The sequence below is a fragment of the Eucyclogobius newberryi genome, unplaced genomic scaffold, assembly GCF_026437365.1.
Source record: "Eucyclogobius newberryi isolate DKJ021-1_F unplaced genomic scaffold, fEucNew1.0.hap1 SCAF_21, whole genome shotgun sequence".
NCBI classification, from domain to species: Eukaryota; Metazoa; Chordata; class Actinopteri; order Gobiiformes; family Gobiidae; genus Eucyclogobius; species Eucyclogobius newberryi.
In genome coordinates this window covers 4575825-4647159 of record NW_027315846.1, presented here as the reverse complement: position 1 = coordinate 4647159, position 71335 = coordinate 4575825, and the positions used below count along the sequence as shown (strand labels likewise).

The 71335-nt window shown below is 40.1% G+C and overlaps 6 protein-coding genes across 8 annotated transcripts in view; 3 read left to right on the top strand and 3 right to left on the bottom strand.

Annotated features, from left to right (window-relative positions):
* Positions 1–1552, top strand: part of sos2 (son of sevenless homolog 2 (Drosophila)) — a 55539-nt gene extending 53987 nt beyond the window's left edge. Inside the window, exon 23 of the mRNA XM_072458324.1 lies at positions 1–1552. This exon is cut by the window's left edge and continues 4070 nt beyond it. The gene's annotated coding sequence lies outside the window, so the exon portion shown is untranslated.
* Positions 1553–3176: 1624 nt separating this feature from the next.
* Positions 3177–15221, bottom strand: LOC140370973 (uncharacterized). The gene is made up of 14 exons (XM_072458254.1): positions 15162–15221; positions 14757–14921; positions 13836–13954; positions 13361–13638; positions 12627–12747; positions 12318–12456; positions 12132–12239; positions 11041–11130; positions 9588–9730; positions 8315–8377; positions 7035–7476; positions 5815–5991; positions 4747–4847; positions 3177–3305 (listed from the first exon to the last, which is right to left on the bottom strand). The coding sequence occupies exons 1-14, from the start codon at positions 15201–15203 to the stop codon at positions 3191–3193; spliced, it is 2103 nt and encodes a 700-aa protein (XP_072314355.1). The 5' UTR covers positions 15204–15221; the 3' UTR covers positions 3177–3190.
* Positions 15222–20882: 5661 nt separating this feature from the next.
* cdkn3 (cyclin dependent kinase inhibitor 3) lies at positions 20883–29661 on the top strand. The gene is made up of 8 exons (XM_072458015.1): positions 20883–20925; positions 22243–22327; positions 22406–22461; positions 22559–22603; positions 23286–23508; positions 24544–24575; positions 24658–24761; positions 27982–29661. The coding sequence occupies exons 2-8, from the start codon at positions 22248–22250 to the stop codon at positions 28069–28071; spliced, it is 630 nt and encodes a 209-aa protein (XP_072314116.1). The 5' UTR covers positions 20883–20925; positions 22243–22247; the 3' UTR covers positions 28072–29661.
* Positions 29662–29763: 102 nt separating this feature from the next.
* Positions 29764–40305, bottom strand: cnih1 (cornichon family member 1). 2 transcript variants are annotated; one of them, XM_072458016.1, is made up of 6 exons: positions 40171–40305; positions 39103–39171; positions 38791–38838; positions 34257–34369; positions 32650–32793; positions 29764–31623 (listed from the first exon to the last, which is right to left on the bottom strand). In XM_072458016.1, the coding sequence occupies exons 1-6, from the start codon at positions 40249–40251 to the stop codon at positions 31596–31598; spliced, it is 483 nt and encodes a 160-aa protein (XP_072314117.1). In that variant the 5' UTR covers positions 40252–40305; the 3' UTR covers positions 29764–31595. The 2 variants fall into 2 exon arrangements, with proteins under 2 accessions (XP_072314117.1, XP_072314118.1); XM_072458017.1 differs by lacking the exon at positions 38791–38838 and having other exon boundaries at positions 31310–31623; positions 40171–40296.
* A 1295-nt stretch (positions 40306–41600) lies between these two features.
* On the bottom strand, positions 41601–55501 carry gmfb (glia maturation factor, beta). The gene is made up of 7 exons (XM_072457542.1): positions 55384–55501; positions 48972–49068; positions 47819–47868; positions 47685–47734; positions 46712–46794; positions 46567–46640; positions 41601–45664 (listed from the first exon to the last, which is right to left on the bottom strand). The coding sequence occupies exons 1-7, from the start codon at positions 55384–55386 to the stop codon at positions 45593–45595; spliced, it is 429 nt and encodes a 142-aa protein (XP_072313643.1). The 5' UTR covers positions 55387–55501; the 3' UTR covers positions 41601–45592.
* A 996-nt stretch (positions 55502–56497) lies between these two features.
* On the top strand, positions 56498–65189 carry lgals3a (lectin, galactoside binding soluble 3a). 2 transcript variants are annotated; one of them, XM_072457540.1, is made up of 8 exons: positions 56498–56516; positions 56905–57041; positions 57400–57417; positions 57704–58184; positions 59396–59559; positions 62754–62842; positions 63527–63683; positions 64954–65189. In XM_072457540.1, the coding sequence occupies exons 3-8, from the start codon at positions 57403–57405 to the stop codon at positions 65107–65109; spliced, it is 1062 nt and encodes a 353-aa protein (XP_072313641.1). In that variant the 5' UTR covers positions 56498–56516; positions 56905–57041; positions 57400–57402; the 3' UTR covers positions 65110–65189. The 2 variants fall into 2 exon arrangements, with proteins under 2 accessions (XP_072313641.1, XP_072313642.1); XM_072457541.1 differs by lacking the exon at positions 56498–56516 and adding an exon at positions 56688–56711.
* The last annotated feature ends 6146 nt before the right edge of the window (positions 65190–71335 follow it).

Below are 71335 nucleotides of genomic sequence, written 5' to 3'. Positions count from 1 at the left end.
GTTATTGGCGTAGAAATGAACCCGAAATAAATCATCCTCCGTTCATTGACAGAGCGGTGATTTTCAGTCCGATTTAATCAAATGTATAGCACTTTATCCTAAATAAAAATGGCTAATAACTCCGTTGAGATTTGTAATAGTCTAGTTATGTCTGGATTTTTAAAATTGGTGGCGGCGAGTCAAAACGAGGGACTAAACTAGCACTAAACCAGGACTAAAACAGTACTCGATAAGGTCTAAACTAGGTCTAATCCAGTTGTAAAGGAAAATTAATATCATGTCTTAAACGGGTTTAGTTCCCATGTCTGGGAACAAAACCAAAACCTAAAAAGGTGTCGAAACAAATAGAAAACCAGGATGGAACTCAATTTGGACTAAAACAAGAGTTGAATCCAGTACTAAACTAGGTTTAAACTAGGACTAAACTAGGACTAAACTAGGTCTAAACTAGGTCTAAACTAGGTCTAAACTAGGATTATATTTTAGCTAAACCAGTTCTAAAGGAGGATTAAACTAGGCCTAAAGCAGTATATCCAAATCAGGCACTAAATCAAAGCTAAACAGATCCAAACCAGGACTAAACCAGCTCTAAAGCAGGACTAAAGAAGGTCTAAACTCAGAGTTAACAATAATGTCTAAACCAGGACTTAAACTGGTCTCAAAACCAATTCCATACCAGGAACTAAACCATGACTAAACGCAGACAGTGACGTTTACTTTCATGATGAACATCTTTGGCACTTTCTCGTATTGTACATGTTTTGATTCAAAGCCAATTCTTTGCATTACTGGTTTTTACCGGCACTTTTCGTATAAGCTAGTTTTTACAAATTATGTTTAAAAAAAAAATTTGGGAAAAAAAGAGCGCAAAATGATGACTTTCTACCGTAAATATCGCTCGTCGTAACGTGTCCGTTCAAATCTCCAGCCGGTTTATGGCGATTTCCTGTTCCGTTCGTCGACTTCTCCAAGATGGCGGCACGATTCCGACACAGATCCGGAAATAACGGCGGCGATCGACCGCTTTTTTGACACTGTGCTTTTCAAAACTCTCTCGGCACTGGACCCACGTCAAACTTAAGATTTCCCCACCGAAAAGAACGCTCTAGTGGCTGCTCCTAGTACTACAACAACAACAACAACAACTCAACAAACTTCTCAATATTTCGTTCTTTTCTCTTTCTCTCGAGACGTTTTCGGAAACAGACTGAATGAAAAATAATCCATATTGCATCGGATGTGCCTTTTAATTTTGTTTTCTACTTTACCGAATAAGCGAATGGTGTCTAAAAAATGCTAAAAAATAAAAAAAGTTGCCTATGTCACGTTGAGAACAAACACACTATGAATTGTACATTTGTTGTGGATACCGTGTATATAAACCATGTATACACTAACTAAATAATTTGTATTTGTAAAGAATTGCCTTTTTTTCCCCTGTTCTTTTTCTGTTCTTTCTTGTATCGTACTCTTCAGTCAGAAACATTGCCTATTAATAATACGATGCTGCTACGGGAAAATGACAAGAAATAATAAATAAGACGCAAAAGTTGACGTGTTGCAGGTCGTGTTGTGTTGCCCCGGCGGCGGACGCGAGGTTTCCACTCCTCCCGACTTGGTGCTCGCCGCCTTCTCGTCTCCACGGCGATGATGTAGCGTAAACGTGAGTACGGACGAAACGCAAACGTCTTAAAACGCGCTCGCTCCTCATTTCCTTCAGCTCGGATCGTCTTCTGCCTCCGAAAAACACTGGAGGGACAAATCGGAGGGTTTTGGAACGTGTCTTTTGCTCGTTTACGCGTCAGGTTTGTGGAAACTGACGTACGGGACATTTTTGTGCCTGCGTCATAAATGAGAACGCAGACGTGTAGCTTGTTGTTTTGTCAGTTTAGTGCCGTACTGTGGAACATTCTGGGCCACGCAATGGCATCTCCATGGAGACGAGCGAGCGGCAGCAGCATCTCCAGAGGGTTTCGGGGTGTTCTCGTTCACACTTGCGTAAGCGCTGCGTCAAAATTGGGCAGGATTATACCAGGGCTAAACCAGGACTAAGGCAGGGTCAAACCAGGGCCAAACCAGGGCCAAACCAGGGCCAAACCAGGACTAAACCAGGACTAAGGCAGGGTCAAACCAGGGCCAAACCAGGGCCAAACCAGGACTAAACCAGGGCCAAACCAGGACTAAACCAGGACTAAGGCAGGGTCAAACCAGGACTAAACCAGGGCCAAACCAGGACTAAACCAGGACTAAGGCAGGGTCAAACCAGGGCCAAACCAGGACTAAACCAGGACTAAGGCAGGGTCAAACCAGGGCCAAACCAGGACTAAACCAGGGCCAAACCAGGACTAAGGCAGGGTCAAACCAGGACTAAACCAAGGCTAAAGCAGGGCCAAACTGGGCTCGAATTCTATTTTAGCTGAAATACAGACTATTTCTTGTGTCACAAGAACTTTCACTCCTTGAATCAGGGCAAATCAGGGCCAAACCAGGACTAAAGCAGGACTAAAGCAGGACTAAAGCAGGACTAAAGCAGGACTAAAGCAGGACTAAAGCAGGACTAAAGCAGGACTAAAGCAGGACTAAAGCAGGACCAAACCAGGGCCAAATCGGGTCTAAACCAGGGCCCAAACCAGGACTAGACCAGGGCCCAAACCAGGACTAGACCAGGGCCTAAACCAGGGGCCAAATAAGGCCAAACTGCGCTCATATCAGGGTCAAAACGGGGCCACATGAGAGCAAGTGTAAACGCAGCCTTAATCACATTCACAGCGATCTCAAAGCTCCTGTTTCAAGAGCAGCAGAAGGATCCACTTCAGGTTTATGGGTCAAATGAAGCGGACAAATTCATCTACAGCGACAATAAAGTTTCTAATCCGACATTTAAACATTTACAATAAGACGTAACCAAAGCAGGACTGAGATGGTGTGTTTCTTACTTAAACAAGCAGGTTTCATTCTTTAAAGCCTCTAAATTGCCGTTAGTTTCCTTTGGCTTTGCGACTGAATATTTCCCAGAATGACTCGTTCCAACGCGTTTGCATAAATCTCAAAATCATGACCAACATCAGCAATTCCATAGTTTTTATTACTTGCATCGGCAGAATATTGTGAAGGGAAAAGATCGAGTTTAACAGTTTTCTTCATGCATTACAAAGCTCCAGCTCCAGTTCAGTCGGGTTCCGGTCCGTGTTCAAACGGTGCTGCAGGGGCCCTCGCTGTCGCTGTCGTCCCACAGCGAGGCCCCCGCGCTCATGTTGCTCTGGTTTCCTCCAGGGGGCGCTCCTCTCTGCTGCAAGAGGCTCTGTCTGAAAACCAACGGAGCAAAAAAATCAATTAACGCTCGGTGTGTTTCGCAAAGTAAGGGCCCGTTTCTCGATGGGCGCGGCTCGTTTCTCGATGGGCGCGGCTCGTTTCTCGATGGGCGCGGCTCGTTTCTCGATGGGCGCGGCTCATTTCTCGATGGCCGTGGTTCGTTCCCGTTGGCGTAAAAAGTGCGGATCTTCACTTCTCGTTCCGTTCATTCTCTGTCAAAATAAGATGTGGCGGCGGAGAGCGAGTTGCAGAGGGATAATCACTGCAGCGGGTTAAGGATTTTACTACGATGTAAATGTGTCGCTGGGACATGTTAGATGACACATTTCACTAAAATGTAGATTATATTTCTGATTTTACACTACATTTTGCCCATATTTTTGTGAAGTTTTTAATTGTACTTCCTGGTTGGACATGAGCGGCAGATATAACACATGTAGAGGTCATTTTCAACTGTTACCTAGCAACCAGACTGTAAACAAGAACCAAAATCCACATAAATGACAACGGTTATGATTTGACAAAACAATAATACCATAAAACACCTTTATTTTGTGTTTAACTTGTCTGTGTTTTCAACGGCACGTCGCACATTGATGACATCACAGAGGGATTCAGCTCTACTTCCTGTAACTTTTATTTTTCAAAATTTCTCCACAAACTACAACTTAACGGAAGTAAAACAATGATAAATATTTACCACAGGTTCTACCACAACAAAGTAATTATAAAAACAGAGGAACCTTCATATGGAGTTAGCCTTTAGCTTTGAGACGATAACACTTACACTACTTTTTATAAACACTTTTAAAAGGAAGTGTTTTTATTTTAGAGAATGAATGGAATGGGAAGTAAAGACCTGCACTTTTACACCAACCGGAACTCGTGAAAAGAGCTTATTCACCTCAAGATTATTCCATGTCCCCAAACATGACGTATAATTCTCTACATTCGTCCGTAAAAAGTCTAAGGGGGAATTTCTTGGAGAAGTTCCAGATTTCAGGAAAATGATCAAACTTTACCTGAACGGATTTTCTTACATCTTTGCACAGTTGGTGTTTGTCCCTTGTGTCTTTTTTAATGTTGAGATTTGGGGGTTTAAAAGGATCACATGGTCAAAGCCAACTTCATCATCACTTCTACCGTCCTTCTATGGTAGGAGCTATAGTACTATGGTAGGAGCTATAGTACTATGGTAGGAGCTATAGTACTATGGTAGGAGCTATAGTACTATGGTAGGAGCTATAGTACTATGGTAGGAGCTATAGTACTATGGTAGGAGCTATAGTACTATGGTAGGAGCTATAGTACTATGTTGTCGCTATATCGCCCTGTGAAGCTGCTTTTGCACGCTTAAAACCAAGGTTCTGCTTTTAAGGGTTAGCAGAGTCGTTTAAGGGTTAGCAGAGTCGTTTCCTTCTCGTACATCGTTACCTGAGGTTTTCTCGGTGCGTGTTGAACAGGTGGAAGCTCGGCCTCGGGGCCTGGATCGGGACGAAACCCTGTCGACCGTCTCTCTCTGGAGCCGAGTCCAGCTGAGAACCAACGAGAGGACGCAGATCAGACACGTGAAACAGTACCAAGAACTACTGCCACCTACAGTCAAGGAGAACTACTGCCACCTACAGTCAAGGAGAACTACTGCCACCTACAGTCAAGGAGAACTACTGCCACCTACAGTCAAGGAGAACTACTGCCACCTACAGTCAAGGAGAACTACTGACAGCAAGTGGATTTAACTTAAAGGTTGAATGGACGATTTTTTTGGCCCAAATCTGAGTCTTATTTCCTCGTGACGTGGACGACCGATTAGTCCTGCCACGTATCAATCATAAAACGCACCTATCGCTCACCTGCAGCCGCGTGAGGCTTGTCCCAATGAGCAGCACGTTTCCGCGTGTCTAAACACATTGATCTATCATAATATAGTTCCCTCAGTGTACGGGACAAAATGAAGATGGAGAAAGACAGTTCGAGCTGTCTCAGAAGAGACGCTAATCTACGGGAGATGAGAGATGCGATGCGATCTGTCGCGCTAATAAACAAACACACGTGTGTGTTGTATCAGTCCGCATGGGCGGAAAACGTGCTGCTATCCTGGGAACGAGGCTGCAGGTGTGCAGTAGGACGCAGGGAGTGATTGACATGTTGGAGAACTACTCAACTGTCCACGCCACGAGGAAATGAGACTCTATTATTCCTCTAAGAGTGAAAAGTCTAAATAAGCAATTAAGTTGGGTTAGGGGAACAAAAAGTCTTTAATCGTAGTTCTCATGAGAACTGTGAACCGTGTACCGCACAAAAAGCTCCAACAAACGGCAAAAGTAACAATAAAACACAATTATTCAGTTGAGAATTTGGAGCGTCTGTGTCAATCGTGGTGCAATAAAGTTTGTCTAAGTCTGAGAATGAATGAAAAATGTTTAAGGACAAAGACGGAATCAAAAAGGTTCAAATCCCCAAATCGCGGCTCAAATCAAAAGAGCGACTCCCAGGCTGCACCTGTTTGGCCGGGTCGTCCCAGATGGGCCTGAAGGCGCTTTTGGGGTTCAGAGGCGGCGAGCGCATCGTGACCGCCACCGGACGCTTGGCCCCGCCCCCGGGCTCCTCCTCCTCCTCCCCCGTCCTCCTCAGCGGCGGGTGGGGCGTCAGTCGAGGGATCTGCCACCGCAAACACACCTGCGGGAGGAGAGCGGACACGCCTGGGCTGTTTATTACACTAAAAATACAATTTTGGTTCTAAAATTGTCACGATTATTATTTTTTGGGGGTTTTACGATGATATTGTGACCAGAATAATCACTGTTTAACGCACGGCTCCTTGTTGTTTATTCATCTAATTTAACCTTTAGTTCGAGAACACGTACTTCTGGCAGTTTGGATCAAACGGCGCGGGTCAAATTAAGTAGGAATCAGATATTTCGATTAATCTCCAGACTAATCGATTAGCAAAATGATCGTTAGCTGCAGCCGACGTGCACACGATACAGAATAATACTCAGATAAAACACCAAATCAGTCACGCATTAGACTGTGTACAATCAAAACTCAGAAAGAGCCGCTTAAAAACAGATCATCAGAAACTACCAGATTTAAAGTGCCCCCTACAGGCCAGACCACTCATTGCACTAAAATACAGTTGAGATAAATATATTTTGAATTTAGCAAAGAATTATACAAATGATAGCACAGATTAGCACATTTTTTAGGTTTCAAATTTCACTTCCTGTTTGTAACTGATGACATCACACCAGGAGATTACCCAGCAAACACTGGGCCAAAACTCATCTAATGTGACTTTTTTATATTTGACAATACAAATAAATGAGAGCGACTTTATTTTGTTGAATTATTGTTTAGAGAGTTAAAAAAGTCGTTTCTTTGTGTAAAGTCTGCATAAACTTTGACTGGAATGAATTTTTCTTCATATTTTTCAACGTTTTCTCCACAAATACCTGCTCAATCGGTGTAAACCATAATGTATATGTACAATAGGTACATCCCCTCACCCACCGTCCTCTCTCACCCTCTCGCCCCTCTCACCCCTCACTTCTCTCTCTCCCCCCTCACCCACCGTCCTCTCTCTCTTCCCCTCTCTCCCCCCCTCGCCCCCTCACCCACCGTCCTCTCTCCCTCCCCCTCGCCCCTTTCACCCCCCCTCGCCCCCTCACCCACCGTCCTCTCTCTCTCCTCCTCTCACCCCCTCTCGCCCTCTCACCCACCGTCCTCTCTCTTGGCTTCAGCAGCACGGGCACATGACTGTCCTCCTCCTCGTCCTCCCCGCTGTCCCGCCGCAGCGTCCCGTCGGGGCTGCACGACGTCACAGAGGAGTAGTCGAACGTGTCGTCGTCCGTGTCCCCATCCCGCAGCTGCGCCCCGCGGCCCCCCGCCGTGGTGTGGCTGTGCGTGTACGTGCCCTGGCCCGAGTCGCTGGTCTCGGCCCAGCACTGGGAGCGGTCGCCGGGCGTGAGCAGGAGCCGCGAGGAGCAGTGCGGGCAGTCGCCGGGCGGGTCACCGGGCGGGTCACCGGGCGGGTCACCGGGCGGGTCACCGGGCGCGTTACCGGGCGGGTCACCGGGCGGGTCACGGGTGGATTTTCGGCGCACGGGGCTGCAGGAAAGGCACTCGACGCGCAGAGAGGGGCAGCGAGTCAGAGCCGAGTCTCTGAGGACAAAAGAAGATGGGATTGTAAGATAAAAGTGTCCCAAGATCTCACATGGTGAATACTTGAACTCATGTGCAATAAACTTGATAAATAATCAGGTAAAATGCCAAAAAGAGCCTTATAAACAAACAAAAGGCAGAGCTGTTCTCTTCACATGATCACATTCTACTTTAGGATATAAATATAAAGTAGAATTAACTTATAGTTTGTATGTTCATATTTCAGTCTCTCATAAGACTCAAATGCCTTTCAGAACATGGTTTGTGATCGACTTTAGTCCTGTCTTTCCTTCCTGCTGCTGTCAGACTCTATAACAAACACTGCTAGCCCTGAACATGTGCAATACTGATGTAACCATGTGCAATGCTGAATCAACCATGTGCAATACCTGTAAATAAGAGTGTTCTATTTTGTTTTTTATACGGTTTAATTACCTGCTAATAGTATTACCTAGTCTTGTGCTAGCTATTTTTACTTTATTTTATTTTTATTTTATTCTATTATCATTATTTTATTATTATTATCTGATTGTTATCTTTATTTTTTATTTTTCTTTATCTATTTTATTTTATTTCCCCCCCTCCATCCCCTATTAAGATAGAGGAGTTTTGTTAATAAGAGTTTTTTGTTTTGTTCATAAGAGTTCTTTAAGACTGTTTTGAAACTTCCTATAATCTGTCCTTTCCTCCTGTTTCTACTGCAGTGTAACAACCAAATTTCCCCTTGTGTGGATATTAAAGGATTATCTTATTTTATCTTAGTCCTGTTTTAGTCCTGTTTTAGTCCTAAGAATGAGTCAGGATTTGCAGAAGCTCTCGTGGGTCGTTCCTCTCTCACCTCTTTGCTCCAGGCTTGACCTCGCTGCTGTTCCCCGACACTCCACCAGAGGGCGCCGCGTCACTGCAGAAATACACAGGTCAGTTAAAACTATGACTGTTAGATTTGATGGATCTCGATTACAGTATTGTCGGCACTGTAATCCTGAGTCGCCAAAAGAATTATACCTATAATTGTTTACCGTATAATCTGAGGCGTTAAACTGCACGAGCTACGAATGCGCCGCGGAACGATTAGACGCGCGCTTGGACGTGGACTCGCTCGATTTAGACGCCAATAGCGACTGTGACGTGTCCGTTCGACTGATTCAAACTGGTTTTGGTGCCGTCTTTCTACTGGACGACAGCGCCACCTGCTGCCCGGCTTCCTCAGAACGGCATCCCCAGGCGTGAGGAAGTCGCCACGCCCCCTCGTCCTGGTTCAATGATCAAAATGTACTTATTTTACGTATTATTAACTCTGTATTTGGGCCTCAAATCTCCTGCCTTTGGGCACAATAAACGGGTTGACTTTTGGAGCGTACTTTTGGCGACAGGAAACAGTCCGTCAGAGAAATGGACGACACAAACATCACCGACGATCGAGGAAAAATGACATTCACTAAATTTGGAAATGGACAAATTTGACTGACTTTTGTTTTGATTTAAATGTGCCGCGATTTTGTTTCGATTTTGTCTTATTTTGATTTTCACTCTCTGGTTGTGTGTGTTGTGTTCTGTGTTTATTTTATTTATTTTATTTATTTTATTTATTTTATTTATTTATTTTATTTATTTTATTTATTTTATTTATTTTATTTATTTTATTTATTTTATTTATTTTATTTATAAATGTATTATTATTATTCATTAGGACAAAACAAGGACCTTGTATTAGTGTATTTACTTTATTTTTATATATTTTTAGGCTTTTTCAGGTTTCACGTTCAGTTGTGTTTGGTCCTTGCTGGTTTCTTTCACTGACGCTGCACAAACATCTGCAGAGTAAAGTCCGAGTCGAGCGTAAAGTCCGAGTCGAGCGTAAAGTCCGAGTCGAGCGTAAAGTCCGAGTCGAGCGTAAAGTCCGAGTCGAGCGTAAAGTCCGAGTCGAGCGTAAAGTCCGAGTCGAGCGTAAAGTCCGAGTCGAGCGTAAAGTCCGAGTCGAGCGTAAAGTCCGAGTCGAGCGTAAAGTCCGAGTCGAGCGTAAAGTCCGAGTCGAGCGTAAAGTCCGAGTCGAGCGTAAAGTCCGAGTCGAGCGTAAAGTCCGAGTCGAGCGTGTTCACGTCATGTCTGACCTGGCTCCGCCCTCTGGCTCCTCCCACTGGACGTCCTGCTCCAGTATTTGGTGACACTGGTTCAGGAGCGACCGCAGCGCTCGCTCGGACCCCAGGAGCAGGCTGCAGTCCGGGTGGTCTTTAGCGGTCCACTGCAGCAGGCTCTGGACGACGAGAGCAAACACTGAGCAGCAGAAACGCAACTGTCCGATCTGCACTTTAATATGTTCAAGCAACTTTTGTGCACAATTCAAAAAGGCCGGGCCCCCAAATGACTATGAAACTCTGAAACCCACTTAGGGACCCACTTAGGGACCCCCAAACGACTATGAAACCCACTCGGGGCCCCCCAAATGACTATAAAACCCTGAAACCCACTTAGGGACCCCCAAATGACTATGAAACCCACTCGGGGCCCCCCAAATGACTATAAAACCCTGAAACCCACTTAGGGACCCCCAAACGACTATGAAACCCACTCGGGGCCCCCCAAACGACTATGAAACGCACTCGGGGATCCCAAACGACTATGAAACGCACTCGGGGACCCCCAAACGACTATGAAACCCACTCGGGGCCCCCCAAACGACTATGAAACGCACTCGGGGATCCCAAACGACTATGAAACCCACTCGGGGACCCCCAAACGACTATGAAACCCACTCGGGGACCCCCAAACGACTATGAAACCCACTCGGGGCCCCCCAAACGAGTATGAAACCCACTCGGGGATCCCAAACGACTATGAAACGCACTCGGGGCCCCCCAAATGACTATGAAACCCACTCGGGGACCCCCAAACGACTATGAAACCCACTCGGGGCCCCCCAAACGAGTATGAAACCCACTCGGGGATCCCAAACGACTATGAAACCCACTCGGGGACCCCCAAACGAGTATGAAACCCACTCGGGGACCCCCAAACGACTATGAAACCCACTCGGGGCCCCCCCAAACGACTATGAAACGCACTCGGGGACCCCCAAATGACTATGAGACCCACTCGGGGCCCCCCAAATGACTATGAAACCCACTCGGGGACCCCCAAATGACTATGAGACTCACTCGGGGGGGCCCCCCAAATGACTATGAAACCCACTCAGGGGCCCCCCCACAGCAAAATGTCAAGATTTAAACCACACATTTATTTGGTCGTTTATTATAATATCTGACATTTCATGAAACATACGGTTTTCAAATAAAAGAGATTAAATGCACTGTAATCCATTTAACAACTGTAAATCAGCCCGCGTCCCACACTTTGGGAACCATCATTCAACAAAATAAAGGTATTAAATAAAGATATTTAATAAAGGTAATAAAGGCATTAAATAAAGGTATTAAAGGTATTATTGTTGGTCAACTGTTTTAGATTTTCGCCATTTTGACACTTAAAACGTCCCAAAGAAACATTTTGAACATGTTTTTCTTACATTTATTCAAGTTTCAAATTAACATTTGTAACGACTCAAACCTGGATGTGGCTCAAATATCCATGAATCCTCGAGACGGGAGACAAGAGCAACGACAGAAGCTTCATCTCCTCACGCTCCACGTCACAGCTCTGAGACAAAAAGAAGAAGACATCCACGTCACAGCTCTGAGACAAAAAGAAGAAGACATCCACGTCACAGCTCTGAGACACAAAGAAGAAGACATCCACGTCACAGCTCTGAGACAAAAAGAAGAAGACATCCACGTCACAGCTCTGAGACAAAAAGAAGAAGACATCCACGTCACAGCTCTGAGACAAAAAGAAGAAGACATCCACGTCACAGCTCTGAGACAAAAAGAAGAAGACATCCACGTCACAGCTCTGAGACACAAAGAAGAAGACATCCACGTCACAGCTCTGAGACAAAAAGAAGAAGACATCCATGTGTCCTGTTTGAATCATTAAAACCTCGACACGTTTAAAGCGCCCCCTGCAGGTCAGACGACTCATTGAACTAAAATGCACTTAAAATACTGTATTTTCCGGACTGTAAGTCGCACCATTTTTCATAGTTTTGGCTGGGGCGCGACTTATACTTATATTTATACTTATATACTTATATGTGTTTTTTTCTTTTCTATCAAGAATTTTTAGGCTGGTGCGACTTAAAGTTTGGAAAATACAGTAACTATATTTAGAATTTTAGAATGGCACATTTTTAGGTTTATGATTTCACTTTCTGTTTGTGATTGATGACATCACACTGGGAAATTACCCAGCAACCACTGGGACAAAACTATCTAGTGTCACAATCTTTTTAATTTGACGAATAAAAATATATGAGAGTGACTTTATTTTGTTAAATTCATGTTTAGAGAGTCCAAAAAGTTGTTTCTTTGTGTAAATTCTGCATAAACTTTGACTGGAATGAGAAATGTCCCTGGTGTGATGTCACTTCCTGTCATTTTCCACAGATTTTTCAACATTTTCTCCACAAATACCTGCTCGATTGGTGTAAAACTATTATTTATATGTATTATTTATATGTACAACAGGTATAAATACGCTAAATAAAGTCAGATTTAGGACATCATATAAACTTGTCATTCGGCCCTTTAAGGCGTTCAAACCTGTGATTCGTGGCTTCGGTGCGAGTCGCGGTCGAGGCGGTTGAACTCCAGCGAGAGGAACGAGGCCAGAGTCGTGGTGTAGCCCAAGTACGCGTCTGAGAAGGACGTCTGGAGGGAAAGGTCAAAGGGTCACGTCAAACACCCGCCTCCGTCTAAACCGAACACGCGAGGGGGGCGGGGCCTTACGTCGTTCTGGCCCACGAGCTGCACCAGGATGTCGCCGATCAGAGACTTCCAGTGCTGAGCCGAGAGTCGCGCTTGGAGAGTGTTTCTGAAGAGGAGCTGCCTCTGGAGGAGCTGCTCCACCAACACCACGTACGTCTGACTGCAACGGAGAGAAGGAAGCTCAGTACAGTTACAAGTACACTTACAAGTACACTTACAAGTACACTTACAAGTACACTTACAAGTACACTTACAAGTAAAATAAAAACATATTAAACCAGCCTCCTCATGCGCAGATGAACGTACAAACAGAATGTAGAGCAGACTCACTAGGGCTCAGGGCAGAGGTGGTGGTCCGGGGGGCTCCTGTACCTCTCATAGAGCTGGTTCAGAGTCGAGACATATTCCCATTCAGAGTGCAGCAGCTGCATCGCCACCTGGTGACGGGCATCTGCAAGCACAGTCTTATTACCATTATTACCATTACCATTACCATTACTACTCTTATTAGGCCCGAGCGCCACAAGTTGCCGAGAGGCCTGTTGGATCCGCAGGGCGGTGCGAAGCACAAAATCGAGCGCAAAGCGCTTAACCGCTTTTTGATCTTCTAAAATGATCATGGTGAATTATGGGTAAATTCACCTGTTCAAGGCTACGCTAACGTATCATCTTATATTAGCCACATGGTAAGTGTCCTACAACCCCTCAGTGTGTGTGGGCGTGGCGTGTTTGGCCTCTGCAAGTCCTGATCCAGCTCAAGTCAAATCCCGCTTCAGATCCGGGTTTTGAGCTCTGGGTTTAGTCTGGGTTTAGCTCCGGGTTTAGTCTGGGTTTAGCTCCGGGTTTAGTCTGGGTTTAGCTCCGGGTTTAGCTCCGGGTTTAGTCTGGGTTTAGCTCCGGGTTTAGTCTGGGTTTAGCTCCGGGTTTAGTCTGGGTTTAGCTCCGGGTTTAGCTCCGGGTTTAGTCTGGGTTTAGCTCCGGGTTTAGCTCCGGGTTTAGTCTGGGTTTAGCTCCGGGTTTAGCTTCGGGTTGGATGCATCTTAAATCTAAAGTGTGACTTTGACCTGTCCCTTCGCTCAGTCCGGCCTTCAGTCCCTGCAGGAAACAGTGCAGCAGCAGCTTCCCTCTGGAGCCCGAGCAGCAGCACCGGGACCTCGCCGGGTCCAAGTCCTGGCCCCGGTCCTGGCCCCGGTCCTGGCCCCGGTCCTGGCCCCTGTCCTGGCCCCTGTCCTGGCCCCTGTCCTGGCCCCTGTCCTGGCCCCGGTCCTGGCCCCGGTCCCGGCCTGGCTCTGGGCTTGGGTCTGGACTCGGTTCTGGGCTTGGTTCTGATTCTGGTGGAGGACTGCAACAGGTGGGAAGGAGGTAAAGGTTAATCTGCTGGTGGTCCTCTTTTAGACCTGGATCACGGCCTGTTGAGACCCGGTTTAAGACCCGGTTTAAGACCCGGTTTGAGCCCCTGTTTAAGACCCGGTTTAAGACCCGGTTTGAGCCCCTGTTTAAGACCCGGTTTAAGACCAGGTTTAGTCCACGCCCACTTGCCTGTCTCTGTGTTTGTTGCGTGTGGACTGAGCGCTGGAGCCGGCTCTGGCTTCAGTCTGAGGTCTCGGTCTGTGGCTGTACAACTGAAGGATCTGAAATCTCATCACGGTCAGTTCCTCCTGAGAAGAAGAGAAAGAGTCATCGCGATTAAAGCTGCACCGTGTCACTTTTCACGACCTTTACGTTTCCCGTATATTTCGGACTATAAGTCGCACCAACCAAAACATGCATAATAAAGAAGAAGAAAAACATATATAAGTCGCACTGGAGTATAAGTCGCATTTTTGGGGAAATTTATTTTAATAAAATCCAAGACCAAGAACAGACATTTCAGTTTAAAATAATAAACAGATGAGAGAACATGGTGAATAGGTGTACGTATGCTAACGCTAACACCTTCAGCTACATGACGTATGCTAACGCTAACACCTTCAGCTACATGACGTATGCTAACGCTAACACCTTCAGCTACATGAGGCACAGACAGACCTGTGGTAAGTGTCTGGTATGTTAACGTAACATATGAACAGTTATTCAGATAACTATAGCATAAAGAACATGCTAACAAGTTTAGCAAAGCATCAGTTTTACCCCAAATCACTAAATCCATTGAATTCTTCTTCCTCTGTGTCACTTCTAAACAACTCCACAAACTCCAGAGGAAGAGGAAGTGCAGATTCTTCTTCGGCGTCGCTCAGAGCTTAGAGCGCCCTCTTGTGGTTGACAGTGTGAAAATAACAAATAAGATCAGATATAAGTCGCACCCGGCCAAAACTATGAAAAAATTTGCAACTTATAGTCCGGAAAATACGGTAATATGTTTAAACCTAATACGAGCCAAAACACAAAAGAGTGTTTAAATCACACCGACTTCAACATTTCACTCTAACTCGTTTTCCATCTATAAAAATAGTGCCGGACCGTGAGCGCCTCCACCAGCGTCTCCAGGCGGTGCGCCCTCTTGTGGCAGCTCCGTCTGTTTTCCTCCAGCTCGTCTCTGAGGAACGAGTCGGCCGCCTGGATCTGACCGAGCTCGGACAGGGCGCCGCTGAAGCCGACCTTCAGCTCGCACACCATCGACTGCAACTGCGGCAGAACGGAGCGCAAAAAGTGTTCAGCTCGGAGTAGAGACGCTGCTGCCACACCTCATGTCATCTTTAGTCTGTCCTTTTTGATTTATAGAGGCAATAAGTGACATTTGTACTCCAATTAAAGTCAGTACAGACCTGTTTACGCTCGAGCTGAACAGCACGAGGACTTTGTTTACATTGTTGTTGTTTTATGTTGTGTACTGTTGCTTTAAGAACGATGAACATGAATTTGTACCTTTGAGATTTCACTGATGAGCTCGGCCTCCTGAGGCTTCATGTCCTGCTCAAACACACAAACAACTGTAGTTTGCAATCGACATTAAGGACAAACAAACACAAACAAACAAACCAAATTAAGAACAAACAAACAAACAAACTAAGAATCACACCTTTAAAGTGTCGTATTGTACATTGTTTTATCAGTTTGAGCTGGTTATTGAGGACGAATCACACGTTATTCACAAAGGTGTAAAAAGAAGTGTCAGATTTCAGCTTCGATAAACAACACAAAACTACACAAAGCGACATAAAGCGACACAAAACGATGACCTCCAGAAACGAGAAACGCCTTTTGAAAATAAATTAACTCCGAAGGAGGAGGAGGCGAAGGAGAGTGAGTCGCACAACACAGCAAAAAACATCTTGCACCGTTGCCGTAGCGATTAACAACATTGTATCGTTTGGAATGGAAAAAAGTCTTCAAATATCGCTCAAATTGTCTGTTTAATAAAAAAAAAATCTCTTCATTAATCTGATTTTTCCTTTGAAAATTGGAAAATGTCCTAATATTTTTTTTTATAATATAATCCAGACGCGGACATAAACTGTGTAAATATCGAGTTTTATTGATACATATATTCTACACTTGTGTATAAGTATCGCAGATTAAATACATCGTGTATAATGCAGTAAGTACATACTCTGCCAGGGGCCCCTCTGTGAAGGAAGTACAACTGGAGCCAAAACCACAGGAAGTCCAGCTCTGATCCAAGGTCCTCAGTCTGCAACACACAGAGTACTAGGACTATTACTGCATACGCTGCCATTATACTACATGACTATTACTGCATACGCCATCATACTACACGACTATTACTGCATACGCCATCATACTACACGACTATTACTGCATACGCCATCATACTACACGACTATTACTGCATACGCCATCATACTACACGACTATTACTGCATACGCCATCATACTACACGACTATTACTGCATACGCCATCATACTACACGACTATTACTGCATACGCCATCATACTACACGACTATTACTGCATACACCATCATACTACACGACTATTACTGCATACGCCATCATACTAAACGACTATTACTGCATACACCATCATACTACACGACTATTACTGCATACACAGTCATACTACACGACTATTACTGCATACGCCATCATACTACACGACTATTACTGCATAAGCCATCATACTACATGACTATTACTGCTTACGTCATCATACTACATGACTATTACTGCATACGCCATCATACTACACGACTATTACTGCATATGTCATCATACTACACGACTATTACTGCATACACCATCATACTACACGACTATTACTGCATACGCCATCATACTACACGACTATTACTGCTTACGTCATCATACTACACGACTATTACTGTATACACCATCATACTACACGACTATTACTGCTTACGTCATCATACTACATGACTATTACTGCATACACCATCATACTACACGACTATTACTGCATACGCCATCATACTACACGACTATTACTGCTTACGTCATCATACTACACGACTATTACTGTATACACCATCATACTACACGACTATTACTGCTTACGTCATCATACTACATGACTATTACTGCTTACGTCATCATACTACATGACTATTACTGCATACACCATCATACTACACGACTATTACTGCATACACCATCATACTACACGACTATTACTGTATACGCCATCATACTACACGACTATTACTGTATACGCCATCATACTACACGACTATTACTGCATACACCATCATACTACACGACTATTACTGTATACGCCATCATACTACACGACTATTACTGCATACACCATCATACTACACGACTATTACTGCATAAGCCATCATACTACACGACTATTACTGCATACACCATCATACTACACGACTATTACTGCATATGCCATCATACTACACGACTATTACTGCATACACCATCATACTACACGACTATTACTGCATACACCATCATACTACACGACTATTACTGTATACGCCATCATACTACACGACTATTACTATATACACCATCATACAACACATTTATTACTGCATACACCATCATACTACACGACTATTACTGCTTACGTCATCATACTACACGACTATTACTGCATACACCATCATACTACATGACTATTACTGCTTACGTCATCATACTACATGACTATTACTGCATACACCATCATACTACACGACTATTACTGCATAAGCCATCATACTACACGACTATTACTGCATACACCATCATACTACACGACTATTACTGCATACGCCATCATACTACACGACTATTACTGCATACGCCATCATACTACACGACTATTACTGCATACGCCATCATACTACACGACTATTACTGCATATGCCATCATACTACACGACTATTACTGCATACGCCATCATACTACACGACTATTACTGAATAAGACATCATACTACACGACTATTACTGAATAAGACATCATACTACACGACTATTACTGCATACGCCATCATACTACACGACTATTACAGTATAAGCCATCATACTACACGACTATTACTGCATACACCATCATACTACACGACTATTACTGCATACACCATCATACTACACGACTATTACTGCATACACCATCATACTACAGGACTATTACTGCATATGCCATCATACTACACGACTATTACTGCATAAACCATCATACTACATGACTATTACTGCATAAGCCATCATACTACACGACTATTACTGCATACACCATCATACTACACGACTATTACTGCATAAGCCATCATACTACACGACTATTACTGCATACGTCATCATACTGCTACTACTATTACTGCATACACCATCATACTGATACTACACGACAATCCATTACTTCATTCTATAGACAAAATGCAGTGCCCACAGTGTGTGTTTTTGCATTCTTAGTCTAAAGAAAAACAAGATGTACACCAGCCAAAATGACACTTTTTGTCCATAAAAGTAAATATATTTAATTCATTTTGAGCCTTGTTGGTGAGTTGATGCAGTAGATGTAATAATCTGCTCGTGTTTGTACTTTAAACAGAGTAAAAGTATAAAAGCGTCTCACCAGTGACAGTGGAGTCAGATCCTTTCATCGCGCGCGTGCCTCGGGCTCGTGTCCATCTCAGACGCGACTTTGCGCGTGTTTCCTCCTGGTGCGTCTCCTCCTGGTGCGTCTCCTCCTGGTGCGTCTCCTCCTGGTGCGTCTCCTCCTGGTGCGTCTCCTCCTGGTGCGTCTCCTCCTGGTGCGTCTCCTCCTGGTGCGTCTCCTCCTCGTGCGTCTCCTCCTCGTGCGTCTCCTCCTGGTGCGTCTCCTCCTGGTGCGTCTCCTCCTCGTGCGTCTCCTCCTGGTGCGTCTCCTCCTGGTGCGTCTCCTCCTGGTGCGTCTCCTCCTCGTGCGTCTCCTCCTGGTGCGTCTCCTCCTGGTGCGTCTCCTCCTGGTGCGTCTCCTCCTCGTGCGTCGCCTCCTCATGCGCGTTTCCTCCTCGTGCGCGTTTCCTCCTCGTGCGTGACGCGCTCTGCGTGAGCCGCACGAGCCTCACGCGACAGACTGTCCTCCCCGTGATGTCATGGAGGCTTCTCTTCTGTTTTAGTATTATATTATATTATAGTCTAGTATTATATTATATTATAGTATTATATTATAGTCTAGTATTATATTATATTATAGTCTAGTATTATATTAAAGTCTAGTATTATATTATATTATAGTATTATATTATAGTCTAGTATTATATTATAGTCTAGTGTTACATTATATTATAGTATTATATTATATTATAGTATTATAATATAGTCTAGTATTATATTATAATATAGTCTAGTATTATATTATTATGGGGTGCACGGTGGCAAAGGCGGTTAGCGCTCTTGCCTCCCAAGAAGGAGATCATGGGTTCGATTCCCGGACCAGACCAACATCACATGATCTCTCTGGGTGGAGTCTGCATGTTCTCCCCGTGTTACCGTGGGTTCTCTCCGGGTTCTCCGCCTTCCTCCCACCGTCCAAAGACATGCATGTGTTAGGTAAGATTGGTGACTCTAAATTGGCCCTAGTGAATGAATGTGAGAGTGAACTGTCTGTAATGTCTATGTCTCTGTGTTGGCCCTGTGACGAGTTGGCCACTGTCCAGGATGTACCCCGCCTAAGGCCCGAAGTCACTGGGATAGGCTCCAGTCACCCGCGACCCCGAAAGGGAACAAGCGGTAGAAAATGGATGGATGGATGGATTATATTATTATAGTTTAGTGTTATATTATAGTCTAGTATTATATTATATTATAGTATTATATTATAATATAGTCTAGTATTATATTATTATAGTTTAGTGTTATATTATAGTATTATATTATGTTATAGTCTAGTGTTATATTATAGTATTATATTATATTATAGTATTATATTATATTATAGTCTAGTGTTATATTATAGTCTAGTGTTATATTATAGTCTAGTGTTATATTATGGTCTAGTATTATATTATATTATAGTATTATATTATATTATAGTCTAGTGTTATATTATAGTCTAGTATTATATTATAGTCTAGTATTATATTATAGTTTAGTGTTATATTATATTATAGTCTAGTGTTATATTATAGTCTAGTGTTATATTATAGTCTAGTGTTATATTATGGTCTAGTGTTATATTATAGTCTAGTTTTATATTATATTATAGTATTATATTATAATATAGTCCAGTGTTATATTATGGTCTAGTGTTATGTTATAGTCTAGTATTATATTATATTATAGTATTATATTATATTATAGTCTAGTGTTATATTATGGTCTAGTGTTATATTATATTATGGTCTAGTGTTATATTATGGTCTAGTGTTATATTATAGTCTAGTATTATATTATATTATATTATATTATAGTCTAGTGTTATATTATTGTCTAGTATTATATTATATCCTAGTATTGTAAAAGGTAAATGACCTTTACAAACATGTATCGCATCTGTACATACATTTGTACCTTAATGAATAAAGGTGTTTAAAAAAAAAAGATTATTATTGTAGACGTCTTGTATGAAGGTTATTTTGTGTTTTTATTTTGCGATTTTTAATATCATTATTTTTTAGATCGAATCTAGTAAAAATATGAATTGCATATAAATACGATTATTTATTTATTATATTGGATGTAAAAAAACTATAATGTAAAAAAAAAAAAAAATTCGATGGAAAAAAAAAATCGTAATAAAAACACAAAATAACCTTCATAGTTTTGGGCTGTTTTCTCAAAGTAGGACACATAAATATTGTTTTATTTTATTCCCCTTTAGCCCATTATTTTGCACCATTTAAAGCAGAAAACGTGTATAAAATGTCATGAACATTGTCATTATTTAACAGATTTATTTTTCTGAATAAAAAGTGTGAAGAAAAGGTCACATGCGGTTACCATGGTTAGTTACTATATGGTTACTATGGTTACCATGGTTACTATAGTTACTATTGCAGACCTCACACAGTCTGCACCTTCCTGTTTAGTTCATTTTCACTTTCATTTAAAATTGTAATGTAATATAAATAATGTGATATATTTATGATAATGAGTAACTTTAGTGACGTCTCTGCTTGTGGGCGCGGTCAAAGAGAATACTCGCCCCTGATTGGCTGCGTGGGTCACAGACTTTTCAAACGCAGCAGCAGCTGGAGCTGTCAAAAGCTTCACAAACGCACGGTGAGCGCCAATCTAACCTTTTCTATCCTCTTTATGGCTGGTTTATACTGTTAAACGTGTTGCTATAGCGCTGTTATGTCCAGTAAAGTTTAAATCCCGCCGCGTGCAATTGCAGATTATTTGCACTTTTCTTGATTGGTCAGTTTTAGCTGCGTGTTAGCATGCTAGCATGTTAGCCACGATCGCGTTCGTTTACATTCTGTGGCTATTTTATGTCTGAATTATAATATACTTAATGCATTCAACTCAGGTTTCTGTATATTAATGGTATTTTGAATTCCATGCGTTGTTTTCGTGTTATTAAGTGCAAAGAGAGGTTTAAATGTGACAACTGTTGAGCTCCTCCCACAACGTTTCATTATTGAATATGTATTTAATATTTATTTAATATTTACACCAGAAAAATACTGCATGTAACAAAGCTTAATGATGGTACGAGTTTGTTCTGTTCTAGTGCTAAAATTACATTCTCTCCATTCAGAAAATCTCAATAATTATGTGTTTTGTTATTGATATTAAGGACCAATTAAAGTATTATCTGTTATTGACCCTTAAAAATCAATGATGGACCTGTTCAAATGTCAGGAATCCAGATGGAGGCAAAACGAAATAATCTGTCACATTTTCATTGATTAAATCACATAAAATACTAAATACTAATGTTTTTTAAGACGTCATAAGTAGAAATGTCAGTCTGTTTGCTCTTCTGTTACACGGGACGGAAAGAATAAAACAAGTCTCGCTTTTGAGCGTCACAAAAAGTATATATCATTCGTGGTAAAGTACGGTAATATATTTGTCAACAAAATGAAAAAACAAAACAAAAACTATTGGGGATTGATATTTATGAGCGTTTGTCCAGTAAATATCTTAAATATCTGGATTTTACCCTCATCAAAAATGCTTATTGTCTGTCCTAATCTACATTTAGATAAATAAATAATGCAAAATATCATCATGGCATAAAAGCATAAAGATAAAAAGTGTAGTAGCCCTAGTAAAAAACAGTACCGTATTTTCCAGAGTATAAGTCGCACCAGCCAAAAAATGCATAAAAGAGAAGAAAAAAACATATATAAGTCCCACTGGAGTATGAAATGCTGTTGCAAGTGAGAAAATAACAAATAATATCACATATAAGTCACTCTGGAGTATAAGTATATAAGTATAAATATAAGTATAAGTCGCACCCCGGCCAAAACTATGAAAAAGGTGCGATATAGTCCGGAAAATACGGTAAATACATTTATAAAGCTTAAATTTAACGCTGCATTCGAGACCGTAATTCCGTTTTCTCTTGTTTCTTTGTTTCCTCAGTCGCCATGAGAACAAACGAGTTCGACTCTTCGTCCGATGAAGACGACGTCAAAGAGGAAGCTCTCACTCCGTTCCACGTTTCCTGGTCAGAGGAAAACTCTGCTCTTGATATTAAAATGTCCGTTTGATGGTGGGAATAATGGCTGTGGTCTCTCGGTCGCAGGCTTCCTCTGGCGACGGTCGGCAGCTCGCAGTTCTTGGGGATTTGTGCACTTCCAGGTTTATATATTTATACATCGTTTTATTCTCGTGAGTTTTACATTTGTGTGAATCTGTGTCGCGATCGTGAGCTTTGTCTTTGTCGTGTCGTGTGCAGGCTGCAAGTTCAAGGACGTTCACAGGAATTTACAGCGAGACGTGGGTGAGTGTCAAGAACATGGTCAAAATGGTAAAAATGTAGCTGTATTAGTCTTTTTGTTGTGTTTATGTACAATAAAACTAAAAAAATACATAAATATATATATATATATATTCATCCTTATTACTTAGAATTAGATCAAAAATGTGAATGTCAGAATTGTTCTTCATTAAGACATAACATAATAATAATATAACAACTACCGTATTTTCCGGACTATAAGGAGTATAAGTCGCACCAGCCCAAAAATGCATAATAGAGAAGAAAATAACATATATAAGTCGCACTGGAGTATGAAATGCATTTGCAAGTGTGAAAATAACAAATAACATCACATAAAAGTTGCTCTGGAGTATAAGTATATAAGTATACATATAAGTATAATAATATAATATATAATATATATATAATATAAGTCGCACCCCGGCCAAAACTATGAAAAAAGGTGCGACTTATAGTCCGGAAAATACGGTATTTATTCAGACTGGCTTTTAACACTCTGTAATGTAGTGACACTTTATTTTGTATTATTTTGTTTGTTTTTACTTAGTTTTATGTTTTATATTGCCTTGATTTTTTTTTATTGTGAAGCACTTTTGTCACTGTAAAGGGCTCGATAAATAAAGATTGATTGGTTGATTGATTGATTGATTGATTGATTGATTGATTTGGACTCTGTTTCCAGGCGAGCTTCGGTCCCAGGGCGTTCAGGACGTGTTTGTGTTCTGCACCCGGGGCGAGCTCAGTAAGTACCGCGTGCCGTCGCTGCTGGAGGTCTACGTCCAGAGCGGCTTCAGGGTCCGGCACCGCCCCTTCTCCGACGGCGACGCCCCCGAGCTCGAGCTCTGCTGCAGGATCCTGGAGGAGCTCACGTGCAGCCTGGACCACTGCCGGAAGACCGTCATACAGTGAGTGGACAAATACTGGAGAAATACTGGACGAATGTTGGACGAATGTTGGACGAATGCTGGACGAACGCTGGACGAACGTTGGACGAACGTTGGACGGACGCTGGACGAACTCTGGACGAACCCTGGACAAACGCTGGACGAACGTTGGACGGACGCTGGACGGACGCTGGACGAACGCTGGACGAACGTTGGACGGACGCTGGACGAACGCTGGACGGACGCTGGACGGACGCTGGACGGACGCTGGGCGGACGCTGGGCGGACGCTGGGCGAACGCTGGACGAACGTTGGACGAACGTTGGACGAACGCTGGACGAACGCTGGACGGACGTTGGACGAACGCTGGACGGACGCTGGACGAACGCTGGACGGACGCTGGGCGGACGCTGGACGAACGTTGGACGAACGCTGGACGAACGCTGGACGGACGTTGGACGAACGCTGGACGGACGCTGGACGAACGCTGGACGGACGTTGGACGAACGCTGGACGGACGCTGGACGAACGCTGGACGGACGCTGGGCGGACGCTGGACGAACGTTGGACGAACGCTGGACGAACTCTGGACGAAAGCTGGACGGACGTTGGACGGACGTTGGACGGACGCTGGACGAACGTTGGACGGACGCTGGACGGACGCTGGACAAATACTGGACAAATAGCTCTTTATCTTATTCTTATCTCTCTTTAGTTATTTATCCACTTCAGAGGTATTTGTGAACAGCTTTGGAGTCACCAGAAGCTCCCAAACCATTTCTATTCTACATATTTTGCTGAATAAATAACATTTTATTCCTCACATGCCTCACGTTGTAAATGAAAACTTTACGTGCACAGTTCGTACACAAGGCAATTCAAAAAATGCATCAAAATCACACGGACGTGACAGAAATACATGGATAATTGTTAATACATAGACGTCTAACTTTAACTCTTAAGGTGCTATTTTTGTTTCATCAAAGTAAGAGAAAGACTAAAGTTATTATGTGTCATTTGTACGTTATTATAAATACTTTTACTTCTGGTTTTCAGCTGTTATGGAGGATTGGGCCGCTCCGGATTGAGTAAGTATCTGCACAATATAATTGTGTATTATAGTAGTTTTAAAATTGAAAAAATGAGACTTTGCGGTTGTTTCCGCTGCAGTCGCTGCGTGTCTTCTGCTGCAGCTTTCTACGAACATGAGCGCGACCAAAGCCATCGAGATCCTGAGGGAGCATCGAGGGGGCGGAGCCATCCAGACCGTCAAAGTGAGTCCAAATAATGTCGTACGTTTGTTTCATGAGACGTACGTTTGTTTCATGAGACGTACTTTTGTTTTATGAGATGTACGTTTGTTTCATGAGACGTACGTTTGTTTCATAAGACGTACGTTTGTTTCATAAGACGTACGTTTGTTTCATAAGACGTACGTTTGTTTCATGAGACGTACGTTTGTTTCATAAGACGTACGTTTGTTTCATGAGACGTACGTTTGTTTCATGAGACGTACGTTTGTTTCATGAGACGTACGTTTGTTTCATGAGACGTACGTTTGTTTCATGAGACGTACGTTTGTTTTATGAGACGTACGTTTGTTTTATGAGACGTACGTTTGTTTCATAAGACGTACGTTTGTTTCATAAGACGTACGTTTGTTTCATAAGACGTACGTTTGTTTCATGAGACGTACGTTTGTTTCATAAGACGTACGTTTGTTTCATGAGACGTACGTTTGTTTCATGAGACGTACGTTTGTTTCATGAGACGTACGTTTGTTTCATGAGACGTACGTTTGTTTCATGAGACGTACGTTTGTTTCATGAGACGTACGTTTGTTTCATGAGACGTACGTTTGTTTTATGAGACGTACGTTTGTTTTATGAGACGTACGTTTGTTTTATGAGACGTACGTTTGTTTCATGAGACGTACGTTTGTTTCATGAGACGTACGTTTGTTTCATGAGACGTACGTTTGTTTCATGAGACGTACGTTTGTTTCATGAGACGTACGTTTGTTTCATGAGACGTACGTTTGTTTCATGAGACGTACGTTTGTTTCATGAGACGTACGTTTGTTTTATGAGACGTACGTTTGTTTCATGAGACGTACGTTTGTTTCATGAGACGTACGTTTGTTTCATGAGACGTACGTTTGTTTCATGAGACGTACGTTTGTTTTATGAGACGTACGTTTGTTTCATGAGACGTACGTTTGTTTCATAAGACATACGTTTGTTTTATGAGACGTACGTTTGTTTTATTATGAGATGTACGTTTGTTTCATGAGACGTACGTTTGTTTCATAAGACATACGTTTGTTTTATGAGACGTACGTTTGTTTTATTATGAGATGTACGTTTGTTTCATGAGACGTACGTTTGTTTCATGAGACGTACGTTTGTTTTATGAGACGTACGTTTGTTTTATAAGACGTACGTTTGTTTTATGAGACGTACGTTTGTTTCATGAGACGTACGTTTGTTTTATAAGACGTACGTTTGTTTTATTATGAGACGTACGTTTGTTTCATGAGACGTATGTTTGTTTCATGAGACGTACGTTTGTTTTATGAGACGTACGTTTGTTTTATTATGAGATGTACGTTTGTTTCATGAGACGTACGTTTGTTTCATGAGACGTACGTTTGTTTTATAAGACGTACGTTTGTTTCATGAGACGTACGTTTGTTTTATGAGACGTACGTTTGTTTTATTATGAGATGTACGTTTGTTTCATGAGACGTACGTTTGTTTCATGAGACGTACGTTTGTTTTATGAGACGTACGTTTGTTTCATGAGACGTACGTTTGTTTTATAAGACGTACGTTTGTTTCATGAGACGTACGTTTGTTTTATGAGACGTACGTTTGTTTCATGAGACGTACGTTTGTTTCATAAGACGTACGTTTGTTTTATTATGAGATGTACGTTTGTTTCATGAGACGTACGTTTGTTTCATAAGACATACGTTTGTTTTATGAGATGTACGTTTGTTTTATGAGACGTACGTTTGTTTCATGAGACGTACGTTTGTTTTATAAGACGTACGTTTGTTTTATGAGACGTACGTTTGTTTCATGAGACGTATGTTTGTTTCATGAGACGTACGTTTGTTTCATGAGACGTACGTTTGTTTTATAAGACGTACGTTTGTTTCATGAGACGTACGTTTGTTTCATGAGACGTACGTTTGTTTTATAAGACGTACGTTTGTTTCATAAGACGTACGTTTGTTTTATGAGACGTACGTTTGTTTCATAAGACGTACGTTTGTTTCATAAGACGTACGTTTGCTTTATTATGAGATGTACGTTTGTTTCATAAGACGTACGTTTGTTTTATGAGACGTACGTTTGTTTCATGAGACGTACGTTTGTTTCATGAGACGTACGTTTGTTTCATGAGACGTACGTTTGTTTTATGAGACGTACGTTTGTTTCATGAGACGTACGTTTGTTTCATGAGACGTACGTTTGTTTTATAAGACGTACGTTTGTTTCATGAGACGTACGTTTGTTTTATGAGACGTACGTTTGTTTCATGAGACGTACGTTTGTTTCATAAGACGTACGTTTGTTTTATTATGAGATGTACGTTTGTTTCATGAGACGTACGTTTGTTTCATAAGACATACGTTTGTTTTATGAGATGTACGTTTGTTTTATGAGACGTACGTTTGTTTTATAAGACGTACGTTTGTTTTATGAGACGTACGTTTGTTTCATGAGACGTACGTTTGTTTTATAAGACGTACGTTTGTTTTATGAGACGTACGTTTGTTTCATGAGACGTATGTTTGTTTCATGAGACGTACGTTTGTTTCATGAGACGTACGTTTGTTTTATAAGACGTACGTTTGTTTCATGAGACGTACGTTTGTTTCATGAGACGTACGTTTGTTTTATAAGACGTACGTTTGTTTCATAAGACGTACGTTTGTTTTATGAGACGTACGTTTGTTTCATAAGACGTACGTTTGTTTCATAAGACGTACGTTTGCTTTATTATGAGATGTACGTTTGTTTCATAAGACGTACGTTTGTTTTATGAGACGTACGTTTGTTTCATGAGACGTACGTTTGTTTCATGAGACGTACGTTTGTTTCATGAGACGTACGTTTGTTTTATGAGACGTACGTTTGTTTTATGAGACGTACGTTTGTTTCATGAGACGTACGTCTGTTTCATGAGACGTACGTTTGTTTCATGAGACGTACGTTTGTTTCATGAGACGTACGTTTGTTTTATGAGACGTACGTTTGTTTCATGAGACGTACGTCTGTTTCATGAGACGTACGTTTGTTTCATGAGACGTACGTTTGTTTCATGAGACGTACGTTTGTTTCATGAGACGTACGTTTTGTTTTGTGCGACGTACTTTTGTTTTATGAAACGTACGTTTGTTTCATGAGACGTAGGTTTGTTTCATGGGACGTACGTTTGTTTTATGAGACGTACGTTTGTTTTCCTCTCACGTTTTTCTTGCAGCAATACAACTTCCTTCACGAGTTCCGGGACAAGTTCACGTTGTATCAAGACTCGAGAGACGTAGCGACGGAACGATGTGTGTCGCGGTGATCGAAGCCTCTGAAAACAAATCTTCACAACACGTTTGTATCGTTTTCTGATTGTGTTTGGGTCATAATAATCATAATAATAGTATTCTGTGATGACTGCACTTTAAGAGAATACTTTAATTATAGATTTTTACGTGGACAAAATAAAAGAATTGAGTGGATTTTGCTGCAAAGTCAGAATTTGGTGATAAAAGTTGTTTGATTTAGCCAAACGAGGATGAACAAAAGTGCTTTATAATGACACAAACGGTCTAAATTAAAAGGTGGTGAAAACGATTTCTTTTAAATAGTTCATAAACATCACACAGATTGTCTTGGTCGACCAAAATGTTTGTTGGTCAGTTACTTTTTGGAGCGTTTTAAAGGGATTATGTTCAAAACGGCAGAGATTTGTGAGTGAAGTGTGAGTTTAACCTGTTTTTTAACTGATAAATCCACTGTTTACGAGTAGTTTTCTGAAAAGTATTTGTGTGATCTCCTGTGATCTCACGGCCTTGTCAGATCACTTTTCCCTTTTTTAGTCGGCTAATCCTCCGACTTTCAACTTGTGTGCCTGGAAAAATTAAATAATTAATACATCCAGTGTGACTGAACTGAGCCACGCTATCATTTGATTTAACAATATTTTAGTCGTTTCTGAAAAATGTTCTGAACTCAAATGACAGCGATTACAAAATCCCTTCATTTACACTTATTTCTTCAATTGATGCAATTTCAGGATTTGTTTATTTGTTCGAAACTGTTTAATTCATATATAATCGATCATAACAAAACATTAGCTTATTTAGCTTCTATTCACGGCCTGTAAAGGACTAAATATAAATACTACACTTCATTACAAGAGAAAGCAGCTGTATTTGGGTTCAAAAGTTGATGAATAAATGTGGAATATTCCTTTTCTGAAGCCGCACCCTTTTGATTAAATGTACTTTTTGGACACTTTTTATTCTTGACATAATACAATGTTTCACACAAATAACACTTTAGTAAGGTCAATTTAAACTCATCGATAATTGAAACGTGGCGCAATTGTGAACTGTTTTCTTTTTCATTAAAATTCTATTTGGTTTCATCAGTCAAATGTAGTGAAGAAAATCTTACAAAATTACAAAAACAAAGTACTTTAATAAATCAGAAAAGTACTGTATTTTCCAGACTATAAGTCCCACATTTTTTCATAGTTTTGGCCGGGGTGCGACCAATACTTTATATGTTTTTTTCTTCTCTTATGCATTTTTTGACTGGTGCGACTTATACTATACGGTATTGGTCAAAAAAATAAACTTTGGTTGAATTTTTTTTTAAATAAAAATGTGAGGAGAAAAAAAAGCATTAAACAGTGGGAGATGATTTTTTTATTATTCAGATTTAAATAAAAACTATAGTCCATGTTCTCATTGCGACGCGTCAGGGTCTAAAACAAACACTTAAATTCTGTTTCCCTGACGATTAAAAAAAGAAAAATGGCAATAAGTCGTTCCTAAACTTGATCCAGAGCGACTAAAAATGCAGACGTGAAAGAAGCTCGTTTGATATTTCAACACAAAAGACAAACACATTCAATAAATAAAAGTGGAATCTCTTAAAGGTACAGTCAACAGTACGGCACCAGTTTGCTACTAAAATACATCTGAAAAACGTCTAGAGCTGAGTTTTTACTGTTGATTCTACCTTTTTTTTAATTAAAGGGATATAAAAAACACAAGGTAGAACACTGGTTTTCTACAAACACAAAAGCAGAAGTGTTGCTCTCGTGGTTGTTTTCCAGCAATTGTAAGATGGAAAAATAAACTGTTTCTGGTCGTTTTGAAAGACATTTTTGACACTCGATTGTCCCTGTGCAACTTCCCGCTGATAAAAACCCATTTAAAACCTTGTCAGACGTGGTATTTCAGTCCACAGGAAATGTGTTTGGGGTAAAACACTAATAATCTAGTTTAAATCAAGTTTTAAGTTGAATAAAGAAGCTCAAAGTTGATACATTTAGTCCAAATGTGAAAAATGTCAACGTTCAGTCCCAGTTCCTGTTAAGAACTCAAATGTTAAAATGTAATACAGTACAAAGAAAATGTGTTCATATTTCTTGTTCCGCAATAGGCAACACCATCAGGCCCAGTTACAGGTCAGATCTGTGGAGAGGTGAGTCCGCTCACTGTTGAGAATGCCTGGTTTTTCAAAGACATTGCTGTAACTGAATAAATCTTAAGATCGGCACGTCTAATGCACCACTGTGGAATATTTGTAGCAAAGCCAAAAGCATCCCCATGGAGACCAGCGGATGGAGACCGTAACCAGAACGGTCAGTGCGTCTAAGTAGAATTATAAAAGACAAAAAAATGATTTATACGCTGGGGAGAAGTGCATTTATGTCACTGGAGGAAGGTTCCACCGTTACCATGGCGTTACCATAGCGTTACCATGGCGTCACAATGCACACAGCACATTTAAAGTTTAAGACAAAATAGATTTAAACACATTTTAAAAGGAGCCTGTGATCAATACGAGCGTCCTGCGGAGTTTACTTTGAAACTAAACGCCGAGTGTGCGAGCTAATGCTAGTTTGTGGCTAATGCTAGCTTGTGACCAGAGGCAAAAAAAAACATTGTACTCAGGCGACTGGAGTAGAAGTACAAAGTAGTGGATAAAGGATAAAACAAAGTCACACTAAAGAAATGTTCAGATGTTGTAGTGTCAAAATGAAGCTTTTATGGCTCGTGAGAAGAGGAACCGACACATTAAAGTCCAGAAAATCTACTCCAAAAAGTACAATTTCTTCAAAAAGTAAGTGTACTGCTCCGGAGTACTACCCACCTCGGCTCTTGACTGATGTTACTTCAAACTAAAGTACTTTTACTGCACAAATCAGTCCAATTTGAACAGAGCTTCAGACAGAGCGGTGCCTCCAGTTAGCTTTACCGCCCGAGTGAAATATGTATCAACATTTTCACAGGAAATGGAGGCGACAGTGAGAAGCCAATGAGTTTAACAGAAGATTGTGTGAAATAATGGATTAAAATGGATTAAAACACGAGATCTGAAAGGGTTCTTAAAGTTGTGTTACGTAAAGTTACATAATGCAGCTTTAAACCATTACAAGGGTCAAAACGAGGGTCCGGTTTTGCGCTTTTCCACCACTAGAGGCAGACTTTCGACTACCAAAGCCCAGAATCTAACGTTTACCCAGAGAAATGCGCCGAAATCGCTGCGACTTCCTGAAAAACTACATCTGTAAACACTCAAAACGTCTGGAACAAAAAAAACAAGTTTCATTTATTATTTCAACCTTAAGCATAAAAATCACCACAGCATTTAAAATAAAAACAGAAATCCTTTCCGCAGTCTCCCTTTCCCATGAGTGCGATGAGCTGAAGTGGAGGTTTAAAGAGTTCACTGGTTAAAATGGCGTCGTTCTGGTTGTCGTCGGTCCACAGCGGAGGTCAGAGGTCAGAGTTCAGACCGGACTTGAGTGAAAAGTCCAGGGGCCGGTTCTTTGCTGAAGGGTTCTGTCCCTCGCGGTTGTCCATTTTAGGAGCTCACCAGCACGTAGATCATTCTGTGGAAGAGAAGAAGAAGGGGCGGAGTGAGTCACCGTGTTCAGAGCAGATACTTCACTTATTGTCTTTCCAAATACACTTCTAGACATAAAAGTATAAACAAAAAAACAAAAGGCAAACAACAAATATGTCTGTTTGCCGTAACCCGACTGACCTGGTAAAAAAAATGCAGACTGAAAAATACAATATTTTGTCAAAATGATGCCAACTATTTTTTGTCTTGTATCTCGCCGACTCACCGACCGTTTTTCTAAAAAGCACCGTGTTGAAGAATTATGTATCACTGAAACTTGCTAGAAATATTTTACAGCCGAAAATGTCGCGAAAACCGTCGAGAAATGAAACAAACACGAACGGAGAACGTCTCATTGACACACATTCACACCCCAGATGTACGCAGACACTGGGGGCGAGTTGGGTTAAGTGTCTTACCCAAGGACACAACGGCAGTATTCACATGAGGCAGCTGCGATCGCACCGAGTGAGAGCGGGGAGCCGAACCGCCGACCTTTGGATCAGAAGACGAGCACTCTACCACTGAGCTACTGCCGCCCAAATGACAACATGTGTTCAGTGCGGTGTCGGTGACAGATCGGTCGAAGAGAATTAAGAATAAGTTGATGGTTTTAAGACCGACTGATACGTGATGTGCTAGTGGGACTTGGAGGTGAAAAAGTGGAGATTGATCGCTATTCTGTGACGCTGAGAGCAAACAAAGCGTCCAAACATTCAAACGAAGTGGAGTAATTATCATTAAATGGGTGGATTTTATATACAAATTTGGAATTTGTTATGCCTTCAAAGTAAAAAAAAGAAAAGAAAAAGAATTTACCTACCTACCGACCCACTTGAAAAATGTTGGTCGGGTCACAGCAAACATACAATTTACTTGGGGCAGCCCAATAACAGCAGTGATGCAGTGCTCTCTTCGCATGTCAACAAAATGAACCAAAACTAGCCAAAATAAGTGATTTAATCTGAGGTTTGGCGAGGAGAGCGAGCGCAAACGGAGCCTGAAAACTCACCCGTAGAGATAGTAGAAGAAGGAGAGGAGGTAGAAGGCCAGTTTGCACCAGCCTTCTTTCTGACAATAGGCCAGAATGTCGGCGTTCATGATGGTGGTGGGGTCGTACAGGCCCGGGCTGCTCATGACCGGGCGACTCATGTACCTGGAACACACGGGGTCGATCACATTTAAATCAAACGCTGTGGAATACATGGACTTCTAGAGGACTCTTGAGCGAAGGACAGTTCACTAGAAAGATGAACACAAATATCTTAAATTGAATTGTATTTAACAGATCGTCACTCGAATCTTCTACTTTGCACATTTTTTTGCACACTGCCTCAAGAGAGTAACGTCAGTCTACGTTAGATCATGAGCCTAATAAACGCTCAGTGTGCATCATTTTAGGAGCAAAGTGGCATTTTCATATTGTATTGTTATATTATTATTTTCATTGTTGTCATATATCTGGGGACGGACTTTTCCCCTGAAGTCAAGGACTGGATTTATCGCATTGAGACCGAAGACTGGGCCAAAAATCCAGGGTTTGTGCTTCATTAACCCGGTTTAACCACTCATTTCACTCTAATCTACCCTTCAGAAGTATTGGATGATCCACAATCTGGCTTTGTTTGTGTTTATTTCACATTTCTAGATTTAGATGTATGTATTTATTTTAAGGCCGTGGCTGGAGGGCCGCGCAGTTTCAGGGACCGCGGCATTTCCCTTATAGCCCGTTATAGCCTCATGGCTAACCCTAACCCTAACCTTAACCCGGCGTGGTCTAAAACGGCGCTAAAACGCGTTCAAATAGCGGCGCGGTTTCAGGAGCCGCGGCGCGCGGCCGGCACAAAAATAATATGGCAGTTATGGCTGCGCGCCGCGGCACTGCAGACACTCCCTTATTTTAAAAGGGACAGTGCATATTAATGAAGATACAGTGTAAATATGCCAGAATTTGCACATTGGCTTCTTTCCCTGGCAGGACAGGACAGGAAAAACACGTAAAAACAACACCTCAGGATCAATGATTACAGACCTGTTCCTCTTGAGCCAGAGGTCGTGAGGTTTGGTTTTAACTGTTAAACGTCAGACTCCGAGCGAGGACAGGATTCTGTGCTCCTTTGGGTCATTGTAGTTCAAATATTAAGCATTATTTGTATTGTAAACATGCACCTTAGTTACATTAGTTTGGCATCTCATGTTTTAGAACAATAAATAAATAAATAAATACTTGATGCCTTTTGCCATGCCAGGAATTGACTTTTGGCTCCTTCTACTGGCAGAAGACGGAATTACATGAGAGAAACATACTAGCTAGCCTCCAACCATCAAATGTAGCCACGACCGTGATTTGAGGCAGAACTGCTCAGAACGAGAAATGGGAGAGGTTCAGAACGAGTGTTTTTGACGCTCGGAGGGGAAGACTTTCCAAACGGGATTCATCAAACTAGCGCCAACGCAGTTAAATGCTAAAAAATATGTCTTTTAATTCTTTTAATCGTCAGTTAGCCAAAAATAACACAAATGTACATGTTTAAGCCGTTTCTTTGAATTTAAGAGGAAAAAAAGAATAATGAACGTGAGAACCATTTCTAGTCGTGTTTGAACCGTGGTAATACTCACCTCCAGACGTGATACGCGAGCAGCGGCAGGTTGAGGCAGAGCGTGAGCCACTCGGCCGCACAGAAGAACATCACGCAGAAGAAGAAGTGGATGAGATACTCGGGAAGCACCAGCTGTCGACGAGAGAGGGGAAACGGTAATGCGACACGATATCCATGACGACGCCGGACGAACAACGTGGAAAACAGATAGAAATGACCTCTGCGTACTGAGACTTAGAAAACAGATATATTAAATACTGGAAAAAGGAAAAGGCGGCATTCAGCGACAGCATTAGAGAAGAGACTGGTACAAACACACCCGCATATGTTAATATTGACCGGCTATAAATAAGAGTAAATACAGGGGGAAAATTTAACATCTTGCCACTTGTATCTCAACTATTCGACGAGTCAGCGATTATTTCTGTTGAACATTGAGATTTTTAAATACGTAATGGATTAAATGAAGGATGAAACATGGCTGTGAAAAGTAAAAGGGCCAATAAGTTATAAAAACTTAATCTATATTCTGATCAAACTGGACAGCGAGAGTCATAGATTGTATTATATCTTTGACGAGGTGCAGAGAAGGAAAACCACTGGATTAATGTGGTTCCTTTTGTTTTATCTTGTACCGTTTTAGACATTGAATAAAGTTCGCCTCCGAGTAAAAGTATTGAAGTACTCTATGAAGTAAAAATAGAGTTTTAAGCGTTAAATTCAGTGATTTTGATCGAGATTTGTGCTGAACTTTGGTCCACGTAAGGGATTCAAATGAAATGTTTTTAGGTTTCAAGGGAATTTTGTTGAATGTGTTATTTTGTTAATCGTTGCAGCACTAACATTTCCTAACATCGTGTCCCTGTGAAGAGGCTGAACTCCAACAGTGCAGCTTTCACTTATTTTCCAAGGACACGACATTTGGCCTTGAGGCTCTTGCTACTTATACTTTGACATTTGCTCGCTCATCTTGGAAATACTCCTACAAAACGTCTTCCATTGCTTGGTAGCTTTCAAGAAACAGAAGCGTAATAACCAGGCTTTTAGATAGACCCGTCTTACTTTATTTTGGACGGGGTATTTTAAAATGTGGACGGGCATTTTCGAGTGCAGGGACAGCCATTTTATTAATAAATCTTAGGAAAAAAAGGGAATATTATCATTAATATTGGATGCCAAGCCGTGGTCCGGAGAATGCCGACTAGTTTTTTCGCCTAGTCAGCCCCCGTACCTCCGGACAAAATGATTTGGACGAGGTGTTTTCAAATCCTATTTAATAAAATCCTATCTAAAAAAAATTTCAAATCCTATCTAAAAAAAATTCAAATCCTATCTAAAAGCCTGGTAATAACCTGGCAATAACCTGGCATTGCCCTCACATCAAATATCCTGGCCGTCGTTTGCAAGTTTTAACAATATTTGACGTCTTAAAACGCTGTAATCCAAAGACGGCGCTCTCGTTTTTCTTATGCCGTTCTCACAATCTTCTCCGTTTGTCGAGGCTCGAAGCTGAAGACTAAATTACATTAATACAAGTGCAAGTGGACTAAATTATCCACCCTTTTCTTTCATTTTCTCGGTCGTTCATGCAGCTTATGGGGAGGATCATAATGCTCGCCCGGGCCTCACATCCTCTGCATTGTATCCACTTCATACAGGGGGGGGGGGGGGGGGCATGCGGTGAGCAGAAGAGCGGCAGGTTTAGTAAAACAGGGGCAGATGGAGCACCACGTGGGGGAGGAGGAAGCCATGCAGCGGAGGAGGAGAGGGGCCAAAGCGAGCCCCGTGTAGAAGGACACGTGAGGTGTTCAGGGACACTGGGAGAATCCTGCACTGTGCTGCCAAATACAAAGGACAACGGTCGAGGGCGGCTTGGGTTGGAATCGCCGTAACGATGGGAGTTTTTTTTTAATGAATCGAGGACAAAAATGGCGGCGAGCGACGGTGGTGTTTAAACTGTGAACTGGACTTTTCTGGTCTCCATGGAGATGTTGCTACTTTGCTAGGAATGTTCCACAATATCATATTTATCTGTTGAGCATCTAGAGTTTCCCATAGATTCTGCTGAGACTGCGGTGGAAAAATTATTATAAATGTCACTTATTGCCTCTAATCAATCTTTGAAAACACTTACTTTGTGAACATTTTAGTTTCCTTTTATGCTTTTGAGTTAATAAAACAATCAAAGAACTACTAGTCATCATACTAGTTGATTTAGTTTGTTTGACTTGTGGGGGACCAAATTGGACTATGTCACTATTGTCTCCTTTACTAATGGGAAACGCTAAAAAAAATAGCTTGAAATACACACATTCTGCACAGATCTGTCACGTAACTTGAAATGTTCCCGTTTTCAAGCAGCAACTAACGATTATTTTAGTAGTCGACCTTTCAAATTACCGTATTTTCCGGACTATAAGTCGCACCTGTATTCATAGTTTTGGCCGGGGTGCGACTTACTTATATTTATACTTTTATACTCATACTCCAGTGCAACTTATGTTTTTTTTTTCTTCTCGATTATAATTTTTTTGGCTGGTGCGTCTTATACTCCGGAAAATATGGTATTATTTCTATTGTTCATGGACATTTTTTAATACATTATGATCAAAATAAGAGGTTAAAGATAAAATATGGTGACTGAAGGTTTCTAGTCAGAGATGATTTACAGATAAAGTGTATTAGTGTTTATTCTTTTTGACACTTTGATTTAATACCGTTTCAAAAATACAGCTAAAATTTATTGTTGCAGCCCTGGATTATTAAAAGTCATATTGTGGAACATTTCGGGCAAAGAAACAACATCTTTGGAAGTTAAACATTTCACGTCTTTAAAAATACATAAATAATAACCATTTCAAAATATGGCTGTTAAAAGGACGACGTGAATAATAATTTAATTGTGATTGTTTCTGGCTCCTCCCACTACAGAAATCCTCGGCCAATGGGAGCGCTGTGAGTCGTGGCGATTTGGAGCGAGTCGGGTGGTTTCGGGACCATCTGTTCGAGTGAGCGCCCGCCACGAGCTCGTTAGCAGAAAAACAATCAGTGATCATTGAGCCCACTGCAGCCACCGGGGGGAGCCACTCACGCAGGAAGAGAGTATTAATAATGCTTAGTTTGTCATGTAAAAATAGAAATAATACATACACAAACACGGAAGGTGCTAAACAAGAGTTTGAACAGATGCTTAGATAATAATTTAGACTGTTGATGCAGAATCATTCTTATATTAACACAAATAAATTAATCTTTTTTTCCCCTCTTTTTATTATTATTATAAATGTTTATTTTTTTTAATCCATCAGAAATGTGCCAAAATATCCCTGTCATTTGAAAAACGGTAATGCACTGTCAAATTAACCACACAAGTGCATAAATGTCACGTTATATCTTTGTTTGGAAGATTGTATGGCAACTAGTTACTTTTTAAAATTCTAGGCAGTTCATTTAGCAGCATTATGTAAATGACTATAAACTACTACTCAAAAGAAACAATTGGGTGGGGACACAAAAGGACAGGGTGATATAGCAAAAAAATACTAAATAATTTTTAAAAAAACTTTTAAAACTAATTTAAACAAATGCTTTGGTCGATTTTACCTTTACTTTTCAAAAACATAAAGGCTTTCAGTATTTATTTCATGAACATAAGATATACTATTAAATCGGTGCCATTTAACATAATAAATACCGTATTTTCAGGACTATAAGTACGTTTTTTCAACTTATATTTATATACTTATACTCTGGAGCGACTTATATGTGATATTATTTGTTATTTTCACACTCCAGTGCAACTCATGTTTTTTTTCCCCTCTATTATGAATTTTTTGGCTGGTGCGACTTATAGTCCGGAAAATACGATAGTCAGATTTCTTACTGCAAAGTCTGAACTCTGCTCCAAAGTACACGTTTTTACCGCTGATCATCAACAATTAGAAAATCACCGAATCTCGATTAAAATTGGGAGTAATTGCCCAGCCCTGGGACAAAAGCGATTTAAAAAAAAAAAAAAAAAAAAAGTGTAGTTCTTCCCTGACGAGTAAACCTCAGACTTCGGGTCTCGACTTAAAGCGACGCGGCGTTGTTCGACGGTACGTTGGGAATTGTTTTGGTAGCTCTATGCAAACAGAGGGAAGGTTGTAATAATCATGCAAGTTCAGAGCATTTGCAAGTCTTTTCAGTTAACAACTAAAAACGTACATGAAAAAGGGAAAAAACAGAAATTAATGCTCACTTACAAGTGTGTAATTGAGGAGTAATTAAAGCCCCTGCTAACTAGAGTCTAGAAAGTCTAATCATACAAAGAAGTGGGTGAAAAGACAGAAATTGCAGGTTACCATTACAGTAGTATGGTACCCAAATGACAGAGTGGTAAAAAAATAAATAAGACACTACGAAAAAAGAACACAGGTGGCGGTTAATCCCGACCCGGACCCCAGATTAGTTAACTGAAAGGACGTTTGCAAACACTGCTTCGTGCAAAATGACAAAAAAATAAACTGCAGACTGTATTGAACTGAGCGGGCATTTTAAAGACTGGTACAAACCTTCAGTGCAATTTTGACTCTTTTAATCTTTTTGACCCTTTCAACTGTCTTTTTGCCGTTAACAAAGTGTAAAAAAAAAAGTAAAGAAATAAAAAGCAGATCAGGGAAGAACAAAAAACAAAGGAGTTAGAGAGTTTCGACAGCTGACAAAATTGGCAATCAAGAGAACAGGCAGGTTATTTAGCAAAACAGTGCCGGAGAAATGATTGAAAAAGTTTGTGGAGTAAGAAGAAGAGAATAGAGTTAAGAAAGAGCAAATTGGCGTGCGGTAAGAAGGGCAGAGGGTGAGGGGCGGGTAATACGGGGACTTACCGGGTTTAACGTGTTACACTGATCTATGGGATTCTTGTAATCGGTCTTCAGCTCGTCAAATGCAATAATCTGAAGAGAAATGCACAGAAAATACAGTGGTTTTAATTGTAAAAATATACACAACAAATGCATACATGGTGACATTTGATTTCATTTTGTACACTTGAGCTTTAACACAGCGTTGTAACATTGTATTAGCGCAAAGAAAGGTTTATTGCCATCAGATGTGAAGATAATTCGCAAAAATAATAAGCTTTAGCGATGTGGCGTGACATAAATAATGAAAATTAACGGGAAAATTGAAAAACAGATGCTATTATATATTAAATTAAGACGTTAAATAGATGAATGCTTCAGTTTTAGTTGCCATTTATAGTTGTTATTTTACATAAACATTGACATTCGTTTGCAATTTGAATATATCGATAAAAGCGTTATGTGGTTTTCATTGCGTGTTTTAACTTAAAACACAGAAACTAAGCTAAACATTGGGAGAAATAATAAATAATAAAATGCAATGTGAAGCAAAATAAATGCGCCGGTTTTGGTTGTTTCTGACTCAAAAACACGCACAATTTTTGACGAAAGTGCCACATTTTAATAAAAGCGTGAAGACTCGAGCGAGAGGAAGCGGCTGCAGCTGACAGCGGCATTAGCAGTTAGCATTCCGAGCTAACTAGCCGCTAACCCGCAGCTAGCGCCACAACAATCCCACCGACGGGGCCCGACATTGACACAAACCCGCTCGGTAACGCGACACAAACCGTCGACCGACAAACGCACGGGAAGCTAACCGGGCCCGCTCTGTTAATCCCGATAAAACGATATCGATACGTTTTTAATTGCTGTCGGGTTTTAGCTCGGCGTGGCTAACGGTAGCAGGGTGTGTGCCATTCATTGTAAACGTAAAGTAGCATTGAGCACGCGCAGCCCGGTGTACGGAGGCGCTCGTGCCGCACCGTTTCCCCCCCGGCCTGACGTCAACGGGTCGCGCACGGTTCACGCATCACGGCCCGTAGCTTCTCCGTAACCGCGGGACCGACCGACCGCCCGCGACGCCAAACTTACGTGCCAAATGGCGAAGAATATGAGCGCCGCCGTGAGCAGGAGCGCGAGCATGTAGCAGAAGGCCGCGAACGTGAACGCCATGTTTCCCCGGTGGTTTTGTCGGTGCTGCTGGGGGGACCGGGGGGGCTCTGGATCCTGCTCGGTGTCGCGGATGAACGGGACGAGGAGGCACGGGAACGGGTAACGGGCACGAGCGCTTCCGATTTTGAGACGCTGTTGACGCGTAGAGGATGTCGCGCGCTTCTTCGTTCAAGCTCGGCGCGATGCTGTGACGTGCCTCTACCGCCACCTTCAGGACGGAAAGTGCAGTGACAGAACGCGCCAGTTTGTCACGTCAGGAGTTTTGTGACACGTGCTGACGTTTTGAAGGAATAATTCTGAACAAAGTACATTTTAGAGAATAGTTTTGACCATTTTCACTGTGCACTGGTGAGTAATGGGAACAATCAGCTCAATTGCTTTAGTCTGGTTGGCTGTAATAAAAACACAAAACTGACGTCTAAGGATTTTATTTTGACATCGTATTTTTTGACATAGATTTGTTTTTTAATAATTTTTTTTTAACATACATTTTTTTACATCGAATTGAAAAAAAATGTTTTATCGTATTCATATACAATGAATATTTTTGTGAAAAATAAATAAATTCGGAATAAAATCACAAAATAACCTTCATAGTACTCAACCCACATAGCAACATTTGAAGAACCATTCTGCTATTTCTTTATTTTTATTATTTATTTTTTACGGACTCATGGATACCTGCTCCTCACATCAACCCACCAACTTTTACTACTATTTCAGGTGCCAAGACTAGATATATTATACATATTTTATTTTACCTGTACATATACTAATCTGTATATTTGTACACACACCTTTAGCCATTTTTCCCACTTCATGACAGAATTGTATTTACATTTAGGCAATTTATTATTATTACATTGTGATTAGTGAGCAACTGTGTTCAAAGCTGTAATTTCTCTGTTTGTTTTAGTGTAATTTACGTTGCTATAGGAGACTTGTTGGCTACTGCAATTTACAAATATTTTTTCAGTATTTTGAATAGATGCATCCTCTCTTTTTAAGGGGCTCTTTAGATTTAATAGTAATTGCAGTGAAAATAGTTGCAGATAAACTGGACAAACAGCCCATCGATGCACAGAAATCAGAAGGATGAAAAATGACCACCCACACCATCGCAATTAACAATTTAAAACAAACTACTCAACCTCTCGATCAGTGGAGAGTCCTAAAAACGATACCAACAAGAAGAAACTGAAAATATTCTGACTTTCGAGTTTAAAACTGATCGATAAATGCTTTTTTGTTGAAGAGCTTTGAGACTAATTATGCAAGTTAATTTAGTTCATTTTCCCTTGCAGTAAATAGTCGATTGTACGCGTGAATCACAGAATACATGATCAGTCTTATTACGAACAACACTGTCTTTTATTTGGACAACAGGGACAAGAGACACGTCAACGTTTCTGGAAAGTGCAAATAGTTCCCGCCGATGCCAAACGACAGCAGTTATTTTACACAATTCAACATGTTTTCGTATTAAAAGGAGTGAAAACGACTACATTTTTACTAAACAGGAGCAGAGCAAAGGTCACAGTCGATTTGTAAGTGGAAAAAACATCCCACAATCGCTGTAAAACTCTCAAAAAATACGGCTCTCGCGTGAATACGACACCACACCGTTTTACAGTAGATTGCAACTTTCAAGGATTTATTTAAGACTTCTATCCCCCACTAATTACCCATAATGCATGTCCAAAACGCATAGGGTTTACTCGTGGCGTCTTCCATTCCAGCTTTAGTTAAACTGACAAGCCACGACTGACGGAGCAGAAGGAGCAAACGTTTATTGAAGTTATTTTAATTGGACGAGAAATCAAATGTGTCGAGAAATTTCATTGATTTTCAGCGGTAGAAGTTAGAACTACGTTTTATTTCAGTCTTTCATCATAAAAAAACATTTATTTTCAAACACTCAAGGGCGCTATTTTGTTGAGAATACAATTATTAAGACTTATTACATTTATTCTTTTCGTTTGAGTCAACAGAATGTCATGCAAATTGAATAAATCTACAACTTGGTCAACGTTCTGTTATTGTTATTGGTCGGCAGTCGTGGTTTTAGTCCGTAACTTATTATTATTCATACTATTTAAACCTTTTTATTGAGCCGTCGTCTGGGAAAACCTCACGTTGTTGGAAGAAAGCAGTCGACAAAAGGAGCACTGTGAAAATGAGCTTTTATAAACATTCATAACAAACACTAATAACGTTAAAAAGCTGTTTCATCTCCCACGTGTGCAGACACAGATGAAGATCCCTGTTTGAGAAATGACTGAGGATTTATCGGAATGTTTGACTTTCTGAGGAGGAATTTGACTTTAAAACAAACAACAACAACAAAAGAAAAGGGAAAAAACAATGCTAATCTGATGTTTGTGTTTTAAGCGTCAAGTAAAGAATGTGAGATGTGAGAATCTAGGGCAGTTTCAGCGCCTGGAGGTTAAAAAAGGATCAAATTTAACTACAAAAACTGTCACCGTTTTGTCCTGGTTTAGTCCTGCATTAGTCCTGGTTTAGACCCGCATTAGTCCTGGTTTAGTCCCACATTCGTCCTGGTTTAGACCCGCATTAGTCCTGGTTTAGTCCCACATTCGTCCTGGTTTAGACCCAGATTAGTCCCAGTTTAGACCCACATTAGTCCTGGTTTAGTCCCACATTCATCCTGGTTTAGACCCAGATTAGTCCCGGTTTAGACCCACATTAGTCCTGGTTCGGTCCCACATTAGTCCTGGTTTAGTCTTGCATTAGTCCTGGTTTAGTCTTGCATTAGTCCTGGTTTAGTCTTGCATTAGTCCTGTGTTGGTCCTGGTTTAGACACGCAGTAGTCCTGGTTTAGTCCCACATTCGTCCCGGTTTAGACCCAGATTAGTCCCGGTTTAGACCCACATTAGTCCTGGTTTGGTCCCACATTAGTCCTGGTTTAGTCTTGCATTAGTCCTGGTTTAGTCTTGCATTAGTCCTGTATTGGTCCTGGTTTAGACCCACATTCGTCCCGGTTTAGACCCAGATTAGTCCCGGTTTAGACCCACATTAGTCCCGGTTTAGACCCACATTGTCCTGGTTTGGTCCCACATTAGTCCTGGTTTAGTCTTGCATTGGTCCTGGTTTAGTCCTGCATTAGTTCTGGTTTAGACCCTTCATAAGACTTGTTTGGTTCTGATTTAGTCCGTAGTTCATTAATGGTTGAATCATTATCTTTGTCCATGATTTTTGTACGGTTTTAGATCAGTTTTAGACATACATTATGTCATTAAACTCTCATTTGTTCATGGTTTAGTCTCTCTTATTAAACAGACTTTAAACTTCCTCATGCTGGTCGTTCAAGTGCAAGAATACGAGTGCAATGTAATGTTTCTACAGTATATTTTGTATTAGAAGTGGTCATTATACATCATTATACACGCGGCTGATGTGATTCTCTGAAAAACACGTACAATATTACGTGCTTAAACGGAATGGTAATTTGAGCGGGATTCCAGCACGAGCTCTTCAGGTAAAAAAAGAAAACTAGACGAGAGTTGAGTCAAAACGTTAAGAAACGTTCTCCTCTTTTCAGTAAAAATGTCCTTATTTTTCATCTTAAAAGGAGGTAGATTAAAGCTAAACATTGTCACAGCTAATTGTCCTCAAATTGAATCTACGTCTCGTTGTTTGGACCGTAAACGCCGCACAGCACAACAGAACGAGTTAATATTCTAATAAAAATGCATTTTACCAAAAAAAAAAATCTAACTAGGATTCTTTGAAAAATTCAGTTTTGAAAAATGTGCCCAAATGTACAAATATTAAGTGAACAAAACTAATATAAATGGTCTCAAATGGTGTAAACTATGTGATAATCATAAACACGTTGAGGAAAAGTGAGTGTGGTCCTCGAGGAGCGTTACTGGCACATGGAAAGATCGCAGCACAAAAACAAACCTTCTCCCAACAGTGTTTTCAGTTTTAGGCCCGGAAATGGTGAATATTCAAACAGTAATTTCAGTTTAATTGTTCGCAAATCCATCAAAATAGTTGCTTTGGCTCCGAGGACACACATTATGCATTATTTTGAATCGTTTTTGGAATCAAGAATTGAGTTAGCGCTCCGTCTACTGGCGACGGAGGGAATTACCGCGGCGAGATAAACCAAGCTAGTCCGCAGCGACATGCTAACGTAAGCACACAGTTGTGATGAACGCAATTTGAGGCACAGAGCGAGTCCGGCGACGATTTACCGACTTTAAAAACAGCGCCGAAGATCTCGACCGTCGGGAAATTTGAAACTGAGCGCTTTCTGAGGCTCAGAGCGGGGACTTACTAAAGAGGATTCATCAAACGAGCGCGAACGAAGCGAAATACAACTCCAGGTGTGTTTTTGACATGGTTAAACGCTCAAAAAAGCACAATTACGTACATTTTCTGTGCATAATATGTGTCCTTTAAGTCTCTGGGCAACAGGAGTGGTACTGTGGGTTAGGTTAGTATGTAAAAGAACTAGAAGTAGTGAAATATTCATCATCAAAGGCTGCAATTATTTATGTTGGACTGTAAAATGTATCTGGATCTTATTCTGTACAAAACATGCTAACCCTGTAGCTTAGCAACCATAACATGTCCTGAAAAACATGTGATTTGATAGTTTTGGTCGACTTCCTGGTTTAGTCCTTTGTTTAATGTGGCGTTTGTGTTCCCTAAAAAACAGAACTAAACCAGGTCTAAACTAGGAATAAACCAGGTCTAAACCAGGTCTAAACCAGGTCTAAACCAAGTCTAAACCAAGTCTAAACCAGGTCTAAACCAGGGCTAAACCAGGGCTAAACCAGGACTAAACCAGGGCTAAACCAGGGCTAAACCAGGACTAAACTAGGGCTAAACCAGGGCTAAACCAGGACTAAACTAGGGCTAAACCAGGGCTAAACCAGGGCTAAACCAGGGCTAAACTAGGGCTAAACCAGGGCTAAACCAGGGCTAAACCAGGGCTAAACCGGGACCAAACAAGTACAAGTATTCTCTGGTTTAAACTCGGCTTAGACCGAGTTTGGGCCTAGTTTTGTCCCTGGTTTAGTCAAGTCCAAGTTTAATTGATTTAGTTCTTGTTTTGTACTAAACTAAAACAGCTTTTAGCAGCATAAATGTATTTTTAAACGTTTGTATATTCTTTGTTTCGATACACAATAACCTAACCCATTCCTCTCCATGGAAACGTGGTTCAAACGTGACCAAAGAGACCCAGAACGGAGCAGTAATGGACTGTAACACTATTGAGAGAAGGTCCGGTGGAGAGAGAAGTGGAAACTTGTTCACTCCGCGTTTCCGTCGACGGAGGATTCAAAACTTCCAAAAACAAAGAAAATTAGCGGAAAAATCCGAGTTTACTCCGAAGCCACTCTTCAGTCAGATCCTCCGTGTTTCTGATCTCGAACACCTGAAAGAGCCAGAAGAGCCAGTTACAGTCAGACCACGTCCAAGACCATGAAAACAGTATGTAAGCATTCAAACACCGTATTAAAGGGGCATTGTGTCACTTTTTTTGGAGGAGAATTTCCAAATTTGCTTTTTTAGAGAGGATTTATTTGTTCACGCTCAAGAAAAGCATAAAAAAGTGGATTTTTCACAGTAATGACCGAAATACAACTTTTTTCCAATTTTGAATGTGTTAATTCAGTTAAATGTGTGATTACCGTATTTTCCAAACTATAAATCGCACCTTTTTTCATAGTTTTGGCCGGGGTGCGACTTATACTTATATTTATACTTATATACTTATACTCCGGAGCGACTTATGTGATATTATTTGTTATTTTCACACTTGCAACTGCATTTCATACTCCAGTACGACTTATATATGTTTTTTTCTTCTCTATTATGCATTTTTTGGCTGGTGCGACTTATACTCCGGAAAATACGGTAATAACATGCGCATCTCATTAGCGCACGTTCAAGCTGCGACGCACAATGTTTTTATGTTCCGTTTTCCCAAACAGCTTGCTTGTTGCTCTGAGAAAATGAATAATATCGCAGTCATTGTCGGGTACATATGCAAAATCAGAATATTGAGTATTTGACTATTTAGTAAATAATCGTAAAAGTATAATAAATGCTGCAAAAAGAAGAAACTTGCGGTGCAAACCTCCAAACAAACGGTATATACAGTAAAGTTTCTGCACTATTTATGTTGCTAATTTGCACGATATTCAACATTTACGAGCGCGTTTTTATACATTTTGATGAACGACAAAAAGTATAAATCAGATTAATTTAACAGGGAGAAATACAACAACAACAACGACAACAAACTAACACACTTTGAGCTTAAAATCCACTTGCCTTGGTCAGTTTCCCAGCTCGCACCAGCTCGTTTTTGCTTCCGGCGTACATCATCTGCTGCTCGGGTTTGCATCCTGCGGCGCAAAGGAAACGCGTTTAAACTCACGATATCGGCCGAGGATAAAACGCACTTTTCTTTACTGACCGACTGGACTGGAGAAGATGAAACACAGAGGGTAGGACACGCGCTTGTCCTCGTGCTCGTACTTGTAACTGTAGACGATGAACGTGCGGCGGGCTAAGGAAAAGCCGCAGTGGTGGAAGGAGGAGGAGCTTCTCAACTGTTAACTGTTCCGATGTTTAAGCCGGTTTCATGGTCGATATCTTTGTCATTTTGTTCTTGAACTTGGTCGTTGCAGGAAAGAGAGGGTTTTTCCTAAGCTGCTCCTTCAAGTGGATTTGAGGTTTGGAGAATTGGTCTCACATTTGGAGTTTTGAGTGAGTTTAAAGCAACCAAAAAAGAATCCTTTAAAACAGGGGTGGGCAATTATTTTCCTCCGAGGGCCATATTCGAATATATATATATATATATATATATATATATATATATATATATATATATATATATATATATATATTTTTTTTTTTTTTATATTACTTGGACAAGCTTGGTGGGCCGGATTGAAAGGCCGTAGTTTGCCCACCCCTGCTTTAAAATGTGTCCATGCTTTTAAATGTAAACTCTCTTTAAATGTCTCTTCTTTGTGTAAATGTGTTTATAGCTTGTGTGTTGTCGTGCCCTTTGACCCAGGCCACACCCTTAAAAAGAGGACTGCATCTCATTGGTTCTGACCCGTTTAACTGTAGTTAATGTGAAATGTCTGTTCTTGTTCTTATAAACTTCTTGTTCTTTTGAAGTATGAATTGGCCTTTAGACTTTCTTTTTGGAGAGGAACCACAAATATGTCACATTAAACTTATTATTTAAAGTGTCTAATATCTTGACTGTGTGTTGAATACAAAAAAACCTCACCTCAATTAATTTGCAGTGACAAAGAACATACGATAAGATAATAATATAATAACAATAAAAGAGATAATACCTCTAGAGTTCCTACTACACAAGTGAATCATAGTTTCTGTGCGAGTAGTTAAATACACTAAACATTAAAGGATATCTGGGCTGTCTCTCAGGAAGCTCGTCCTTCAGATCTTCTGGAGTAATATCCTTTAAAAAGAGAGACTTTTAAAACAAAACACAGACAAAAAAACACTTCTATGTGCAAAGAGTCTAGGGAAATCCATCACTTGCCTCGTATTCCTCCTCGAGAACCACCTGCTGCTTTTCTTTGTCAATTTTCACTGAAATAAAGACAAAAGGACTTTAGATTTACAGCCAATTTTGATAGAATCTAGCGAACCGAACTTTAAATCTAAATCTGAACTCAAAGAAACCAGTGACATAAATATTTTACCACATCAGACTCTTTCATGTGAATATGATGAAGTCGAGTGTCATGAGATTCACACTAAAAACACACATTTTTATTACATTTTAGACAAACTTTACGGATCCAAAAGTGAAATTACGCAGTAGCTTGTGCAATATCATAACAAAATACACATTACAATGTCATTTTCAAGACCAAATAATAGTAGTCATTTTAATATTATGAGTGGTCTTATACTAGAGCTGCAACTAATGACTTTTTTTATTTTTTGTCTAGATTTACAATTTTTTTTTTTTTAAATTCATGTCTAGTTTTAGTTGATGAAAATGTCACATTCATTTAGTCGACTGTGTCCATTATAGAAAATATATATGTCTTTTTTAACATCTAAAACTGATGAAAACTTTTATTAATTTATTTGTAGTTTTAGTGGAAGAAAAGATCTACTTTTAGACATAGTTTTGGTCGCCGAAAATGCATTAAATTGGAACCATAGTTTTAGTCGTTAAGAGTACTTTTATTTAGTTTTAGTCAGCAAAAATATGACATCGACACAAACGACGACGGCAAATAACAGAGATTTATTCAGTTTGACCCGGATGAAACTAAAGTGATGTCGCTTGAAGTCGATGGGAGTATTTTTTACAGATAAAATCAGGGTTTTTTCAACAAAAACAGTAAATTTACATATTTCTTGTGTTATTTTGGTGTAATTCTTGCTTTGTCTGATCCATAAACCTTCTTCTTTCAGCTCAGTCCAGAAAAAGATCATTAAATTACAATATTACTTTACGGTCCTTTCAATATGATCAATATGAAGCCCTGTATTAAACCAATGTATGCTCTTAATTATTCAGGAAAGGTCCAACTTTGTCTAATAAATGTATTTTTTTCAGGATCAACACTAGTTTATTGATTCTTTTGGACAATATTTGATAGTAAAAAGGCTGCGATCCTCTGCTCGAGCTTAAACGTTCAAACGAAGCGCGTGGCCGGACTTTTCTCGTTACTCACTGATGATGGCGGCGTTTGTGGTTTCTTTCCGGAAACGAAACGCATCGAGCTTTTTCACCAAGTCCTCGTCCACCTGACACACGACCAGTGACTCGCTCTGAGGAAACAGAAGAACGTGAGGAAGCCATGACCATGACGAGGGTGAAAAACCTGCGTCGTCATACGAAAGAGCCATATGTGTGATTACGTTTGACAAAAAAGGAGAAGGCAAGTTTATTTGTAGATTTGTATTCAAAGTGCTTTACATAACTGGAAAAGATGCATTCATATCACAAAACAGATAAATATAAATAAATTAATGTATTTTTTCCACATCAAATAAATATAAATCAATATATTTCCCCCACATTTTATTATGTTACAGGCCTTATTCCAAAAATAACTCATAAATAAATAAAATAAATAATAACTTATTATTTGCCTCAAACTTTTACAAATATCCCATCATGATAACTTGAAAAAAGGTTGTTAGGATTCTTCGCAAATGTATGTAAAAATTTTTTTTTTTTTTTTAAAAACTCAACAACAGACAGTCAAATGGGATTTAATTGGCTCGAGCCATGGAATGGAATGGAATTTGACGAGTCTTTGTTCTTGCCAGGTTTTTTATTGGTTCGAGCCTTCTATGGAACATGGAATGCGACGAGACATTGTTCTTTCCATGGTTTCTTATTATAGTTTTTCTACCCTCTAGTTTTTTTTGACCCTCTAACATTGATGAATGTCACACATGGGGTCATAGGTCACACATGGGGTCATAGGTCCCACATGGGGTCATAGGTCCCACATGGGGACATAGACGCGATCGGCTCGGCCCGAATTCCAATAAAATGGAGGTTGTGAGAACGCCCGTCGCAACAGTGCAACTAGTTCAGAAAAGAAAAAACATGAAACTCTTAATCTTTGGCCTAGGCACATGAGACTTGGGACAGTGATAGAGCTACCTTTGACCTTTGACGAGTGAAACACACCTGGCAGCATCGCTCTATGATAAACAGGAAGTCAGCCATGTTGAATCAAAGTGGCACCGCCACGTTTGACTTTTTTTTTTCTAAATCGTACTAGTAGTACGATTTTCGTACTACTTTCAAAATCATACTCAAAACAACACCTTTTCCATCTAAAGACATTGAAATTGAATAAATATCCAAAAGAATGTTGATATTCTTTACAGTCTTAGCGTAACACGCCCTCAAAAAAGGCTTAATTTTCAGTGTTTTCAAGGACAAGTCACGCCTATTGGAAATGATCTACGGAGCTCATATTTCACTCACTAATGTGTTTTTATGTCTGATTGGAAATAAATACCCATGTAACAAATTTACTCTATAGCGCCCCCTACCCATTGTGTGAAAAACTCAACATTGTCTGATTTGTTTGAAACTCATGGTTTATATTCTCCTCGAGACGCCATGAAAAAAGTGCATTGCAGATATTGTGTATTTTCACAATTGGCCAGCAGGGGCGCAATGAATGCCTTCACTTCCTCTTCCTCTTTTATTTTCTTCCTCTCATGCCGTGGTCTTAGCATTAGTGGTGGGTCTCTGTTGCTAGGTGACGGGGGTACAGGGAGGAGGAAGTTTAAAGAATAAAGTCTAAACGAATAAAGTCTAAAGAATAAAGTCTAAGAAAATGCAGTTTCGGGGCAATCGCGATCAAAACACTGGCGGTAATGCAACACTTGGATGCCAACCGCCATAAAACAACAACAACAACAACAACAAAACGCGGTCGGCACTACGACAAAGTCTGAGGGGAAGAAGAACTTCTAAAGGATACAACAACAAAGACATCCCATGACCTCATGGGCTTTGTAACACCAAAGCAATGGACAAAGTACTTTTAAGGACTACGACAAAGTCTGAGGAATAAAGTCTGGGGGTAATGCAACCCCCGCCATACTATTCTAGTCACAAAAACACATCATGATAAAGTCTGGCGGTAATGCAACACTCGGATGCCAACAACAACAACAACAAAACAACAACAACAAAACACGGTCGGCGGGAAGGCGGTCGCGCGGGTGGCGAGAGCCATCATCGCCGCTTCTGCGGCTTTAATTTTGTTTTAAATCTGCCGTGATTTTGTGCCTATTAATTTTTGGTTGATGTTTACCTGTAGTTTTTTTTGTTTTTCCACTCGCTGGTCGATTACATATTGCGTTATAGTATATCTTTATAAAAAAAGTCACCTATAATAGTTGTACTCATTTGCTTAAGAATATTGAAATTAGGTTCAGCTTCTACGTATTACATTTTCCGTTTAATATTATCAGTTTTTTTGCGTGTTCTATTATGTTTATTTGTTTATAAAAAATAAATAAAAGTCTAATCTACTGGAGACAAACGCATGGTCTCTCATAGTCTGGTTTAGACACTATACTTTTGATTTTGGCGATGTTTTTTAGATGGTAAAAAGCTGGTGTTGTTATAGAGTTATTATTGAGTTGACGTGAATGTTAAAATCTCCGTCCGAGTCCATTATTATCCCCCAGTTTTAGAGCGAGAGACTGGAGTTGACTGCAAACACTTTCTCTTTGTTTCTGTGGCTGGAGAAAGTTGTTTTTCATCCACGCTCTGATCTGTTGAACGCAGCGGGACACGTTACAGCGAAAATATGAAATAAAATCAATAAAAAACAAAGACCCAACCTCTCACCGCTTTGTGAGGGAAATGTTTCTCATCAACAAAATGCTCAACAGTGACACCTATAACAGTCGTACTCACTTGTTTAAGGATATTTAAATTAAGTTCTGCCTCTACACATTACAACATTTTCAATTTAATGATGTTTTAGCCTCTTATTGCCAGAAAACAGATGACGATAATATGAACGATCGAAAAACAAATGCAATTTACCGGTTATTCTGTTCTGAATGACATGTGCCATCGTTTAATCCATCAAAACCTTGAGCAATGATAAGTAATAAGTTTAAAATTAATTCTTCCTCTTTTTTTAACAATACGTAAATAATAGATATAAATAATGATGTTTCAGATTGTCCTGTACTATGGCCACTAGGACGTTGTACAAACAAGTTCACATAATTTATTATTAACGAGCCGTTTTATTCAGCCGGACACGCTTAAGGTTTTAGAACAACTGAATCAGCAAGTGCACTTTATCCATTAACTCCATTATTAACATGTGATGATGGAAACAACATCGTCCGGACGCATTCACTATTGAACGCCTCTGCTGCGCCGTTAGATTTAATACGATACATTAAAAAACACATCGATGAAACATTTACACACAGAAAAATACAACAAAATAGACCAGGATTGCATATTTTTAATAGGAAATAATGTATGAATTAATTCACTTAGGCCTTATCTTATCTTATCAAAACATTGTGCACGTGTTTGCTTTAGCGCCAAAAAACGAATAATAATTGTAAATATTTGTGTAATATTTTAGCTGTGAAAGGACCGAAATTTAAGATTTTTTTTGCATCCTATCTTAAATTTATAATAATAATAATAATAATAATTTGAAACCTTCTAGGATTCTCAAATTTTGTTGGAATGTTGTTTTTGTTTTTTTGGTTGTTTGTTAGTTTTGTTTTTTCTTCAGATTATTGTGTGGAGGAAAATATTTTATGGTAAATGGCCATCACTGGGCCTTAGAAATTATGAAAAATCATGTTTCAATTGTTGCCATAACAATTGACACTTTAAAACAAACTATCATATCTTTAGAATGGGCAAAAGGCCTCAAAATGTTGCATAAAACAGGACATTTTGACCAATAAACTAACACAATGTGAAATGAGGTTCAATGTTAACCTTTATATGAACTATAAACATTCACCACATGAACATTTGAACTAAACCTGGACTAGATCAGGACTAAACAAGGACTAAGTACAAATCAGGTCTAAAATGGACTGGTAAGATTATATAGTGGCAGTATAAAGTATAAATCTACAGTATAGTCAAACTACACTATGGATTATCACCAGATTAGCCACATTACAGATCCCTAATACGGTCGCCATTCATTATTTCAAACTCGGTTTCGATGCTAAGGAACAGACTCAATATTTGAAACAGATTTTGCACATTTTTTTTATTTTCAACACAATTTTTTTCCACGTGGTCTCCAATACTTCGGATAAAACAAACACTCATTTTAAAACGGAAAAGGTCAAATCTCAATCCTGTTTGAGTTCATTTTAAGTGAGCAAGTACCGTATTTTCCGGACTATAAGTGGCACCGGAATTTAAGTCGCACCAACCAAAAAATGCATAATAGAGAATTTTTAAAAACATATACAAGTCGCACTGGAGTATGAAATGCGCTTACAAGTGTGAAAATAACAAATAATATCACATAAGTCGCTCCGGACTATAAGTATATAAGTATAAATCGCAACCCGGGCAAAACTATGAAAAAATGTGTGATTTATAGTCTGGACAATACTGTATCTAGTTTTGACTCTAATTTAAAGGCGGTATGGATGATTTTTCGGTAATTTGAGAACGCAGGTGGAAGTGCGCATGCGCACTCCCCCGTGCGGACTGATACAACACACACGTGCGTTTGTTTATTAGCGCAACTGAGCGCATCGCATCTCTCGTCTCCCGTAGATTTCCGTCCACTTCTGCGTCAGCTCGAACTGTCTTTCTCCGTCTTCATTTTGCCCCGTACACTGAGGGAACTATATTATGATAGATCCATGCGCTTAGGCACGCGGAAACGTGGGGACGAGCCTGACGCGGCTGCAGGTGAGCGGTAGGTGCGTTTTATGATTGATACGTGGCAGGACAAATGATTTATCCACGCCACGAGGAAATATGATACAAAATTTGCTAAAAAAAATCGTCAATACCTCCTTTAAGTATAGATTAGTATCTGATTTCAACATTTTTCAAAGCCCTAGTGGTGATAAATAATAATAGTCTAGAAATAAAACTAGAATATCGATAACCAGATTAGTCAGATTATAACCCTGCATAATTTATTAACTATATACAAATAAAAGCATTGTAGATAAATCGAGTTTCCCTTTGCGTCACGGGTTAAGCACATTTCTATGGGCACAAAATGCGACCTTCAGTGGGATTTTATTGTCCTGATCCGTTCGTGCAAAGGCGTAATTTGGAGAGCACCAAAAAAAAAAAAAGAATCTCTGTTATTCGTGGCCAGAGCAGATGGCCGGAGGGAGGTTTTTGTGCAATGCGCTCAGAGCGATCGAGATTACGACGTGCCAAGCAAAAAAAAAAACAGGAAGTACGGGTAAATAAAGAGCAAAGACGCTGCAAGTTTGCTTCTTGCACCAGTGCACAAGGCGTCTAAGCGGAAGGACGCGACGCGGGCGACGCAGAACGTGTCCAGAAATGTCACAAAAAAGTGCGTAACAATAAAGTGCACAGCGCGAACTATGCGCGAGAAGCTGTCAAGACACGCAGCCGAATACCAGAGACAGGAAGAAGACGCGACGTTCATTGTGAAACAGAGCGACAGGGCAGCGTCAAGCTCACGTGAAAGCGCGGAGGCGAGACAGGAAGTGAAGCGGAGTGCTGTGAAAATAAAAGTTTTTTTTGTTTTGTTTGGCTGGGGTTTTGTAAATCAGTGCAGCTTCAGTCATGATATTATTATTATATATTCTAGAATGACCCAGGCCATCTGTTTTTGTAATGTTAGTAAATGTTACGGATGGCTCAGGATTGTGATGTCACTTGGAATTCAGCAGTTTATCAGGTTGTTCCATGGCTATTTAATTTACTTATTTACGTTGTTTATGGCTTATGTATCTATACAAACGTGGTGGATTTCCATGGTAACGTATTTGACCCATCTATTGCCTTTTTATGCTACTTTAAGTATTTAAAACGTGGTTTGTTTGATTTTGATCATTGTAATCAGTCTCTGGATATACTGGATTTGTACTTTAAAATGTGTCAAAAGACAGTGGCATTTTTGAAACAAAATGTTAAAAGAAAAGAAACAATTTCTGATTTATTTCCAGCTTTCAGTCAGCATATTTCAAACTTTATTTAAAATAAAAAAAATGTATATATACAGTCTTGTATAAAAAAATACTACTTTGTAGCCTAATTTTTAATAATAGAATAATCATAAACTTAATAACGACAATGAAGTTCACATACTGCACCATTTCCCCACTATTCCCTGACAAAAATGCGTATTATTACTTTAATCATTCACTTTAATCATTAATCATCTTTTATTCTGAAGCCCAAACCGGACGTTGTGACTTGCCAGTGCCGTGAGCGTCACACATCAGGCAGAGGGAGGCTAAGCTAACGAGCTAACAACAGACAATTTCACACTTTACTTTTCCGCGATTGCGCCTCAAACTTTCACGAATAACCTCGCCCTTCCGGACACTAAACACTACGTCCTCCAGCCCGCGTCAGAGCCGTAGATCTTTGCGCAAACTCACCATTTCTGCGGAGTGCGGTGAGTTCGTGAAGCTGCGGCTGCTCGGATGCGGACGCCTCTGTGTTGATTCTTTTTTTCAAACTTATGATCATCTTGTGACTGCGTTTGGCCAATCCCACTGTGCAAAGCTCCCTCTGCACCTCACTGTGTTCACATGCACACATAAAACCGTTAAAACCATGTAAAAACAGTCAGTGAAAAAGAATATATTGTGATTTCAATGGAAAACTTGGATTAATGTCAAAATATCACAAAAAAATGAATGACGTGGGAGATATCAGAGCCTGTGTTAAAGATGTTTGCGGTCTTATTTTACATGAAGTCTTTATTGAATAAAATAAAATAACCTCGATTAGTCCCACAGTGGGGAAATTACAGATTATTTTTTTAATCTTTATTTTTTATTAAAAATCCTGTTTTTTAGGTTTTGCTGGACAAATATTTGCATAAATGTTGACCCCCACAATAGTTTTTTCTTATTTTATCTACAGATATACTAAACATTTTGTCTGAAGCTCAACTACAAATATGAGGATTGGAAATAGTTGGGTTTTAAAGGGCCAATTATAAACACTTAAGAATGTTATCTGAAACTTCTGAATTTAAGTACATGTATTGATTTGTTAACCTTTAACATTTATGTTAACCAGGTAAGAAACCCATTGAGATAGAAACCTTTTTTTTTTTTTTTTTTACAAAGGTGACCTGGGAAGTAATTACATTTCTAATTTGAAATTAAAATGACTAAAATAAGGTGTTAAAACATTTCATTCAATCATTTTACTTCTACATGAATAATTAATGTGTGTTGTGTAATGTCAGTACTCTCTAAAGTATTTGTTACTCTTTCCACTGTTACGTCTACAACGTTAACCTTGACTTTATTTGAACTTTTTTGAAATATTTACTTTTTCTCATGTTTGTAGTCTTTGAAAACCCCAAATCACAATTTATGCAATACTGTTTACTTTTACTCACTACCTTGTACTTCTACTTGACTAATATAGGAGCATATGTAATTTCCTGCTTATTTTATACATATAATATTCTATTCCATTTGGACAATTATTTCTCCGAACGCGTCCAAACCCCGCCCCCCTTGAACTACGTCACACTTCCGCGCTGTCAGTTGTAGTTTTGAAAACACCAGATTACAATTTATACAATACTGTTTACTTTTACTCAATGTCTTGTACGTATACTTGACTAATATACGAGCACATGCTTACTTTATGCATATATTATTCTATTCTATTTTGACAATTTCTCCGAACGCGTCCAAACCCCGCCCCGCTTAAGTCACGTCACACTTCCGCGTTGTCAGTTGTAGTTTTTGAAAACACCTGATTACAATTTATACAATACTGTTTACTTTTACTCACATACTTGTACTTTGACTCATATGTAATTTTCTGCTTATTTTATACATATATTATTCTATTCCATTTTGACAATTTCTCGGAACGCGTCTAAACCCCGCCCCGCTTTAAGCACGTCACACTTCCGCGCTGGTCAGTTGTAGTTTTTCGTGCGCGCCGCAGCCTCGGAGCTAGCGTCTGTAGTCCTATGCGCCTCGGTAGATGAAATTGGCAGCGGACAGACTTCCTTTTGGATAAACCACATCAGCGGCGCGTTCTCAAGCCTCACGACCCGCGCCAGGTGAGACCAAACCGCGTCGCGTTTCCCAATTTTACAGCTCGCGATGCTAAAACATGCTAGCAGCTATCTGTCACAGCTAGCCGCTACTGTTAGCCGCGGCTCGTGGTATGCGGCCAAGTGTTTACACTACGATATTTGAATAAGCAAAGCGTTATCTACGAACCGTGGCCTTTTTTGTATATTTGTCACGTATTATCGCCGTGAACACGTGACGATTGGAGTTTTTTTTTTCTTGAACATTGGCCGAGAATGGAAAGAATTACTACTCCCATTTCTTCTTACTCACAGTTCCCAGTAGCGTGTGTGTTATGACAACCTAATAATACTTTGCTTATTTTCTCTTTCGTCTTTGTTGCAGATCATGTCAGACTTTTCGGTAAGGATTTGTTTATTGTCTTTTAAGTAATACTCTAAATGTTGGAGAAATAGGTAAACTTTGAATAATGAGTGTATCGTTCATTGTAAAAAAGAAAAAAAAGCTACAAATAAAGTTATGTTTTGACTTTACATAACATGATGTTTCTGCACTGCATGTTTTAAGACATTTTGGCCGGCTATTGTTAACGAGATACTTAAAATATATTAACTCATGTCAATATCGTCCTGTCCTACCCTCGGGGGATAAAGGTTTGATTGGTTAATGTCTCTCTTTCTCTCTGTAGTTGTTAGACGCTCTGGGAGAGGACTCTCCGAAAGACGCCAAAAAGATCGGGAACACAAACCCGTCGGCTCCCTCTGCGCCCGCCAACCCCGGCTGGCCTGGCTCTGCCCCCGGCGCTCCCTCACAGCCCTCGGGCCCTGGGCAGTTCCCTTCCGGCTCTCCGTACGCCGGCTCTCCATACGCCGGTTCCCCTTACTCCGGTTCTCCCTACTCCGGACCGGGAGCTCCGTCGGGTCCCTCCCCCGGCCAGCCCCCCGCTGCCCCCGGGGGATTCCCTCCGCCCGGGCCTGGCGCGCCCGGGCAGTACCCTCCCGGAGCTCCAGGGGCGCCAGGGCAGTTCCCTCCGCACTACCCGCCCGAGGGAGTACCGGGACAGCTGCCCGGAGGCCCCATGCCGTACCCGTCCGGACCCTTCGCCTCGGGGCCCGGGGCGCCCGCAGGACCTTACCCCAATGTGCCTTTCCCTGGAGCTCAGCCCGGAGGTAACGGACAGAAGCTCATATTCAGTATTCAAGTGTGTCAGTTAAACTTCATTGGCAAAGGCGAGCGAAGTGTATTTGTAGAGCACAAGTCGTACAAACAAATGCATTAAAATCACACAGACATGACAGAAATCACAACAGATTATTCATTCAAACCTCAATTAAAATTTCCAACATTTTACCAAGTTTTATTAATGTATTAAGTTATTTATATATTTGAGCACATTATGAATAAAAACATGTTTACAGATACTTAACGTTAGTAAGTGGAACTCCTATTCGTGGTCAAGTTCAGGTAGGCTTGAATTTAGTATTTAAGTGTGATTTACTGTAATATCATCTGTATAGTTTGTGTTAATACTTTTAATTGTTTATTTAAGTGTTAAAATTGTATCTAAAAAGTACTTTAAACTCAATGTTGAATACCCTCTGCCAAAGTGAACCATGTATAAGTGAAGTGGCCGTTCCAATTGTATTCAGTGAAATAAAGTCATACCAGGCAACACTATTTATCAGTAAATAAGTATTAGTACATTCATTACTGTTCAGAATATCACTGATCTGAACGTGACTTTTCCCAGTGCTTTGAACATATTTTTTAAATGTAGGAGTAACGGTGTCATTGCTGTTGTTGTGCGTGCACTTTGTTTTTTATGAATAACCTGTGCATGTGATATTTGGCTGCTGCTGTTCCCCACAGACATTTGATATCATTAACTTGACTATATTCTGCTAAATTGACTTTCTCTCTCTTTTTAAATGACGTTATAACACCAGCCCCGCATCAAAAACATACTTGAAGTTGTATTTAGCTTCATTTAAACTAGTTTCATTGATCCTGTTCAGTAAGTCCTCCACCTCCTAAGCCTCACAAAAACACACGGTACAAATTTACCCGCTTTGTGATGTCGTTCATTTGTAAAACTCGGAGATCGGTGCATTTTTTAAGTCCATGAATTGCCATTTTTGGATTTGTTCTGAGCATTTCTGCCATTAAATCGTGTTCGTCATAACTGTTTCTGTTCATCTCCCTTTTGTAATTCCCTCTGCTGCCAGTAGATGGAGCGCTAACACCAATCCTGATTCAGTAGATGCATTATTTTAGGTTCTGAAACGTGAAAAGTCAAAGTAAAGTTACTCAAAACCCAATAACACTACAAACGATGCATAAAAAGTATTTTAAACACGTTCTCTTGTGTGTGTATGTTCAGTCCCAGGAGCGTTCCCCCCCGGCCCCGGAGCCTTCCCTCCGTTCGCGTCCGGAGGCTTCCCCCCGATCCCCCCCGGCTCGTGGGGGGCCCCTGCCGGCGGGGGCTTCCCTCCGGCCCCTGCGCCGTTCGGCCCCGGTCCCGTCGGTCCGTACGGGGGTCCGATGGTGAGTCTTGACGCTGTTTTCTAACACACGGGGCTTCGCTTGCTGCTGCGTGTGACGCTGCGGACGGCCTGCTTTTTCTGAGGGAAACGTCTTCAGAGGATTACCGTATTTTCCGGACTATAAGTCGCACCTTTTCATAGTTTTTGCCGGGGTGCAATTTATACTTTTACTTATACTCTGGAGCGACTTATATGCGACATTATTTGTTATTTTCACACATTTCCACATTTCATACTCCAGTGTGACTTATATATGTTTTTTCTTCTCTATTATGCATTTTTTGGCTGTTGCGACTTATACTCTGGTGCGATTTATAGTCCGGAAATTACGATAATCCTCACAGTTGTGGTCAGAATAATCGTGACTAGTCGACTTATAATAATCCTAATAGTGCTTTTTCCACAGACACATGTTAGCACTTTGGAATACTCACTTAAAATATAAAAAACAACAACATTTTAGTCATATTTTAAGTGCAATTTAACAATAATTTCACACAAAACGTAATGCTTTCAGTAAATTGCCTTCCTCTTAATGTTGCACTGCTTTGAATATTAAGTTAGGGTAGAATTTTGACACAAACGTAATAAAAAAAATGTCAAAAAAGAGGAAATAATTTTGGATTTACTCATTTGAACACGTTATTCGTAAATGTTCTCTATCTAGACTACTTCAGTCAGCATATTTCAACCTTTTATTTGATTTAAAAATGTACTTAAACACATCAAAGTACAATGGAAATGATCGTTTGACACGTTGACGACTAAAATAATCATTAGTTTCAGACCTGCTCTTTATATTTGGTCGTTTTGGTTTTGTTTTCTTGGCTTTCTGAGCTCTGTGACTCTGGTGTTTGTGGAAAGAAGTTGGTGTGTTCTCTTTTAAGAGGTTTTACGGTTCTATTCTTTATCACGGTTTGTTTCGAATAGAATTCAATGGGTCTAAACAAGTTCTTTCCTTAGCCTTTCCCGCTGCATGGCTCAAACTGGAGCAGGTGGACTATAATACTTTCTGTTTGCGACTCGTGAACTCGGGAATCTCGCATTGAGGCGACCGGTCTGGGGGGGATACTGCAACGATAATTGTACAATATCGCAGCTGTCGTTTTGGAGATTTGCACAATTATGATAGCAAATTTGTCATCTGGAATTAAAAACTACTCAAAATGACCTCGAAAAGGGACAGAAACACAAGTGTCAAGTCCCAAATGTCATGATTAAGTGATATTTCTGCACTTTTGTGGTTAATTTTATGGTCCAAACACAAGTACTGACAACATAAACATTAGCTACTATTTTATAAAATGTACTTTTAAAGTGGTTCATTTTATGGTCCAATCATGTTTTTGTGGCATAGTTAAACCTCGAGACATGGCAAGCTTAACTGCAGAGCACACTTTGTACAAAAACAGATTCAAAACGCTTTCCAAAACATTAAAAACAATGACTAAATATGACAAAGTACCGACAACATAGACATTAGTTACTGTTTTATAAAATGTACTTTTTTGTACCGTTTTGAGCCTATATTTAAACCTAAAACGAAAGTCTCAGTGCGATTCCCGAGTTCAAACTTAACCCGACTCTCACTTCTTCTCAGCTTCTCTGCGGACTCTGCTGGCGCCGGGATTACGATCTTAAATGAAACACTTTTTTACCGGCAGCGTTCCACATTAACTCCTTTGTTTGTCTTGCAGCCCGGATGTTATCCTCCTCGTTACTGAACGATCGACTGCTTTCGCACGCGGACGACAGCGGCGATTCACACACGTGCCTTTAACAAATACAGTTTACTCAGTGTCTTGTAATTTAAGTGCAATAGAATTATACTAATCTCACACGGAATATGTTTGTGTCTGCTTGACTGTTTGATACTGTTTACTAATCAATATTTTTGCCATATTATGAGGTATTCCAAGAGTGTGCACTGCTTTTGAATTTTGGCGTAGATTTTTTTGTGTTGAATTATTGACGCAAACTGCACTTAAATGTCCGACTTCATTTAGTCTCGTCTTTCAGTTTTAATTGTTTCGCGTTGATCCATTTTAAACCTCGTTATAGTCTGGTTGAGACCTGGTTTAGGCCTCGTTTGACCCGGTTTAGTCGTCTAAAATAAACCTTTGCCATGGCTTCTTGGCTTTAAACTGGTTCACGCATGTCCTGGTTTATTTTAACCCAGTTTACGTCCTAGTGTAGATTTGATTTGGTCTGGTTCTAGTCCTAGTTTAGTCCCGGTCTTGTCCAAGTTTAGTCTCGGTTTAGTCCCAATTTAGTCTCATGATTCTGGTTCTATCTTTGTTCAGTCATTAGTTCATGGTCCCGGGGTCTCATTTACAAAGCGCGCACACATTTATGAGTTATAGAAAGACACATTTATGATTTTATAAAAAGACACTGTGACGTGGAATCAAGGCGGTCCGGTCCAAACACTGGAGAGACCAAAAGTGAGGAGGTTTGAGGAGGTTTGCGTGTCGTCTGCGCGTACACGTTTGGCCAGAATTCCTCATACAACTTTATAAATGAGGCCCTTGGTTTAGTTCCAGCTCGGACCTTGATTTGTCATCACTTTGCGCCAGTGTTTGTGACGCAAACGCTCAGAGAACTCTTCCAAAACTGTCTAAATATTGTGTTTTATTTTACTCGTAGCCAAGATCGCCTCAGACTTAAAGTAGTTTATAAAAGTAGTTTCTTAAAATCTTCAACTCTCCTAATTAATATTTTTAGTCCGACTATGATTATCCTGCTTTATTAAACTAAAATTGGATAAGCCATACCTGCGTAATAAGTATTATAGTATTTTTTTGTATTATGATTTTGCTTCATTGGAATACTTCTCTTATATTTATATTTAATCATCACGTGTGTTCTGTTTTTCTGTTTAAATGCATATCTTTCTGGACTTTGGATCATTATTACACTGACTTGGATAAGAGTATTAGTGACTCATTGGGTGTAACCAGGGAAACACCAGGGCGGGGTCAGAAAGCACACTAATGTTTAACTAAAATGTGTCTTTGTGCTTATTTTCTATGTGGCAATAAATTAATTTGAGCCGTGACGTCACCAATCCGCCGTCGTCGTCTCGTTTATTCATGTTTTCCCTCTGGATTTCACTCTGTGGTAGATTATGTCGCGCATAATCACAGACACGTGTCAGATTTAAGTCGTGATAAAATGTGATGTTTGTTTTTCCAGATGGTTCCGTTCGACCTCCCGCTTCACGCCGGGATTTTGCCCCGGCTCGTGATCACGATCGAGGGCGAACCCGTGCCGGGCGCCGAAAGGTCGGTGGGAGTTTGAGTTTGTGGTGTAAAAATGTGTTAAAAAGAAGTATATATTTTATTCAAAATTACCGTATTTTCCAAGTCGCACATTTTTTCATATTTTTGGCCAGGATGCAACTTATACTTATATTTATACTTCTATACTTATACTCGGGAGCAACTTATATGTGATATTATTTGTTATTTTCACACTTGCAACCGCATTTCATACTCCAGTGCGACTTATATATGTTTTTTTCTTCTCTATTATGCATTTTTTGGCTGGTGCGACTTATAGTCCGGAAAATACGGTAATTCTGAGTAGATGGTTGATGGTTAAATAAAGGTCAATAAATAAAAAATAAAATGGTTGACTTATATTTTAAAAAAATAAATTGTACAAAAAGACCAGATTCAATAATAAACCTAAAAAAAATAAAATAAAGGTAATATTTCACATTTGTTTGATGATTAAACCTCAACTACTTAATTTAAAGACTTGTTTTAACACATTTCTGATGAATTGACTTAATATTGTCAGGTTAATCCTTTTAAAGCTGTAAAAAACAATTATGTCACTCACTACTAGACTTATCTCGTTATCACACGGCATAAGATAAAAACGGTAAAAAATACGGCGCTAAAAGCCTGTAACCAGCGCTAAATCACTAAAACGAGTGTATAATTTGTTCTGGTTTGGCGCAGGTTCCAGGTGGACTTGATGAAGGGCTCAGACGTGGTGTTCCACTTAAACCCGCGCTTCCCCGAAAACACCATCGTCAGAAACTCCAACCTGGGCGGCTTCTGGGGGCCCGAGGAGCGAGAGGGGCCCTTCCCGTTCGTGCCGGGGCAGCGCTTCGAGGTGAGTCGGCCCAAGAATAAAACGGTTTACTTTGTTTTAGTTTTTATATCGCTTTTTTTGTGGGAGTGAGAGAAAGAACTGATAAAATTGCATTTTTTTCCTTTTTTTTTAAAATTAACTACAATAAAATATGACAACAATTAACATGACAATACAATCACAAAACAAATAAAAATATACCATGCGGTCCACCTCACAAAAAATTTATATATATATATATATATATATATATATATATATATATATATATATATATAATTTTTTTTAATTATAAAAAATAAATGACAGAAAAGGTTCTAAAGAAGAGCGACTTACAGACTGATAATCACTGGCAGCACGTTAAGACTTTTACGTACCATCTAAATATGTCACCGGTGTTTATAAAAGTAAGTGCTGTTGTCTCAATGCGAATGGCTAACATACCCTCACTTAAATATAAAACAGACAAATCTGATCAAAGTAAATCTTAAAATGAGGAGTCCAAACTGTCAGAGGCTTTTTTTTTATCAGTTGATGGTGTTTTAGTCGACAATTTAACAGTGTTAAATGTTAGCATTAGCTTACACTGATTGTGTGTTAGCATTAGCATAGCGACAAAGCACTTTTTATAAACACATAGACGTCTCCAGGGGAAGTATTTACATGGTACGTAAAGGTCTGAACATGCTGCCTGTGATTATCCATTTGGAACTCGAGGTTTGATGGCGGTGGGACACCACCGTAGGCGCCAGCAAAAAGTACTTAAAAAATTTGCCCTCGATATGGAAAGCCAATATGATCACACTCCGCCACTTAGGAGCGGCGTATCACGCTCGGTGCCCACTCGCTGCCTGCTCGGTGCCCGCTCGGCGCTCACTCGCCTGCTCGGTGCCTGCTCGGTGCCTGCTCGGTGGCCGCACGGCCGAGCGCAGCAGGTGGGGCGAGCGAACAACACCACGGCGCCCGCAGCGCGCGCACGGTTATCTTAATATCTGCCGGCATCTTTTGGGCATGGCGGGTGCCGGCGGCAGCATGGCGGGTGCCGGCGGCAGCATGGCGGGTGCTCGGTTTTGTGAGAGGGCCTATTGTACCACTGACCACTGTGGATATTGGATGTAAAAAATGAAATATAATTGCATAACCCGGAAATAAAATGATATTTCTGCCTTTTTTATGGTTGATTCTGTGGTTTTGTGCGATAATCACAACCAAGACGTCCCGCACACATTTGAGCAGGTTTTAGTTTAAACTGTGGTCTGACTCTGGTCTCCTGTGGCTCCTCGTCCCGCAGCTGAAGATCCTGGTGGAGGAGGACATGTTCAAAGTGGCGGTGGACGGGACTCACCTGCTGGAGTACGAGCACAGAGTGGGCGGGCTCGAGGAGGTGACGCTGCTGAGGATCATGGGAGACGTGGTCCTGTACAGCGCGTCGCCCAGCATGATCTGATCTGCCACGGTTTGTCCTCACTGCGCTCGGGTTTGAGCTGGCGCCGGGCGACGATTGGGGCGACGAAGGGGGCGCTCCGACTGTGCGGCAGAACGGACGGAATTGTGCGAAGGAACTCGAAATTATATGAAAAATCACACTTCTTTTAGCCATTTTCCCCCTGATACTTTTTCAAAAAGGCCCGCATCCTTGAAGAGTTGTGTTGAAGATGTTTTTTCCCGACTGAATATGGTATGAACATAAACTGCATGTGCATAGAAAATAAACAAATATAATATAAGCTAATTTACTTTGATAGTTTTTGCTTATACCAATAATTACCTGGCAAATATGTGTGATTCTTTTATAAATTAAAAGTTAAATCACCAACCTACACTATTTTCCTGAGAATAATTCATGATAATTATTTAATTTTGACCATAAAGCACATATTTTCATTAATTTAAGCCTAATGAGGAATGTACCTAGTTTGTCTTTTCTAGTTAAGTTATTGCTTTCATGGCTAGTAACTATATCAAGCTAGTAATTAACCTAAACCAAATCTATGTAGGGCTGAAAGGAGTCAATTGTTTAATCCCAACTAATCGATTTATTGAAATAAAGATTGTTTTCTGGACAAATTTTTCAGGAGGAACAATAACGTTAACTTAAAGGACACATATTATGCAAAATTACCTATTTTTTTTAGCTTTTAACCATGATTTAACGCTGTTCCCTCATCAAAAACGCACCTAGAGTTGTATTTTACTTCAGTCGCGCTAGTTTCATTAACCCTGTTCACGAGGTCCGCTTCTCTGCCCCTTCTCCGGGCCTCAGAAAAACCCTGCGTTTCAAATATCCCAGATTTGTGACGTCAAAGGTCGAGCCCCAGTATCTTCTGCGCTTGTTTTTAAGTCCATAAACCATCGACGGGCTCGTTCTGACCAAGTGTGCCGTTAAATTGTGTTCCCTCTGCTGCCACAAGATGGAGTTCCGACGCAAATCCTGACGAGGGAGCGCCTGACTGTTGTAGAATGTCACGTGAGATGCCAAAGCAAAGGCACAAGAGCCAATAACGAGAGAAATAACGCAGAATATGTGTCCTTTAACCAGAGGTGGGTAGTACTTTTTCAAGAAATTGTACTTCCTGGAGTAACTTGCATACTTTTCCTCCTACTTGAGTCATATTTACATTGCAGTATCATTGTCTTACATCCTTTTAAGTTTATTGCACTTGACTGAAATGCTAATATACTGATCGTTGAGCCCATAATCAATGACATATTATAATAACTAATGAGTAATATTTAAATAGCAGTGTCTAATATACAAATGTGGATGCCGAACTTTACCCTGTGCAATGCATCGAGTCAAACGCACACTCCGTGACGTGTACGCAACCCGCTCGTCTCCACGGAGATGTCCTTGCTTCGCCCGGAACGTCCCGCAGCGCTTCGTTAAACACGTCGGTCTCGGCGTTTGGCGTCCACGCTTTCGTTTTTTTCGACGCAATGAAAAAACGCAGGGATCGAGTCGACGGCGGTTTGATGCCGACGCCACGGAACGTTCTGGGCAAAGCGCGTGGAACTCGTTTGAGATGCGTGAACACGTGACGAGAAGCATGTCCCTGTTTATCTCACTTTCACTATAACCGCCGACGGATTTAGTTCTGGTTTGACAATCTTTTCCGATTTTTTTGTTGTTGTAATTTTTATTCATCATTAGCACTTTCCGTGTAATCCGCAGTGTTATTTACGCCCTCTGTGACTTTGTAGGTTTTGAAATAACTTGACTAATTTACCCCGAACAACGATGTTCTTTCTTTCCGAGCGTCCGCTGCAAAAACGAGCGTCCACGCAAGTCAAAACGACTTTTTTATAGTAATATAATCGACACAAGGTTTATTTAGAGATATAGAAAACGGCGTGAAGCTTATTCTGTGACGTTGCAAACTGGTTTATGATTAAAAATGATTGAAATGAGCAAAGAAATTGTCCTGATGCGAAAATGTGCAGGAGATATTGCCTTTGTCGAAGGTTCAAGGCTTCAAAAAACGCGACCGAAAATCTGATCGTTGTCTGATTTCTGGCGTTATCGGATTATCGAAATACATATTAAATATTAACAGTTGCAGCTGATAAAGGTTATGCAAAAAATGTGGCAAAAAATACTAAAGAGAAAACGTTAAAGATTGAAAGGCTTTTGTTTAAGATTCTCTAAAAATCTGTTTTTCGTGATCAAATTTCTCACACGAAAATCAATCTTAATAGAATCTTGATCTAAATATGATCTCTGATTATTCTCATGTTTTTTCTGGCCCTGTTCATGTATTGTGTCTTGGATTTTTTGTATTTCCTTTTCAAACCTTCTAAAATTGTTTATTATAACGTGACAAGACCATCTTTTACTCGTCCAATTGAATTTATTTTATCGTCGCAATTAAACCAGTCTGAAGAAACAAGACTAGAAATAATAAGCCTGAAGTAGGATAATCCAATAAACACTTATTTTTCATGTACAATTCATTAAAATACATGAAATAACAAGGAATAATTGGCAAAATGAAGAAAATAATTGGCCAGTAAAGTTACTTATTCAATCTGAATCTCATTGTATTACTCAAAATACGCCTCAAACTACTGTATCGATGTAGTAATTATCGTGACGGGTTTGGCCTCGGTCCAAATACGTACAATTCGACATTAAAACGACATTATATTCTGAATTTGAGTCGTTTTACTTGCTGTAGACGGTGTTTTTTGCAGCGGACTGATGACATTGAGCCTTAATGAGAAAATGCATGTGTGCAACGCTGGAAAAGCCTGACTTTACTCTGACGATGCTGGTTTGAAATAGATTTGTAATAATAATAAGACTAAGCCAATGTGGTTTGATAATTGTACATAATGTGATCGGCCGACGAGCTTTTCAGTGTTGGAGGACGTGAACTGAGCAAAGACGTGTTTTTAATAAAGGAAGATGCTGATTTGTGGCTGAATAAAAAGTTGAGAATGAGTTTTTACTGTGTTTTTTTGTTTTTTTTTCCTCGACTAAAGCTGGATTTGTCGTAAAAGTATACAGAAAAGTACTACGACATTGTGTACGTCGTATGAAAAAACTGATTAAACTCTCTCCACGTCTTCTACTTTGACTCTAGACTTGTCAAAAGTATCGGAAATCGGACACGAGTCGATGCCAAAACTAGTATCGAAACTGGAAACTCATTTGGACAAGCGTCGATACTAAAATGAGTATTGAAACAAGTAGCGATACTGAAATAAACCCATAAACAGGACAAAATGTGTTTTTTAAATGATTTTGCGCTTTATCAGAGCTAGAATGTTTAATAAAAGATTTATCAGGTCCGGACTATAAGTTGCACCAGCCAAAAAATGCATAATAGAAAAGAACAAAACATATATAAGTCGCACTGGAGTATAAGTCACATTTTTTGGGAAAATGTATTTGATCAAATCCAAGACCAAGAACAGACATTTCATCTTGAAATGCAGTTTAAAATAATAACAGATGAGAGAACATGGTGAATATGTGTACGTATGCTAAAGCTAACACCTTCAGCTACATGACGTATGCTAACGCTAACACCTTCAGCTACATGACGTACGCTAAAGCTAACACCTTCAGCTACATGACGTATGCTAAAGCTAACACCTTCAGCTACATGACGTATGCTAAAGCTAACACCTTCAGCTACATGACGTATGCTAACGCTAACACCTTCAGCTACATGACGTACGCTAAAGCTAACACCTTCAGCTACATGACGTATGCTAAAGCTAACACCTTCAGCTACATGACGTATGCTAACGCTAACACCTTCAGCTACATGACGTATGCTAACGCTAACACCTTCAGCTACATGACGTATGCTAAAGCTAACACCTTCAGCTACATGACGTATGCTAACGCTAACACCTTCAGCTACATGACGTATGCTAACGCTAACACCTTCAGCTACATGACGTATGCTAACGCTAACACCTTCAGCTACATGACGTATGCTAACGCTAACACCTTCAGCTACATGACGTATGCTAAAGCTAACACCTTCAGCTACATGACGTATGCTAACGCTAACACCTTCAGCTACATGACGTATGCTAAAGCTAACACCTTCAGCTACATGACGTACGCTAACGCTAACACCTTCAGCTACATGACGTATGCTAAAGCTAACACCTTCAGCTACATGAGGCACAGACAGAACTGTGGTAAGTGTCTGGTATGTTAACGTAACATATGAACAGTTATTCAGATAACTATAGCATAAAGAACATGCTAACAAGTTTAGCAAAGCATCAGTTTTACCCCAAATCACTAAATCCATTGAATTCTTGTAAATAACAAATAATATCGCACTGGAGTCTCTCTGGACTATAAGTCGCACCCCGGCCAACACTATGAAAAAAGGTGCAACTTGTAGTCTGGAAAATACGGTACACTACGTTCCTGAAAAGTTATCCCATATAAATCCATCTAAATAAAATAAATTGTCAACTATTAAAATTTGAGTCGACTTAAACTCCATCGACTTGATTAAAAAAGCGCCTCTGACAGTTTGGACTCAAAATTCGTGATTTTACGTAAGATTTGATCCCAGTTTAGAATGTTCTAGGTTTATATAATTATTTATAATTTACTTATTACTATAATTTTAAAAAAAGTTATAATTTACTCCCCGTTACAAATCCTGACATCACACTGGGAAATGTTTAACACTGGGTCAAAACGTCTCTAATTTACAGAAATATATGATTTATTATTTTTGCTGAATCAATCTTCAGAAAAATCTGTCGTTTTCAACATGTTTTTCAACTTTTCTTCACAAAACGCTGCTTGATCGGTTTAAAACTAAACTAAAATACTCCATACTTGATATTTTTAATAAGATGAAAAGCACTTCAAGCATAAATGAAGATTGTCTCTCAGAAATAACTTTAGGGTGTAGAGACATTCACCCACTAACCCGAGGCTTTCTGGTTCAATCCGCTCATTGTTTGGTCATGGCCACTAGAGGGAGTCATTTCCACAATAAATCGACAACATTGAGCTGTTAAATGTTATTTTATTATGATTTTAAGGTTTAACACAGTCTTTTCATCATAAAACGTAAATTAAATTATGCATATCTTTAATGGAAATTAAAAACTTTTGATCAAATGTGAATAATAAAACTGCAATTTTTTTTCTGGCCTTGTAACTCGATTAAAAACACTGAAGGAGGGATTTATCTTCTGAAATGTCAATCTGTTTATGAATTTATCACTGTATTATTTTTTTCTTATTTATTTAGATTGGTAATTAATACAGTGTACAATTGTATGTCTTTATTTTTTGTGTGATGAAGTTGTTTAGTATATAAAATTTAAAAAAAGATTACAAAATTCAATTATGTTTTTAGTAAACAGTCACTACATTGTTTGTTTTTGGACAATTTAATTGTTTCTTCATCTTAATGACAAAAAGGAGTTCAAACAATGGGAAATGTGACTATTATAGGCCTAAATACAACCTAAATTTTGTATATTTCGCTGTTGTTTTTTGTAAAAGCTCACGACAATTGTTTTTCAGAACATTTTAGCACAATTTAACCGCAGCGTCTTGTCGTTTCAAGACAAAAAGAGGTTTAAAAAATGTAAAAAATGAGTTAATATACAGGTCTAAATCCTATTGAGATTCCTTTAAACCAGGCATGTCCAAACTAGGGCCTGGGGGCCAAATGCGGCCCTCAGACCGATTTTTTTTTTGGCCCTCCAGCTTCCTACTATGTCTGCCCAAACAAGTACTTTTTACTGTGAAATTGGGAAAATTCAGGCATATTGATGTTATACCAGCCTAATGTGTGGAGGCTCATCGCAATTACATCAAAAGCAACATTTCGAATGATTCACTTTGTCATTCAACAAATTCAACCTTGTCAAGTTGTTTGTGGCCCTCTGCCCCGTTTAAGTTTCAAAATCCGGCCCTTGGTGAAAAAAGTTTGGACACCCCTGCTTTAAACCCTCTCGTGCTCCAGGCCTTTGGTCCCGTTCCCTTTCGCGGCGTCGTGTGCATGTTTACAGCGGCTCGTAAACTCTTAACAGTGATAATTAGATGCTTAAAGTGATTATTGCGCCACGGGGCCTCGTCGCGGTGAGTCTAAAAACCGCAAACGGCTCCGGGCTTTTCCTGCAAACAATACGGGAAACGATGATCAAACTCGCGTCGTAAAACGTGTACGTAAACG

Coding starts and splice junctions, on each gene's coding strand:
- LOC140370973 (XM_072458254.1), bottom strand. CDS start 15,203: ATGAAGCCTCAGGAGGCCGAGCTCATCAGTGAAATCTCAAAG. Junction 12,457..12,626: donor CACCTCTGCCCTGAGCCCTA/GTGAGTCTGCTC, acceptor TCTCCGTTGCAG/TCAGACGTACGTGGTGTTGG. Junction 11,131..12,131: donor ACCGAAGCCACGAATCACAG/GTTTGAACGCCT, acceptor TTTTTGTCTCAG/AGCTGTGACGTGGAGCGTGA.
- cdkn3 (XM_072458015.1), top strand. CDS start 22,248: ATGAGAACAAACGAGTTCGACTCTTCGTCCGATGAAGACGACGTCAAA. Junction 22,328..22,405: donor ACTCCGTTCCACGTTTCCTG/GTCAGAGGAAAA, acceptor TCTCGGTCGCAG/GCTTCCTCTGGCGACGGTCG. Junction 24,762..27,981: donor GAGCCATCCAGACCGTCAAA/GTGAGTCCAAAT, acceptor TTTTTCTTGCAG/CAATACAACTTCCTTCACGA.
- cnih1 (XM_072458016.1), bottom strand. CDS start 40,251: ATGGCGTTCACGTTCGCGGCCTTCTGCTACATGCTCGCGCTCCTGCTC. Junction 39,172..40,170: donor TATTCTTCGCCATTTGGCAC/GTAAGTTTGGCG, acceptor ATTTCTCTTCAG/ATTATTGCATTTGACGAGCT. Junction 38,839..39,102: donor AGTGTAACACGTTAAACCCG/GTAAGTCCCCGT, acceptor AACGGCAAAAAG/ACAGTTGAAAGGGTCAAAAA.
- gmfb (XM_072457542.1), bottom strand. Junction 47,869..48,971: donor CACAAACGCCGCCATCATCA/GTGAGTAACGAG, acceptor TCTTTATTTCAG/TGAAAATTGACAAAGAAAAG. Junction 45,665..46,566: donor GAGCTGGGAAACTGACCAAG/GCAAGTGGATTT, acceptor TGGCTCTTTCAG/GTGTTCGAGATCAGAAACAC.
- lgals3a (XM_072457540.1), top strand. Junction 59,560..62,753: donor GTCCGTACGGGGGTCCGATG/GTGAGTCTTGAC, acceptor TTGTTTTTCCAG/ATGGTTCCGTTCGACCTCCC. Junction 62,843..63,526: donor CCCGTGCCGGGCGCCGAAAG/GTCGGTGGGAGT, acceptor GGTTTGGCGCAG/GTTCCAGGTGGACTTGATGA.